Source organism: Haliotis asinina, chromosome 9 (genome assembly GCF_037392515.1).
Source record: "Haliotis asinina isolate JCU_RB_2024 chromosome 9, JCU_Hal_asi_v2, whole genome shotgun sequence".
NCBI lineage: Eukaryota > Metazoa > Mollusca > Gastropoda > Lepetellida > Haliotidae > Haliotis > Haliotis asinina.
In genome coordinates this window covers 8627949-8700037 of record NC_090288.1, presented here as the reverse complement: position 1 = coordinate 8700037, position 72089 = coordinate 8627949, and the positions used below count along the sequence as shown (strand labels likewise).

The following is a 72089-nucleotide window of genomic DNA, read 5'->3' as shown; positions in this document are numbered from 1 at the left end:
CCTGAGCACACATTAGTTACATGTACTTAAATATATAAAGTATATGCTTTGTCATATCTTCAGTCCGTTTAGCACAAACGATGATCCCCTCATCTAGCCTTGTGGCTCTATTGTCACATCTTGCCATGTGGCGTTGTAATCTCTTCTAGCCATGTTGCGTTACAATCTCCTCTAGCCATGTGGTTCTATCGTCTTCTCAAGCCTCTTCAGTCCGTTTAGCACAAACGATGATCCCCTCATCTAGCCTTGTGGCTCTATTGTCACATCTTGCCGTGTGGCGTTGTAATCTCTTCTAGCCATGTTGCGTTACAATCTCCTCTAGCCATGTGGTTCTATCGTCTTCTCAAGCCTCTTCAGTCCGTTTAGCACAAACGATGATCCCCTCATCTAGCCTTGTGGCTCTATTGTCACATCTTGCCGTGTGGCGTTGTAATCTCTTCTAGCCATGTTGCGTTACAATCTCCTCTAGCCATGTGGTTCTATCGTCTTCTCAAGCCTCTTCAGTCCGTTTAGCACAAACGATGATCCCCTCATCTAGCCTTGTGATTCTATCGTCTCCTCAAGCCATTTGGTTCTGTCTTCACTTCCAGACATGTGGCTCTATCGTCACCCCCAACCATGTGGTTCTAGCGTTACTTTTGTCGCTGTATACTGGAGACAACAGATAGATGAAACGGTCCTACTTCATCTGCTTTCCAAATTAACTGTCATCGCCAAAACATGACGCCCTGTCAATATAACAATCAGCTTTTTATTCACACTTATATTCATCATTATTAACCTGAACAGAAACATAGGTGATTCTTCAAAGGCATTTAATAAATCCAAGACGTTGTTATCCATAAGATTTGTCCTGTAATAAAAACATGGGTGATATACACTGAAGGCAAAAACATCCATTTACACTATCCAAACGTTTGTTATTTATTTTGTACTTAATGGTACGTGATTCTATATGGAAGTATGTCTACGCGAATGTGTTACTATTTAATGCATAGAACAATCAAGATGTCTATTTCACTTTGACATCTCTATAGGCGCTTAAATCTGCATCTTTGTGTACATTTGACTGTATTTTCTACTATACTGTCTGAAAATATAATGCAAGTAATGAAAATTGAACGTTTTGTTTCTGCTATATCTGGTGGACTAAGAGGGTGTAAACTAACGAAAATGTAGGTATCCAGGAAGTGAACATGATGTAGAACATAATACTAAATATAACATGTCCAAATACAGACTGAATGTTAGTTGTGATAAACAAAAGCCGCCTCTATTGTCATTTAATTAGCTGTCTATCACTATGTTGTGTTTATACCTCCTTATCATCATTGTTTTTACAATTTCTATTTTACCTGTCCTCACTGATTGATTATAGAACCATGTACATATCTGGCTTCCTGTACATGTAATTATTACTTCATTAGCTGTGTTCACATCTCCCTATCCTCGTTGTTTGTGTCACCTGACTTTAATTTACCCCTGTTATCTTCGTTTTTATAACTGCTTTTGATCGGTCCTGTGTGATTGATTGTATATAGATGTACCTCTCTGGTTTCCTTTAAATTACGGTATACATGATTTGTTTTGCATTCCTGTCTGTAATCACCTGAAGAAGAGATAAGAAGTATCCCGGCATTCAATAAAGAAGAAGTTGCCACCAATATACTTGTCTTTTGTCTGCTTGTTCTATAAACTGATGTTTGCTAATGCAGTTTACACTTTTGTCCGTGTGTCACGCTGTGTCACATTTCTCAACACATAATGGTGACACTCTTAGCTCTGATATTGGTGAAAAGCCTTTCGTTAAGTGTGTAATATATCGTTTGACCTTTTATTAATTACGCCTAGCATACATTGATCCGTGAAAATCAGGGTTAGAATTTGTCTTCAGCAAACCATGCTTGTCGTAGTAAGCGGGTTGGGGATCGGATGGTCAGGCTCGCTGATTTGGTGACATATGTCATCGTATCCAAAATGCATAGATCGAAACTCATGATCACTGGACTGTCTTGTAATAATAATAATAATAATAACAATACTGTAGTTTTGTATCCCGCTAGATTCCATACTCTCGTGTATGCTCAAAGCGGCACATAGTTCAAAAGTCATAGTGCTCACGGAATAGGAAGGTCTTTAGTTGATAATAATGTGTCTTCTTACTAACCTCGTGTCATCTTAAAACCTCGTACCATCTTACTGCTCTTCCACAGACAATATTTACAGAGAGCAGAAGGGAGCGAGAAAGGGATGTTGGGGGTGCAAGGATCAACTTCTTGTACAGAAAATGATTTTGGAAGAGGCTAAAACATACCACCACAACCTCTCCATGAGAGCTGACGTACATTACTGGACACAGACACAAAGCTCACGTTTTAGTAAATAATATTTTTTCAGATCCAAAACATCTTTTAGAAGTTCCAGAAACATGTTAACGGTTGTGTGGTTAAAGCGTTTGGCAGCCCATGGGTGTAATGCATGAAGTTAATTTCTTTTGTCCATAGGCAGGAATATCGGCGCAAAACCCAAAACACATTCATGAAAAATGGTACAATATTAAACCTTGAATACATCATTGCAATGGTCGTTCACACAATCAATTTAAAAATAATTTCTTTGGACACTGAAAAGTTCTAATCATATGTTGCGTGAACCGCCATTTCCATTTAAAAAATGTCTTGGCATATATGCTCACCCTTTCTGATGCTGTAATAGATTGCACACGCCTCTTCTTCTCCGTCCTGCGGCGACAGAAACAATACGTCATATAGCAGACATTGTCGGTGTTGCCGTTTGTAGAACACAGATACACAAACTTCATTCTGGAGACAAAGAACAACGCCTAGGTCACTGCTATGAACTTAAACGCCCGACATGGAATTGGTTCCCCGTCCTGTGCCAATATTGGCCGATTATGGGGTACCCGTTACGGTTAGATTATCAGAGTCACCAACATCTCTCTCAGTCTGTTCAAGCTCAATGTACAGGCACACTACACTCTTTCTTAGATATTCACATTTTCTTCAATTGAATGTATTGAAATGATTCTAGTGCACGTTCATTAGTAATTTTTCATTTGGGTTTAACATATTAGCAGTATTATAGGTGGGAGCAGACACCTTTTTTGCCGGAGGTAACCGGAGAGAAGGTTGAGGGGAACTGATTGGCTGAGCCAAGTCGTGCGATCACCGCCAGGTGCGCTCGTCAAAAGCGAGGAAAGGGAATTGAAAGGTGTGTGAGTGTGTTTATAAATGCAGAAAACCTTTTCATCAGGAAACAAATAGACAGGGAGACAGTACCCGTAAGCCCAATTTGAATTGAGCGCGCTTGACAACTCACGTGTTTTCCCGTTCTTTCAAATCTCCTGCGCTCGGCAGAGCGAACGTCTTTGTAAAGAATTATTCAGCGCTGTCCCGACTCGGAAAGTTGATGTTGAAACGTGATGACATACATGCTTTTCAGTTTTAGTTTTACTTCAGGACTGAAGTCAGAGTATGATGTTTTAAAAACAAATGGTTTGAAATACACATGGATAGGAGCTTATTGTAAAGAATTCTTCATCACTGTGCCGACAGATAGACCGCACGGTTTGACTTTAACCGTGTCAACTAAAATATGTATGCTGTTTTACTTCAGGGCTTGGCATTTTAAAACTAGATGGTTTGAACCATAACTGTATCATTTAGAATACTGATTAGTGCAATACCATGAAGGTACGTTTGTTGGGAAAGAGTTGGAAGCAATCTATGAGACATCATAGTGGCAAGCAATAGTACCCTTAATCGCAGAGTGCACATAGTTTCCACTTCGGGAAGAGATCGTTCCAACTCATCATTTCACAATGTGGTCAACTCATACAATATAATGATAGAAAAGTTTTACTTCAAGATTATAATCCGAAATCGGTGAAGATCTGAAAATAACTGATCGCGTCTACACTAAGTCTTGTGCATAACATTACGTTACAGAGAGGTGTTCAGACTGAAAACCATAGCTTCTCAAAGTGTACTCAATGAAGACACGCATGGCGTCAATGTGGTTGTCAGTGCAACCCGCAGGTGCATAATATCAATAACTGAAGGATTTGGAGCAATGTTCAATACCTGAATGATACACTGACTTGTATAAGTATGATACAATGGTTTAAGTAGTGGCATGCTTGTCAGTATCACTGTAATCAAACACGAGTCGTCTGTTTGACATCCTTAAATCTAGTTTATCTAAAACTAGTTCGCTTCAGATTGTTCACAGTATACAATCTAGCCTGACTCACAGCTTGTGCACAATCTACGGTTGTACATGTGTATCACCCTAGTGTGAAGCCTATATAAGCGACTGACAGCCCAATAACATTGTCAACATACAGACACGCGCCTACCAGTGAAACTCCCCATTCACAAACTGTGTGACCAGTGTACTACCGTATTTACGATACGGGAAGATGTGTTATTTGGAAAGGGAGATACATGATATACGAGTATCCTCTTATTCAATCTTTGGTTTGCTGTTGTGTGTGTGTATAGTTACTATAAGCGGTATTGAATACATTTGAATGATTTGAATGATGTGCGTGTAGATTTTATACCTATATCTAAACAACAATATATTACACCTTTAATAGATCAATTACGGCTCCAACCACTTCATGAAACATTGCTGAGTGCGGTTAGCAGTTTATGTTTATAAACACGTCGTAAATAATAGAATTCTGAAATCGCCCGCACACGTGTCTTGGGTTAACATGACATATTTCCATAATGTAAGCAGTTACACGTGGATAACTGTATTCGTCGCTGAACATCATATAGGCCTCCCAGAATAACTGGCCTCGTTCACCGTGACCCACGCCATTGCTTGCATTTCAATCACGTGACATTGGGGCCTGCCTGTCTACACAACAGACATGTTGCACCTTAATGCCTACATTCATTGAACACACACAATGCACAATGCAACATGCCACAGAAGATAGGAACGGTGTGTTGAACAGGCTCACTTACAACTGCGAATCTAGAGTTATCTCCTCTTCCGTCTCCGCAAGTGAAATGAACAACTGAGGCTGTTGACACGAGGTAGGCGGTTACCGAGACGAGGCGAATATCTGGGCTACTTGGGTTTCTTAACGTCCGAGATTCAAGCTTCGGGGGCAAACCAAACAAATGCAGAAAGACGATGTTAAGTGTCAGTACTTTATGTTCTGAGTTGATTAACACTGTAGCCCTGTAGAGGTTTTGTCGGGTGTGTCAAAGTTGTTTATGACTGGTTTGACAAATGCAGCTAGGTAAAGGTAGAGCAGGCATACTTATTCAAATACTGTGGGGTGTTTTACAATAGGGTCATAAAATGTCTAATGTCCACGTGAGGAAGACTAAAAGTGAGTTGGGTACAGGGGGGCAATTCAGTTCAGTTAGGGGTGTTAGGGGATAGCCCAGTTGTCTAACACGTCGCATGATGCGGTGTAGAGGTGCGTCACTTTGATAGTCCCTGTTGTTTCCATGTACGTTAATGGAGTCTGGACCAGACAAACCAGTGATGACATTAGCAATCTACGCAGCACGCCGTATCCCAATGGGGTAGATTGGTGCTAGTCTGTATATAATCGAGTCTGGACCAGACAATCTAGTGATCAAAAGCATGACCACCGACCTGTGGTACTTGCAACCGATGGCATGTGTCAACCATGTCAGCGAGTCTGACCATCCGATCCTGTGATCAAAAGCATGACCACCGATCATATTATTATTAGATAGAATTGATAGAAATGCATTATTTATTGCCAGAGAAGTGCGTCGTGATATAATGCCTTCAAACAAACAAGCAAAACATTCTGGGTGTGTTGTGTGCAGCACGCTACCTGTTTTTAACAAAGTAATAATGCTGACGGCTTTCCCGCCGACATTACAAGTAAGCTCATATACCTGGGATACTGTCCCAAGCTCACTCACTGCATCAAGGAGAGAACGTGTATTCTCATGAATCACATTTAGTGACACAAAGAACATACAGATCATTTACAGTGTGAACAGTATGAGTTTAAACAATAGGACAATTAGAAAGCAAAATACAGTTTTGCACATCATATATCTCATTTGTGCAAACACTAACCATCCCTGATGTGTTTGGTCAATTTCAGAGTGAGTTTTAAAATTTGCAATAAATAATACAGTTTTGCTTTTGTATATATGTGAGTGGTTAAAATATATGTTTATAAGTGGATTTCTTAATTAAGATGAATTTATCTATTGAAGGATTAATACAAAATTACTTAGGTAGGTAATTATTTATTTCTGACCTGTGTCAGCAAACAGAACTGCCCTTCTATGTTTGTTTAGTGATGTTATAATGGTTAAACAGGAGGCACTGTATTGCGCCCATATCGACGATATATTTATTGAGGGAAAAAACCACAGGAAGTACTTCACTGGCATTATCCGTTTCGGGGGTTTTTGTGGTGCGCGCCGATTCTTGTACTAAGTTCCTGTTGTACTAAGTACATGTAGCTAAATATTGTTCTTCCAAGCCTCGTGTAACAGATCGGTACCACCAGTACAACACCCTGACTTTACTTTACGCCTACATTGACGACATATTTATTCGGGGGTGTTAACCTTTCGATGGTCTTTACTAATGTTAACCTTACCTTGGGATTTTGTGTCGGGCACATCTTTCCTTAAATACGCACACTGACATTGACAGTACTCTGCATGTTGCTTAAAATCACACCAGTACAATACCATGACAACACCAGACTACTGCAATGCCATGACAACGCCAGACCAGTACAGTACCATGACAACACCACACCAGTACAATACCATGACAACACCAGACCACTACAATACCATGACGACGCCAGACCAGTTCAATACCATGGCAACACCACACCAGTACAGTACAATGACAGCACCACACAACCAAAAAAACCATGACGACACCACTCCAGTACAATACCATGACAACACCAGACCAGTACAATACCGTGACAACACCACAGTACCACGCAAGCACAAGAGCATTACAATACCATGGCAACACCACACCAGTACAATGCCATGACAACATCAGACCACTACAATACTATCACAACACCGCAACTGTAAAATATCATGACAGTACCAGACCGCTACAATACCATGGCAACACCACACCAGTATATTACCATGTCAGTATCACACCAGTACAATACCATGACAGTACCAGACCACTACAATACCATGGCAACACCACATCAGTACAATGCCATGACACCACCAGACCACTACAATACCATGGCAACACCAGACCACTACAATACCATGACAGTATATGAAACTGCTACAATAAGTGTACATGACTGTGGCCTCGGAGTGAATAGCGCCATACAAGTACCACACGGGTACGCAAGTACCGTAATCCCACCTCGGTGAGGTTACACAACATTATTTCCCACGACAATGGTTTGTTTACCATACCATAACGGAATGGTCATGTGGTAGTCTTGCACGTGTATCATGACACGTGGCGCTCTCCTCGCTGAGTCACCAACACTCAATAAGACCGTCATTCAGAAGAGGTCGAGACGACCCAGGCCTGTTCGTGTGAAGATGTTCACGAATGGCTGACTTGGCATTTACTATGCTGTTTACCTTCGTGCCAGACAAACGATTACCCGAACCCGTCATTTGACGAGCTAGTATTGCCAGTGGAGCATCGTTCCTTCGTGCAAAAACCCCCCGTTGTATATTTATCAACAACATCAAATGTTGGCTTTCCAAAACATTTATCGATCATTGTGCGTGCGTTGTGTGTGATTGTGTGTGTGTGTGAGAGAGAGAGAGAGAGACAGACAGACAGACAGACAGATAGACAGACAGACAGAGAAAGAGGGGGAAGGGGCGACGTGGGGTGAGGTGGGGGTATTCGTACATTGCACATCATATCTGCTGTTTTTGATCTGGTGCTATAGAGTAATGACATGTTTCTTCGTTGTTGGTTCTGCTCCAGTAAAAGTATTATTTTTGTCAATGGAACATTTATTTCCATACAAGCATATCGGATTTTGAGCTGACCCCTCTGTCATTGAACCAAACCATGATTCGCTACCTCGTGAGCGAATGTAAGCCGTGTCACGTGACCACATTCAGGCATTATTTATATTCGCTTTTGTCGCTGTGGAGTCATGTGTCGCTTTAGCTGAACACTTTGAAACTTAGACTCTTCTGCAGCGGATCTACCTTCATAACAGTAAGTTCCTGCCATTACTGAACTTTTCCGTGTGTTTGTTTCTCAAAACTCTATACGGTTTCAGAGAATATTTCAGGGCCATTTTCACTGCATTAGGTGACACAGCATCTGGTTGGTGCTTTTGACTCTTGGACTGTTGTTGGACGATTGGAGCTGGCCATGAACTATTTGCTTGAGGGTCTTAACGGGGTATGACGACTTCCAAATCTCAATTACATGGTATTTTATATACCTCGTGCTATTCTTGAATTCGGACAGAAAGATTAGAGAAATCTTCACAGAGCTCTGATGTACCAAGCTTGAACTAAAGTCATAATCAGGTTACGTATTCTTGCCATTGTACAAGGGGATTTGTCTTTTCCTGGTGACTTTTGTTGTCAATTTAGTCAAACACTATGGCTGGAACTTTGGAATGGATCAGTTCAGCCGTTTTGGAGTACCGGATCACGCTTATGCTGGTTTTGGCAGCGACTGTAATGGTGTATTTCATGACCCGGAAACGTTACAAATTTCCACCAGGACCACGTGGTCTGCCATTGCTTGGCAACATTTTGGGTAAGTTGAACACCAAAGCAGACGGAAAATGTTTATAATTTGAAGTCTCCAAATTTGAAACAACCCTGAGTTTAAGTCTACACGAACGTTCTCTAAACTTTGATATTAAAGACATAAATACATTTCAGATTTCAAAGTTACATGCTTCGAAAGCTTAAAATTTTAAGTGAGGCTCTACCAGGATGTATATAAATATTTTCAACATTTACAAAAAGTCAAAATACATGTGTTTCGTTACAATCAATTGCAGCTATACAAGATAAGTCACTGTACCGGATGTTGGTGCAGCTGGAAAAGAAGTACGGCCCGGTGATTACCCTTGACCTTGGTAAAACAGCTTTCTGATTGGTTTAAATTGTTCTTGGTTTCAGTGATATAACTATAATGATGTAAAGACAAGTAACTCCTCCAGTCACGTTTGAGGTGCAATTACCTGTGCTATATTTCATTGTACAGTGTCGAGTCCATTTTTCACGCAGCTGTACTATGAGAGCAAATCCAGTGTATCTGGAGCCCTGGGTACGGTACCCTGATGGGTTCAATACGTGCAGCTAACTCATAGTGTTTCTGTCGTGGTGATTGCCTGAATGTTGCTAAAATGTTCGTAGAACCGTGCTCACTCATTCAAAGTATCCTAAAAAGATTAATGGCGGTTAATGATTAATGACCTTAGCTCTAAGACTACATCAACTCCCAGTACTTCAAATCAAGTCTTTTTAATTGTCTACATGTCACAGGCACGACGTATACACACATTTCATATATATATATATATATATATATACACACACACACACACACACACACACACACACACACACACACTTCATATATATGAAGTGTGTGTGCGTGTGTGTGTGTGTGTGTGTGTGTGTGTGTGTGTGTGTGTGTGTGTGTGTGTGTGTGTGTGTGTGTGTGTGTGTGTGTGTGTGTGTACTACATACGTATGCAATAATAAAGTTTGGGTTTACGATATATAAATATATGTTAATACAATGACAAGTACTTTGGGTCTGTTGGTTCGTATGCATGGTATATCGGTGTACAAAAAGTGGTATTTTTCTTCCACTCCTAAACTGCACGATGGACAGATGCATAGATTAATATTTCGCCGTTTTTCCTCATTACACTGTAGTCGTAGCACATCTATACATATTTAAGCAATATCTTTCGAAGTTTTCTGTCAACAATACATAACAAAAACATTCAAGAGCTAAAATAGTTTAATAGTTTTACTCCAGCTTCATAACACGAACCTTCACTGGCCCAAATTACGGATTGTTGGGCTGAGACCGTTGTGGATTTTACCGAGTACAGGCCATGGTCTTATGGCTGGGATATAAAGTCACAAAGTCTGTTGGATGTTACTAGTGACTGTCAGCATGACTTGTTCCTTGTAGGTCCAATACGCTGTGTGTTTCTCAACAACGTGGAGGTGATCCAGGAAGCGTTCGTGGGGAAGTCTGTGGACTTTGCTGGTCGGCCACAGACGTTCTCAGGTTTGTTCAGTAAAATAACATAATAAAATAATGTACCCAAACCAGCACAATGAATTCGTGCACGCGCAGTTTATATTTTCCACTCAACACGTGAAGGTAAACACAACTAAAGTATACGTTTATCATTTCTATAAACCTTGGAAAGTAAATATGCAATCACCGTGATGTCTCACAACGTGTACAGTATTTGCATTGATTCCACTTTTGGTATGACTGTTTTAAGCATTGGCCTTCTCCGAGGGAGGCAAGGACATTGCTTTCTCAGATTATGGACCGACGTGGCAACTTCATCGGAAACTGGCACTGAGGGCCCTGAAGTAAGTTGAGAAACAAAGGCAGACATTGCGTATCTTATCGTCTTATGCCTATGTGCTTCTGTCGGGTGTCATCAGGAGTGCAAGGTGGCTTCAGTGTTGTGTTTGCTTCTAACGGGTACTGCCGGTAGTGCAGGGTGGCTTCAGTGTTGTGTTTGCTTCTAACGGGTACTGCCGGTGGTGCAGGGTGGCTTCAGAGTTGTGTTTGCTTCTAACGGGTACTGCCGGTGGTGCAGGGTGGCTTCAGGTTTTCGTGAACACATGCTCATGATATTGTTGGAATTGTTCAGTCGATTCTGCATTCAGCAGAAATTTCTTAAGATTGCGGAAAGTTTTTGTCGCTTATATTTTTCATACTTATGGAAAGTCAGCCACGAATGACGTTAATACTGTAACACTGGAGACATTTAATGGGGTAACATCGGCAAACTAGAACCTTTAAAGAGTTTTGTTTCGCAGGTACTACATGAAAGGCGAGAGGTTTCAGGACACGATAGCTGAGGTTATGGAATTTGTGACGGTGGAGATGGGGAAAGAGACGGGGTCGTTTGATATCTACAACTACTTCAACCTCGCCATCTTCAACATCATCAGCAAGATCTGCTTCAACGAGAAGTGAGGAACATTAATGTTACTTCATATTTGTTACAGTTCGCCGCCATGATGATTATTTCCGGTTAAAGACACTGGTTTGATGATAACAAAATGCCCTCTCCGACCGTTCTGAATGACTTGAAATCTTCTCTAAACTATTTCTTAATTCATAGCACTTTGAATGTCTCGTGTCACGAACCAGTGATGGTCCGGGGCAGAACATGCCTTCGACAACCTATGCTTGCCATAAAAGGTGACTAACGGGATCGGGTGGCCAGGCTCGCTGACTTTGTTACACATGTCATCGGTTCCCAATTGCACAGTCGATACTCATACTGTTGATCACTGGATTGTCTGGTCCAGACTCGATTATTTACAGACCGCCGCCATATAGCTGGAGTGCGGCGCAAAATTCGCTTGTCCCGTGTCCCGCGGTTGTGTTTTGTAGATTTCCCGATTTTTGTACCGAAGTACCACTTGTGAAGGGATGGGCAGAACAACTGCAATATGTATGTTTGCATGTTATTTGAAGATATAACACTAAGAAAGATGCGAATTAGAACTGATCTTCAGCAATATGTTTATCCACGGACACAGTCTGGCCGTCCGTAATCATTTCGTTTCCGGAGCATGACAAAAAACCGTTCAATAATTTTCAACCAAAATTGGCATATATATCAAACAGGACCTAAAATGGCGGGTTTTACTATTTACAGATCTTTTCCATTTTTGTATTTCTGGATTACCTTGGAAAGGGTTTGGTCCTAATTGTTTCCGAAGCATATATAAAACTCGCTCAATATCTATCACTAAAACTAGGCAGATGTATGAGACATTTGGCATTTTAAGTGGTTTCCATGGAAATGATCTGGACTTAATTTCGATCAAAAGGGAGGGTGGGCCTGGTTTCCGGATCAAAACTCGGAAACTGTTCAATATATTTATAGACCACTTGGCAGATACATTAAACAGATCTTGAAACGATGCCTGTTTGCAGATTTTTGGCATTTATGTTTTTCTATATTTCCATGGAAACAATTTGGACATGAATTTGGTATTAGAAATTCAATTTGGACTTTAAGTAACTGTCAGATGATATGTTCCTTCACATTTGTGGGGACCGGCGGGTATTTGTCATCTTCTGGTGACTCTTGTCTTGTCCTAAGGGACGGCTGGTCAGGCCCGGTTACCTGGTTGCCTAATAAGTATCGTACCATACTTACGTAGATCGATGTTCATGACATCAACCACTGGGTTGTCTTGTTTAGACATATTTTAACAGACCGTCTGGTGATATGGCTGGAATGTTGTGGATGGTGTTTAAAGCTCTTTTGTGTTAGGTTTTCATCGGACAATGAAGAGTTCTTGAGAGTCTGTGAAGGACTTGACACCTTCTCTACAGACGCAGGAAATGGGTTCCTGGAAGATGTATTCCCTCCTTTAAGAATTTATCCAACAGCGAAATTCAGGAAGTTCATGAAGATAAACGACGAGGTGCTTGACTTCATTTACAAGAGGATCAACGCTCACAGAGAAACGTTTAGTGCAGGTAAAAATTCTGTAAAGCGTTTGTTGGTTTGTTGCTTTACGGCGCAATCGGCAATATTCTGCTTGTATGGAGGCGGTCTGTGAATAATCTGCTCAGGACCAGACATTCATGTGATCAGTGAGTCATCCGTTTGTTCACACTCTTGTCTGAACAAAATCATGAGATAACCACTTCAATCTGCGTATCACGGTGGTATACCTGTATCTGATAACATTCCTTTGAGTGGAGCCCTGCTTTGGGAAGATCTGAGTGCAGATTTTGAAGGAATGGGTAACTTTACAGGTATAAAACATACTAGTATTTTTTTTCAAAAAAAATATAGAAAAACGCATGCCTGATGTGTAATATTCATCTTGTGTATATATTTCCACAAGACTTGATAATCGCTGGATTTTCAGATACACAACGTGACTTCACAGACGCCATGTTGATTGCCCAGAAAGAGGCTGAGGAGGAGGAGGATCCGGAGCTTCTAGCACAGATCACCAACACGCATCTCGGTCAGACAGTGGCAGATGTTTTCGGAGGTAATCAAAACATTTATCAAGTTCTTTAAAAGCATCGCTATTACTTGAAACAAATATGTTTGAAACATGTCGGTAAATTGATCAGGTGCAATTATATTATTGTTTTTGTCAATATAGAATTATGTATCTTCAAGATCGAGCCTAACTGTAAAGACATATCGTATTTAAATTGTGATTATTAAATCCCCATTTATGTTTACGTTTTATTGTCTTTTTACAATTATTACGGTTAAGACGTTGCCGTGACAAACGGTGTAAGTGATCCCCTGTGACCCAGCAAAACAGAAGAAAGGCAAGTAAAAAAACATTCAAATATTATTATTATTATTCGCAAAGAGAGCAAGTCATACAAGGTCACAAGTCAGTTTCACAATACTGATTTCAAACACCATACAAGTGAGGCAAATGGCAATGGGTCACAAATATATACTCATGGAAAATTTTAAAGTAACGCATGTTTCTGACAATCCAGTGATCAACGGTATTAGCATTGATCACGCAACAGGGTTACGATGACGTGCCAATCAAATAAGTGAGTGAGTCTGACCACCCTATCTCGTTGTAGTCATTCAAATATACTCATGGAAAAATTTGAGGGAACGCATGTTTCTTAGGGCAATTCAAAATTTCTGTTTACTAACTTCAGCGCTGTGTATTATCGTTTCCGTGAAGAGCAGTTCACTAATGCTTTCCATGCACGTGCACTAGATGCTCCTAAAGGTACATGCCCTTAGATTTACACGTGACAAACTAGACCAAAATGACGGTCGAAATGAAGTTTGGAGACGCGCCTGCACCATCAAACAACATGATCGTTATGGAGGGGGGTCTGTTATGGTGTAACCACAAAACAGATCTTGTGCTTGTTGATGGCAGGATAACAGGTGTACGATATCGTGACGAGATCTGGAACCCGACTGTGATCCCCTTTGCGCGTACAGCAGGTTTTGCAATGGCCGGCTAAAAGTCCTGACCTTAACCCCATCGAACATCTTTGGGATGTTCTTGGTCGCAATGTTCGGGACATACCTGTTCAACCCAACAATTTGGTTGAACTTTTCGTGGCTCTCCAGGAAGAATGGCGTAGAATTCCGATTGGTACCATCCGTACACTCATTCGCAGCATGCCGCGACGATGCCAAGCAGTTCTCCAGAGACATGGGGGACACACCCGAAATTGATTTTCATCACTTGACATAAGCCTTTTCATCTGTATGAACTTTTCTCTTACTGTTTCAAAGATTGAAAGTCACGCCTATTTCATGCGTTCCCTTAATTTTTTCCATGAGTATATAATATAGCAAACTCACCAAAGTCTTAGTGCGAGAGAGAATCAGTTATGCAGAATGTAAACAGGGCGAGCGGTCTGACGGCGGCTATGAAGCGCGAAGCAGTGATGTATATCCTCCAGTTATGTGAATGTGTGTCCCCCGCAGCACTGCAACTATTCAGCGATTTCCCGAAAGTTCGGGCACCTACGACCATCGCCAACACTGTAGAATACTCTAGCAGCTTCCCGGAAGTCAGCAAATAGACAACCAAGAGCAGATAATTTCCGGAAAACTAGAATCCTAAAAGTGTTGACCATCTATTATACGAAATGTGACCCATCATAATTATTATTCGAAACACTAAACGTTGTGCCCCAATTACAACTACAGCAATAATAATTATTACTTAAAGGTCACATGCAACCAAAAAATCAAACATAATTAAAACACATTTATCACTTATTCATGACATATAATATACATTGCTGCTTTTAAAAAACAAATAAACACAATTATAAGCGTACAATCGCGATTCAAAAGTGCAATATTTTGTACTTGGGCTTACTTCCCCCGAAACGAAGCCCTCGGGAGACCGAACCCAGTCATAGCGGGTGGATATGCACTCAAGTGTAACGACGGATTCTGATTGGCTGTTCCATTTGCTGACATGCTGAGGGTTCATTGTGTCAGGGATACTCTCTATATAGGCTCCCTGATTGTGTGTACAGAAAGATGATCTGTTTGATGGGCATTTTAGAAGTATAGTCACAAGAAAGTAAGATTTTTTGTGGATAACAACTTCTTTTTGTGTACTTGATGCGTCGTTTCAGTATGGATTCATATTCTGTTGTCAAGCAAAATCATATACACCAAAAGAAGTCGATATCCATGACGAATGTATATAGAGATGTTAGGTTTTGAAAATACATGTTCTCTGAATTTGCGCTCGATCCAATAAAAAATCATGTCAGTAGAGATGGTAAACTACTGCGTGGCTCCAGCCATCTGTCATTCGTCCAAGTACAAAACAGGACTGGAATCTGGAGTTTGCACAAGTTTCCGTCACATCCAGTCATCCGAATAAATTGAATGTAGTTTGTTTGCAACCCACAGACATAAAAACATGTCATGTGTATCACACGTGCCTAATTACATAATGTGGCAGACACGGGACTCGGGTGCACGAGTCATAAATCAACTTATTTTCTTTATGTCGTATAGTCTGATAGGTGTTAAGTTCAAATTGCACGTTGTCAATGATTGAAGCTGTGTATTGCATGTTGTCTTTAGCAGACAGGCAGACAGACATATAGGTGTGAATAAACGAGACACTGAGTTTTCTCTGTGACAGAGACTGCTTTCCACAGTCAACAAGTTGTTTTACGTAACGAGTAGATTATGTACTTGTTTGTGTACAACCGAGATTAGACTATTGCTCACGACCTCAGACGCTGGGCATGCATACTGTTTCAAGCTCCGCGAACCTATTCACTGCGCATGCGTTATGGACGCAGCGCAGCACAGCTGTTGAAACCAGTTTTCCCCCCAGCGCTGGGGGGAATTTAGTGAAACGTTTGAACTCCGATTTCGCGGGCTTTTTTTCATCGCGTTTTTTTTCAACTTTACAGGTTGAATTGGCATTTTTTATGATTTGTTTCGGTAAGTGCACACCGAAAGGTACCAGAATCTGCAAAGTTGTATTTTACGTTGCATGTGACCTTTAATTAATAACAAAATATACAGAAAAAACACACTCGTAACACAATGTCTACCGTAATATACGTTATAAACTTTTCCACAACAGCGGGACTGGACACGTCTCGACAGACTCTGTACTGGACAGCCCTGTATCTAGCCGCATACCCGGAAGTACAGGCGAAACTGCATGCGGAAGTGGACAGTGTGTTGGGTAGGAAAACATTTAGATGTCAAGTCATTTCGTGTCAGTGTCAATTTAAATTGGAATTTGTTAAGTTTATCACAGACAGCTTTTGCCAACGATGCTGTAAGATACACTGATCAACCCAAGTGTCCCAAAGCAGGAAGCTGTGGTATATACCCCTACAGCATATAGCGTATTCACGCCTGTCGCAGCGCCGTGATCGCATAGTTACGAACAGCATAAGACTGGTACCCTGTCTGGAGGAAGACATTAAGCCCCAGGAAATCACTGATCCAGTGATGAAATATTTTTGACATATTTAAGCCTAGGGACTATATTAAAAAATGCACAATATTTTGATAAAAATGAAAGAATCGGTAATTTTTGTTTTAAATCTTTAATTAGGAAACTGGTTTATAAGACCAAAATTCGAAGTTATAAGAACGTTTACTTGCGTTAGAAAATGTTCACATGAATAATAAAGTTAAAAGTCTAATTAATTCAATACACGAATTTGAAAGTATTGTCAGGTTTTCCATCCATATTTAGAAATAAATTCATTCTCACATTTTAGTCATCTTAAAGATCAATGTTTAGTTGGCGTGATGCAAGACTAAAAGTACTTCCAAATTCATTCTTATCCTGTTTTCTAATGTCAGATGTCTCAGCGGCAGGTGTCTCAACAAGAGTGAAGGATTTCCTTGACATGATTAAACGTTTATGAAATGATTAGTCAGCTTCAATATCTTCAAGTAAACGAGGTAATTTAAAACCGCCGTGGGTAAATGGTGACGCATTCTGTCACCAATACATGAATAGCCAAGTCGTGCACTTGACGAAAAAATAAACACATGGTTATTGTGATTCGTGGAATTGCATTGTACTTCAGTTCTGTCACTAACTATTCTCGTCATATCTACTAGACTACCCTCCTTCAAACTGTAATCATAACAGAAAATGTCTGGGCGATTGTATCTTAAGGGTTGTGAACCGTACATCCCAGATCTAATTAAAATAATACAATTGCCAACTTTTCCACGGCACCAAACACCAGAATTTACACTTCTTATATCGGTTGTACATCGCGTGATGAGCGGATTTGCGGATAAACCGGGATGCAGCTAAAATTCATCGATTATTTAAACTGAAACCACCTGTTACAAAACAGTAGTAGTTAGGTCCAGATTTTCCTTTTCTATCATCTACCTAGTGGTAAATACCCTTGTAAATAACCACACTTTTGTATTTGTAATTAATCAATATCTGCTGCTTGGAAAGTGACATCATACTTGAGTGAAGCTGAAAAAAACTGTGATAAATACCTAATTTGTATTTGCAGAATTTGTATTAACTGATAACACTCGAATTTTGTCAACTAACATTGCCTATGGAAATCTGTTAATGCCTGAAGTGTTCAACTAGTCAGCCACTCGTTTAAAGGGATAAACTGTCAGTAGGGGTTGTTTCTGAACAATTTTCATTGACAGGTGAACGGCGAGTGCCGATGCTGTCGGAGCGACACATGCTGCCATACACCAATGCCGTGCTCTATGAGAGCATGCGAAGAGGGACAGTGGCACCTCTGAGTCTCCCCCACTCAACCACTTGTGATACAACTGTCGGTAAGACGGGAGCAGTGCAGAACGCTACGTTAATAATAGATTTAGGGCTTAATAATATACGTATTTATAGTTGGTTCAGATTTGCGCTATCATTTGTGTCTGAAAACACTGGCAGTAACACAGTACTGATTTTGGATTTTGCTAGGTGATGCTGTTAAATATATGTTACTGATATGTGCACCGTAGTTAGAATTGCCAAATACCAGAACTGCACTCATGAACTGTCCAGGATCCACAGACAGAAGGATCGAACCTCGAAATTGTCCCCTTAGTCTTTGCAATTTCTAATTTCATTAGTCTTATCCTGAAATTCTGTTCAAAGCTGTGAACACCCTACCTCACTCACCAATATGCCCCAAACCCAGCCGCCCACGTAAGTCATTCGCACTGTTCATTGTATTTTTAATTTGAAATTCTTTCCGACATATTTCCTCAGCTGGCTACGAGATTCCTAAAGGGACGATGGTGATGGCCAATATCTACGCTATCCACCATGACCCCAGACACTGGAAGGAACCGGAAGTGTTTAATCCCGAACGTTTCCTGGACGATTCCGGAAGGTTTGCATCGAATTGTGAAAGTTGGATGCCTTTCTCCGTCGGCAAGAGAGCGTGTATGGCGGAATCGTTGGCCAAACCGGAACTGCATGTTCTCTTGGCCTCGTTCATGAGGTCATTTGAGATTCGACTACCAGACGGAGTGACCCCTGACCTTGAACCAGAAGGAAGCTTCTCGCGTATGCCCAACCGCTATCAGGTTGTCATCAAAAAGAGATTTGCGTAAGATGGGAAGATGTGCCAATTCAGACGATGTCCACATGTACTTAAACGCAAGAATAATTTGTTTTTTTCTAAGCATACATTAGTTGCATGTGTTTAAATATAAAGAGTGTCTGCTTTGTCATATCTACAGACCGTTTGGCACAAAGGATGATCCTCTCATCTAGCCTTGTGGCTCTATAATCTCCTCTAGCCACGTGGTTCTATCGTCTCCTCTAGCCATGTGCTTCTATCGTCTCCTCTAGCCTTGTGGTTCTATCGTTTCCTCAAGCCATGTGACGTTATAATCTCCTCGGCCCATGTGATTCTATCGTCTCCTCAAGCCATGTGGTTCTGGCTTCACTTCCAGACATGTGGCTCTATCGTCACCTCCAGCCATGCGGTTCTATCGTTACTTTTGTCGCTGTATACTGGAGACAACAGATAGATGAAACGGTCCTACTTCATCTGCTTTCCAAATTAATTGTCATCGCCAAAACATGACGCCCTGTCAATATAACAATCAGCTTTTTATTCACGCTTATAGTCATCATTATTAATCTGAACAGAAACATAGGTGATTCTTCAAAGGCATTTAATAAATCCAAGACGTTGTTATCCATAAGATTTGTCCTGTAATAAAAACATGGGTGATATACACTGAAGGCAAGAAATCCATTTAGTTGTATGCATGTTTCATCATTGTGTACTTAATGGTACGTCATTCTATATGGAAGTATGTCTACGTGAATGGGTTACTATTTTTGCACAGAACAATCAAGATGTATGTTTCACTCTGACATCTATACAAACGCTTATATCTGTACGTTTGACTGTCATTTTGTAGTATACTCCCCGAACATTTATCGAAGTAATGAAGTTTTGTTTCTACTATATCCTGTACACTAAAAGGGTGTAAACTGACGAAAATGTAGGTATCTAGGAAATGAACATGACACAGAACCAAATACTAAATATAGCATGTCCAAATACAGACTGAATGTTATTCGTGATAAACAAAAGCCGATTCTATTGTCAATTAATTAGCTGTCTATCACTCTGTTGTGTTTATACCTCCTTATCATAATTGTTTTACAACTTCTATTCCAACTTCTGTCCTCACTGATTGATTATAGAACCATGTACATATCTGGCTATCAACAGCCATTCCATGTACACATGGGCACAGTCTGGCCTCTAAGCTACAATAAAACACAAGTTGTGGCCAATTTGTCCGGCACATTTGCCAAGCACAGGAAGCGGAACACATCACTCCCCAGCTCCGCACCGAATGCCACCTACTTCAAAATATATGTACACACATAAGCATAACCCATGGTGATAAAAATGACAGCACTAAATACTTAAAAATTGTGGTCAGTTTTAATAAAAGGGTGGATGTGTTTTTAAAACACATACACATCTTACACTATTTCATCCAATCACAGCTGTCACAGGCCTCTGTCCGTTTGAGTTGTTTACGGTCCTTGCTCGGGCAGCATGTGATATTGATATAGTGTAGTGGAACCTGTAGAAAAATGGTCTGCATCTGCACAAAGCCAATCTGTGATTTATGTACTGTATATACATGTAACTTCTCAGAAAAGAAATAAAACTGCATGAAACCTCAATATTTTTTCTGTCCAACCTATCTATTATGGCAAAAGAATAAAGAGATTTGCTGCACTGATAGAGGTGTAAGAGTTACACCATGTCTACTTCATCAAAGCTTTGCAAAAATGCATTTCTGCTTTCATAGAGAAAGTTTTCAAATCTTGTATATACCATGGGAGTTTACTCCTATTTCACAAAAGAAGGGGGTCATGGGTTGATTCTATACATGACTGGGGCTGCCTAGATCATATCAACCCAGAATATATTTTGAACGACCGAAATCATGGAATACAGGCCAGATATTGGAGAGATTTCACATTAAGCAGCTTTAGCATCTTGACATATGTAAGGCTGGTTGATGAAGTTTGTCAGAAAGTATTAAGTGAGGAGATGCATAATGCCTAGCTGTCTGGAACACTGATCAGAGTACGGCCCTCGCTCGGGCAGCATGTCATATTGATATAGTGTAGTGGAACCTGTAGGTCAGTCACACAACTTTGAATTTCAGTCTGACTTGAATTACAGCCTTGTCTTGATATCATTCAAATATCGCCTCCATTTCTTGGGATATTGCTAAGTGCGGCGTTGAACAACAAACAGTTGAACCCAAGCCACAGGAACACGTATGTTATGATGAAGTGAAAGGTTGATTGTATTTCACGTTATTTAGATGGGCTCACCTATGTTTAAGTGGTATTTGCGTATTCATATACAGGCATCCTGGTTATTGGGACTGTTCTTACAATCCGCCACATCTACTACTTTGCCTGGTCTCATCCAAAATGACTCCGTCGATGCAGTTAGAAGTCCTAGTGTGTCATGAATGTTTTTATGTGACAATTATGTAACGGTTACATGAGCTCTCTGCAAACAGCTAAACTAGATAACACAGGGTATCAAGTTACTTCCCACTACATCTCATTGTCTGTTGTTTGTTATCCGTACATACTTACTACATAAGACCTTTCTGCATATCACCACGTTTCTAAGAATTGATTGCTCAGATATTGTTTAGCATGACGTGTCTGTCCACATCAAACATGCATTTCATGCATGAATAAAGTTCATGTGTGTGTTGTTAAATGACGCTTTCGGCACGATTTCAGCTGCATGACAGTAGTCTGTAGATAAATCAAATCTGGACCAGGCAATCCAGTGACTGACATCAATTGCATGTCACATATCTTTTTCACAAATGTAACATTTGTCGTTCCCTTGCCTATTCTCCCCAAAAAGTTGTTAATTCTCTTAAGGATAATATGATTCCTGTCTGTGATGTTCGTGGGATTGCTCAGAGTCCAAAAGAACGTCATATTCCGGCCATCATGAAATACCGACTGTCCCTCCTTGGCAGCTTTCAGCCCATCGATGATATAACTGCAGTTTTTAGTGCCTGAAAAGAAGGACGAGTCACTATAATTAAATACCTTAATACACAATGATCTCATCTGTTTGTAAATGTATGACTAAGAGTTGAAGGATTTCTGACACACGAACAGGATAGATTTAACCCACTTGAACAGTGGTGCCACCATTTAATATTATAAAACCACAAGATCACAGATTCTAAATTTGTTTCAACATTTATATACACATGCATTTTCTGTCACTCTCTGAAGATAAGACTGTGTCATTTAAGTCACTGTCTGATTTCATTTCAGCAATGTGTCTATTGTTCAATGTTAACTAATTTGGGGACCATTTCAGAATTGACGACACAAGAAATGGTAATACTGCATCCAGAAAGACGTCATCCTCTTCAAGCTGATTCATTTACTCACTAGAAACGCAGAATCTTTCATTTACCCCATAGGAACGACGCAGAATATTTCATTTAATCGACAGAAACACAGTGAGTAGGTGAGAGAGTGTGAATTTACGCCAGTTTTAGCAATATTCCAGCTATATCACGGTGGGAGAAACTAGAAATGAGCTTCACTCATTGTTACCATATGGGGAATCGACCCCGGACGCTCAAACCACCATCCATATAGAAATACAGAATCTTTATTAGCCACTTTCATATACACATACGGGCAGTACTTTTGTTTCTTTTATACTCAGTCTGCTAAACAATATACATGTAGAAAGTGAAACAAAACAGAGCAAAAAGATATGGCCTACCAGCAAAAAAAAAAACACCAGGTCTGTCTTTCGAGAATACCCAAAATCTGTAAATGTAATTTGATTCACTGAAACGTGTCTTTGTTTTTTTTCTGATTAAAACGTTTGGAAACTGTATATTACACAGACAGAAAGATTAAGAATTGGGCGATGATTTAATTATGATAAACCTGATGACGACGTGATCTGCTTGACGACGTGGTTCTGCTTGACAACGTGATTCTGCTTGTCCTCACTGTGGATAACAACAGTCTTCTCCTCTTGTGCTGCAGTCAGCAAGAGCGTCGTCGTTGGTGGCTTTGTCAGGATGAAGCTGGTAGCAGATGCTGAGGAGGTGGTTGTGGGCGTAGTCAGGGGGAGGGACAGTCATCTAAGAGAAATATGGACAACCCCACATCAATATTTACAGCAAATGTCTGGGTAAGATTTTGTTGTTTAACGCCATCTACGGTACCGTGGCATAAGTTTTCCGTCAGACGTCGTTAGTGTGACAAGACAAAGGAATGTCACTTTCGAACAGCGAGATGTTATGGCATGAGACATCGCACAAAAGGGAGACGACATAAGGCTGCACTAATTATATGTTTCTCGCCGCATTTTTTTCAAAGGTGACGAGGGCGGTACGACATTTTGTAAGTTTTGATAACGAGGGAAGAACATATTTTCACATTTTTTTCTCTCAGAAATATAGCTTGGGAAGTTTAGTACGTGTTAAGAGGTTGTACAGGCAGTCATACTCGTCCTTACACACACTCATTCTTATAGTGGACAAATGGATGATCGGGACGCTGCAAAGTCAAAAATATTTTTCTTAAATGGCAATAAAAATGTTACTTGCCCAAATAAAGGTGGCAGATGCCCGTGAAACATTTCGCTTTTTGTATTTAGCCTAATTGATGGTTCAGAAAAGAAATGTTTTCATAGGCCTGCATTTGAACTCATGCACACTCATGACACATTAAAAATCTATTTACATAAGAAGGGAACTGTCAGTTAGGCTTTAGTAATGTCTTCAGGGCGTTCTTAAAAGACTCCAAGTTTGGAGTGAGTCTGCCCCCCCCCCCCCCCCCCTCCATTGTGCCCCCCGGAGGACAGCTGCCCCCTGGGTTAATAGCCCCCACCCGGACAACTACAGGGCAGTGTGTATTTATTTCTATAAAATGTGCGTTCGTGCTGTGGAAAGATCAGTCTTGAATATTTCCAGATTCAGATTCCGTGGATCCTAAAAGGCGAATTATTGATAAAACATACCTATAAGGATCAGATCGTTAGGATAAAAATGAGTAGGTATTCACGTCACGTTTCTGTTTGCGAAAAGCCGACAGTTACCTGTAACGAAAACATGTGCTACTTTAATGACCCTAGAGCATAATAGTAACCAGCGATATCACCGCTTATCTTTGCGATGAAGGAAGGTCAGCAGGAGAGTGTGTTGTTCATGACAGGGCGCGCTGATGAACTTGACTGTCCCTGCTTAACACACAAACATGACAATAATGAACGGGAAAAGGCTGTGACTGAAGATAAATGTAGATTCACATTCTGTGAGTAATTATAGTCTTGTTTGTGTTTGTATAGTTAGGATTCTTCCCTGAATGTGAAGGGGTGGGTGGGTGGAGCGAGCGGTGGGGGTTCTGTGGTGCAAAAAAATCTTCAATGCGGATTGTAACCCCTGAAACGAACACACACACACACACACACACACACACACACACACACACACACACACACACACACACACACACACACACACACACACACACACACACACACACACACACACACACACACACACACACACACACACACACACACACACACACACACACACACACATATCCGTTTGGATGTGAAAGTTCAAGGACAGTTATCAAGACGATCACCAGGGTATGTAAAATGCCAAATACCCATCAGGGCTGGTATTCCAAATGTTACCAGCCGACGGTGGATTTAACCAGACCAGACAATCCAATGAAAATAATCCCAGTTTTAAATCAGATGTATGAAACATGTTATCTGGAACTTTTACCAGACCATTTAGTCCGTGTCGGGCGGCCTTGTTTCATGCAATGCCATCACATGTAGTTTTAATGTAGCTTCGCTCAGTAAGATAGTCATGCCAACTGGTGCAATGGACAAAGCTCACCAGTCTGATAGTGATTACTCTCGTTCTGAGACTGGAGTGATTGATTGAAAAATAGTTGATAGCATGTTAATAACCTGATAACCCTGGCATGATTACTCTTACTAACAAATGTTCGAAATCCACGAACTAAACACTGCATAAAAACAAACTTTCACATTCGAACGACATGGCTCGATTTCATTTGGGCAAGCATCACAAGCCTGCCCGTATCCCTATGTATGAATATTATTATTATCAATTAAATTCTGTGTCGCCTGGTATCCAGCTCGAAGTTGTTCAGTGGTGCATGTCAAAGCTTTCCTCTGGATAACTGTGTCTGCAAGGTTATAGTCACATGACTCATTATACCGGGTGCTCAACTATGATGATATTATCTGAACGGAACTTTTCTTCTATGGTTGGGTCTTCCGCCTGACTAGCGGACGCATTAACCATTAGACCACCTCTCAACTATGATGAACTGAACGCTTGCAAACAATTACATCTGAATGTTATAACCATGGGGAATCTTTGAGGGTTACTATTCTGAAATTCACTGAGTTTCACGATTCTATAAACCGTAATCTTAATTATATAACGGTGCTTTGTCAGTATACGATAGTACTCCACCAGACCGCACTTGTGGAGTGGAGTCTATATGTTATAGGTTGACAACATACATATAACTTCTGTAAGCCAGAAAACAGAAAAGGGCAAGAAAGAAAATACGCACATGTCTATTTTCATTTGTGTTTTACTTTTAGGTTTCTTTCTTTTGTGTGTTGTTTAACGTTCCATTCATCCAGACTCCATAGTGCAGGGGTCTGTAAGAAATCGAGTCTGAACCAGACAATGATCAACATCATGAACATGCGTCGATCGAGCTGCTGGGATACCACGACATGTGACAACCAAGTCGGTGGACCAATTCTAAGTTGCACTCGTAACTTTTTCAAAATAATGAAGTGATTTCTTAGAAAACACTCATACCTAAGCATCAGGTGTGTGATGTCATGAGAGAGAGAGAGGGGGGGGGGGAGAGAGAGAGAGCGAGGAGGGAGAGAGACTCTCAAGTTCCCCCACACCGCTGAATGCATTCCATTTGTTACTATACCGCTCATCTATGTAACTGTAACACTGAACACTGAGAGAACGCAACGTAGAAGCCAATCTCACGACACCTCCATGCTGTATAAATATACCACAAATGCAACGACCAATCATCGTATCTTGCTAAAACATAATATAAACAAGTGTAAATGTAGGCACTTACGTCAGTCAACTGTTCTAAATTAGATTTTGCAAAATGTTCCATTCTGTTTAAATTACTGTTTATGCATTGGTAATGTTGACAAGAGTATTGTCATGTGTTCAATAAATGATGAAACAGAGAAAATTAGGGAATTCTTAACAAATTTTTCCAGCAAAAGGCAGTTGTTCACATGCACGAAATTTGCACATGCTTTTCAGCAATTCGATGCATGATCATTGAGCAATTCATCTGCATAAGGTTTGCAACTGATACCCGCAATTTAGTGAAGAAGTCAATCTGACCGTTTGATGGGTGGTATATGTAACTAAAACATAAGGCAAAAGAAAAAAGACGGTGCAAATTATCCGCTCACAGATATAGCTTGAAAGGCAATTATCGGAGAATGACAACACCGGGTGTCCAAGCTTACCTGCACCCGCCATATACACTGACACTTTCCTGACACCTTCACAATTCATTCTCACTTACACCGGGGACACCCATATGGAACCTCGGTTGTCACATCAAAGGTGAAGGTCACATTAAATGATCACAAGGACCGACCTGGTTGTGCAATTCTATGCAGGGTTTTGCCCGGTTTTCTGTTCACGTAAGTCCGTCACTGCTCCAGTCAGGACAAGAGACGTCATATTGTGTACTACACGAGTTATTACTGGCGGAAAAATACTTGTCAATACGTTATTATGCTAACTGATCGGTAGAGTATACTCATTGTACTGTAAGCGCTGATTGAGTTATTGATGTGAGGTGAAGGTAGACGTGCTGAAAGTGTATTAAATGAACATTATTAGAAACACTCGTTTAGACACACACACACACACACACACACACACACACACACACACACACATATCTATCTCAAAAGTGAGCCCCCTCGACCCCCTTTTACAAAGAAGCGTATTCAACCCTACCCGGAATCGTTCATCATAGTGTGTGTGTCTATGTGTGTTTATATAGCCAACAATGGGGGCGCGTGCTCTGGGCTTCTTGGTTTTTACTGACAGCAGAAACCCCGTTTTACTCAGGCTTACAGAGTATTAGCTCCATATAAAAGGTTCCTTTTGTATAGTGTTAAGACCCCGTCAAGTACAGTATATATTACCTTGGTGTTAGTTTGGGTCGTTGCATGCCCCTGTGCTTTGACGTAAGTATTGCCGAATTTTCTCCACTTAGAACTCGGGTGCTTGAACATGATTAATTCCACCTAAATCTAATTAATTCCAATCTTAACCAGATTCTCTTCAGCGGGGCTAAACCTCAGAAAATATGATTTTAAATGGAAACAAATGACTTCATTTACTTTGAAATAGAGACTCTTTGATCAGAGTCTCTTAGGAAAAGCTAGATCTTAGACTTGCTTCATTTTGGTCTTTTGAAAGTCAGGGCGTTTGAGAACTATTTATTACACTGTATATTTATACACTGTATGTACGTCTAGCGAAAAAAATCCGAATTATTTGTTTTCCTTATTGTGGAAAGTGACCAGTCAGCGAAGCCGGTTTCGTGGTCCGCGAGCCGTAAGCGCGACTTATTTTAAGATGTATGGTTTCTCCGTTCTTAGTCTCCCTCAGTGTGATGTATAATGGCTACTAAATAATTATCAATGACAAGAAGGACAATTTTAATGCGATGTAAGAAATCTTGTTTAGCTGATATATGTCATTATCTCATATATTTTTTCAAAGTTTTGACACGTTACCAGACAGGCTAATCCGGTAAACCCTCGTAAATCACACTTGTCTTTCAGGCCAGGATATTTCAGAGTGAGTCCTCCAAATATGCTGACCTCACTGAGCAGGTCGTTTGTTAGTGAAGCGGAATGACTGGTAGAACTAAAAGGGGGCCGTATACAAAATGTAGAAGCTGAATCTGATATATATGCATTAATTTATATCTAATTATAAATAAGTTTCATGATATGCAAACAAATATATATTTCATACTTCAGATATATTGTATTTAATCTATTATAATAAAGTTCATATTCAATATTTGTCACTGATCACTGAAGATGCAGTTAACTGTTCAATTCTAAGCGTAAGACGTGCGACTGTTGTGGGAGTGAGAGGTTAAACATTAAGCGTGTCATTGTGATTTTGTTAAATTGATTCATACAATTGTTTTCGCCGCAGTCAGCAATATTCTGGATCACATTATGCACTGACATCATTAGCATCGGTCTACTAACATGAGATACGGTGACATGTGTCAATGTTGTCACAACCCCTAGTGTACAGTACACAACCCCAGTGCACTTAAAATAACCCATGAATCCTTTGACAAATGACAATATGATGGCCACATGAACACCTGCATACACCAAGTTGCGGGTAGAGCAACCTGCAGTAAACTTGGACTGCGTGTCCCAGTCCACCCAGCTGTGAATGGGCACCTCGTTAGGATGAGAGAGACACAACAAACTCGGTGCGCCTAGTGGCAGCAAGCGTTGTATACTCCCCAGGGAGTTGAGACTGAAATACTATGTGCTGTTGAGATTGACATCCGGTGATCGAGGGAAAACTACCAGCACCTTGAACATGCACTAGTGCATGGATATGTGCGCTATATAAATATCCTATATCGTATCGTATCAACCAAGTCCGCGAGCTTCAGCACCCGATCCCATTAGTTGGCTCTTAAGACAAGGATGAGAAGCTGCATAGCGAATCGCACCCTCGTGCCTTTTGATATCAAATATATCACCATGAGTTGATAAAAGAGACCCTCGGAATTTCTTACTTTTATCAATAAGTGGTGATCTGTTTGATCGTGAATCACACTGGGGTGAGATTCTATTTATCATCCAATACTCTACTTAAAAAACAAAATCAAAATCGAAACGTCACATGTAACAACGGCAAGTTCACATGAATACTTGCCTATGAATATATCGAAGTGAACGAGTGACTGAACGGAACGAGTGACAACAATCCGCCATAACAAACGGCGGCATTTATTGACAGCTAATGGAAGTGGAGGTAGTCCGAAAATACTGACAGTCAGTAAATAGCTTAAAACTTACCACTTCTCCCTCTCATCTATAAACCATTGTTGCTAAAAGAAACGTAAAACCCATACTCACTCAATATCGTAAGACATAACGAAAAGTGTCTATGGGATGACTGATAAGTGGTTGAGTGTGTCATCCAACTACATGAGTGACATCCCATAACATATCGTAATGAGAGTTATGTCCCTTGGAAATTCCAGGACCGTGGCTTCCTGAGCTTGAATACTCGATTTGTTCTGATTATGATTTTAGGTTCCTAACCTTGGTTATACAACCCACAAGAAACAGCCCCACGGTGTTTTGTCATTAATGAAGTTAGTGGTGTTCACTCACTGACTCACCCACTGTTGCCCACAGGTAGACCATGCTGGACCTGGAGCTACTGCAGAGACTGCCCTACTCAGACCATCTTCTTGACCTGGTCAAGCGGTGTGAGGTATGGCTACCGAGAAGTCTCGCGGGCCGGGCCGTTCTAGTCGGAACTGTCGCCGGGGTGGCGGCCTATCTGGTAACCAAGAAGAGGTATAAGCTACCCCCGGGGCCCCGAGGCTGGCCACTACTTGGGAACATCCTAGGTATCTCATAATTGTCTATGATTCTAATTTATATCCAATAAATAAAGGGCCGTCCATGATTGATTAGACATTCCATCTTTGACATTGTAAACAAGAGGGACAGCATGTAGTCGGTTACACGCCAGAAATTAAGGTGTGATCATATGTTCGAATCCCGCTGGAATCTCTCAACCCGGAGTAACATGATCATATATTTCAACTTAAACAGAGTTCGAGATACTTAATAAAAGTAGTACCGTCAGTCATGATAGCCTGTCATGTCATAAAGAACGTTCGACATTAAGATGTGTGTTCCAAAGTTTAGATTTGTTTAGAGCTGTTGTTAGATACAGAATCTCACCCAAGTGTGTACTCGGCAAGTCTCAGATATTTGTAACTTGTAGCTCGTGTTGATATAATTATTGATACCAGTAGGAGCGAGGTTGAGATTATGTTCATCATGAGAAAAAACACCCTTAGTTAATTTTCAATAATGAAATTTTTATTGTGTTCATTAAAATTCTGGCAATTTGATTGGTTAACTGGGAACATTTCTTTTGATTTCATTTCCCAATGAATCTAAAAAGCTTTTGTAAGAATCCGCTACGTGGATTCATACAATTTGCACGTTGGTTTTTAGTTTCATACCTCAAGGCAACGTAAGAAATACACAGTCAATCCTTAAATGAAAAAATGTACATGTCTCAACACTGTTCTACCATTAGACTTTCAGTGCCGCATTGTCCAAGCATTGTTACGTCATCATGTTCACACGTCATAGCATTGTCATGGCATTGTTACGTCATCATGTTCACACGTCATAGCATTGTCATAGCATTGTTACGTCATATTCACACGTCATAGGATTGTCATGGCATTGTTACGTCATCATGTTCACACGTCATAGCATTGTCATAGCATTGTACGTCATCATGTTCACACGCCACAGTATTGTCATGGCATTGAACAATGTCTACCGTCAAAAAGATGTCACCTAGGAGATAAGCAGTATCTCCTGTGGAACACAGTTTTGGGATGATACAAATACGTTCATGTTTTGTACTTCATGGCACTCTTTTTGCAGAGTTCAAGGAGACCACCATTTTTGACAAACTGATGGAATGGCAGACAAAATACGGACCCATTATCAGACTCAATTTGGGTACGGCAACATGGACAACATCCAGCTTTGCATCCACTCTTGCGATTCGTCTTAAATGCTAGAAAACATGTTTTCACCCTAACGATCTGAACAGGAAATGCTCCTCACTTAACATGTAGACCCGACAATGAACACATTTTGCTAAATTAAAAATGAATGGTCCCTAAAGTTAAATCATAAGATATGAAAAAAAACCCGAAAGACTTTTTTCATTTGGAACTGTATTCGAGTAATTCCGGACGTCTATGGACTGTATGCCAGACTAGACAAACTTATATCATGTGCAATCTTGTTACAAGCTTTGTTTGTTTGATTTTTGGTCCAGGTCCCGTAAGCGCTGTTACACTCAATAGAATAGACGTTGTCTTGGAGGCTTTGGTGAAACGACAGGCGGACTTTGCTGGGAGACCACAGGCGTACTCTTGTATGTATCATCGTCGTCGTCGTCATCGTCATCATCATCATCATCATCATCATCGTCATCATCTTCATCGTTGAATTATACAGTTATACCAACAAAGGCAACGTTCAGACAATCATTGTGAAAACATAATATGAAGCCTTTGAAGTTCCCCCAGATTGTTATTTGCATTCCATTTCATGATTTGATGTTACAGCGGACTTATTCAGTGACGGAGGACGCAATATCTCCTTGGGAGACTACAGCCCTACTTGGAAACTCCACAGGAAATTAGCTACAAAAGCTCTCAAGTAGGTTTGTGCATCAGATTGTGGATTTATTATAAGTATACTCGTGAAGATGGGGTTAGATCCAGACTGAAGCAACACATACTTTAGTCTGTCCTACAGACCCTGAAGCAAATATATCCAAGAAAGCCCATGCAAGTCTAGAAAATGTGGCAAGTCTAGATTCCCTTAGCTTCTGAAAATGAAGGTCTCAGGGCTCCATTTCATCATATCATTATTTTTTTACTATAAACTTTTTTCAGTAAAATATGTTCATTACAGAGACTAACTGCTAGTCTGCACATACCCGAGAGGGTTAGGGACAAGCGGACTTAGCTGATGCCATGTAAACGTGTTTGCGCAGATCAGGGCTCATGATATCTATCACCAGATTGTCCAGACTTGATTATTTCCAGACCACCGCCATAAATCAGGAATATGCGGAGGGCGGCGTAAACAACAAACACCATGACAGTTTAAATTTTGTGTTTATTATCATATCAGTTAGGCGTGCCTCCAACATTTACTCAATACGATTTAAAATACGGCAGCGATACTGAAAATGTGAATGGCAGTCATTGCACAACTATTCCAAAATGTGTTCTTATGACTTTTCGTATGTAGGATGCCAAGACATCCACAAATGGACTTTGGTCAACCACTGGCATTGTCATATGCTATATATAATATAGAATTTATGAGAGCAGTTTGCTTTATTGCAACTCCAATTTCCAAAATATACGTATATACATATGCTTTTACATACAAAAGGTGTTATATTACGAATAGCTGGACTACATGTATTCATTAAATTACATAAATTTCATAATTCTGCATTATGTTCTTTTAATACCTGTGAAGATCCGGATTAGAATTTATCTTCAGTAACCTGTGCTTGTATCGTATCCCACCTGCGTAGATCTGTGCTCATGCTGTTGATCACTGAATTGTCTGCGGCGTAAACTAAACCCATTCACTATTTTCTTGTAGCAATAACTGTAAAGAATGAAGAGAGTAGATTGAAACGCACATATCATATATGCAGTGATTGTCATTTTCCAATCACAGGTACTACATGACAGGCAACCGACTGGAGCTGGCGTTAGAACGGTCACTTTCCAAAGGCATACAGTTGCTGAAAGAGAAGAAAGGGCCATTCAACCCACATGACATCATCTCCCTGATTGTCTTCAACATCATCAACAATATCTGCTATAATGAGACGTACGTATTGACCAAAATGATGATGATGATGATATATGATGATGATGATGACGATGATGATGATGACGATGATGATGGTGTCCGAATTATTTATTATTATTTTTTATTTATTATTTATTATCCCATAGGCTCTCATCCAACGAACTGGGAGGGTCGATTATGGTCGTCTTTAGCAATATTACAGCAATATTAAATTGCCAGATTTGAGGTTCACACTTTGTACCTACAAAGGGAAATGAACCCAGACCTTCAGCTTAACGAGCGAACTCTTTTACTGCATATCTTCCTCACCACAACAAACATGTCAGGGATCTAAACGTTAACATCGAATCGGGAAAAGTTACTTACCCATAACTGAACAGGTTTGTTTACAAGTTGCCATATCAACGACACGAACTTTAAATGTATGGCAAATATGTTGGGAGACCCATTCACCCTTACTTTCAGTTGCGACATCAACGACGCGTACTTCAAGCGTATGTCAAATGTGCTGGACACTGCTTCGGATGGAGTGGGCAATGGCTTCCTTGAGGATATATTCCCCCCTCTCCGACTCTGCCCTACACAAAAGATGAGAGTTATGATGAAGCTCGTGGAAGACTTCTGTGACTGCCTACGTGAAGGGTTAAAGAAACACAAGCAAACTCTATCACAAGGTGAACTTTTGGGTTTGTAGAACTGAAACTCGCTCACTATTTATTATTATTTTAATCCTTGTGATCATGTCTGTTTCGTCCACAGGTTCCATCCGTGATTTTTGTGATGCACTATTGGTGGCCCAGGAGGAGGCCATTGAGGAGGAAGACCCCGATCTCATGTCACAGATGTCTGATAGACACATTGTTCAGACATTAGGAGACATATTTGCAGGTTTGTTTGACTCTAAAGTGCCACCACCTTGAAAATGTTTGTTCCTTAATTTACCGTAGTCGGGGGTTTGAATCCTGCCCTCATTATGTTCCTTGGCCGAGGAGATGCCGCTTTACATGGTTCTAAGGCTGTAGCCGTATTGAACTTCATCAGTCTGGCCAATCCTGTACAAAACACTCAATCACAGTCACGCACTCGACCCATGAAGGTCCGGGGTAGAATAAGTCTTCAGCAATTATGTCTTGCCATAAAAGGCGACATGTCATCACTTTCCAGTTGGGCTAATCCGTGCTCATGCTGCTGATCACTGGATTGTCTGGTCTGATTGTCTGGATGATTTACCACCGCCGCCATATAGCTGGAATATTTCTGAGTGCAGCGTAAAACTAAACTCACTCACTCACTCACTGTATTATTGCAGCTGGAATGGACACATCCCGCTTCACCCTCCTGTGGACTCTGTTATACCTGGCCATGCACCCGGATATTCAGGACAAGCTGCACCAGGAGATAGACCAGGCCTTAGGTGAGTCACAATAACACTAAGAATTATTTGTGCAGACTAGCCTCTCTGATCGACCTCCATGGAGTCTATGTGGAGAGTTGAGGGGGAGGGACGCCGTAGAGTGGACAAAAGGCGACTGGACTGAAATGTGAAACAGAAGGCTTTCTGTTTGCTGCTCAGGACTGAGAATCCGGAAGTACCATTTTACATCATGTCACGTGATGAAGTTAACAAGACTGCACGTGGCAGGAGATGCCTGACTCTAGCACAGACGCAGCAAGTCAGATATTGACGTAACCTGCTTCGCCTTCTAAACATCAGGCATAATTTGTCATGGCTGACACTGGATGATTCAACAGAAATACTGCAAACCAGATTAGAACAGTTTTACTCACCAATACTACAAGGATATGTTATTAGAATTGGTTTTCAGCAACCCATGCATGTCATAAAAGGCGATAAAGTGAATCGTGTGGTCAGACTCAGACTCAGCTGATTTGTGTAGATGGATGTTCATGCTGTTGCTCAATGGATTGTCTGGTCTGGTCCAGACTCAACCTTTCACAAACCACATAGGTGGAATATTGCCGAGTGCGATGTTAAACAACAACCAACCAACCAACGTATCCACTAAGGTTACATCATATTCTCTCGCAGTATTCCTTTATCGATTTGAAGTAATGTTCATAAGCACAATATATAGTTATATATATTATTCTGTATGTTTCGTTATTTGCCTTGAAAAACTGTGGAAGTTGCTCATGCCGTATCAAACAATATTCATTTTATATTTCATTTCACACCCACAACTTCTGGCATCCGTCATGATATTGCTGGAATATTGCTAAAAACGAGGTAATACCACACTCACTTACTCCCTCACTCACTCACTCACTAATTTACACCCACAGGTGCTCGACCCTTTCCCAAAGTTTCAGACAGGAGTAATCTCCCCTTCACCGAGGCCGTGCTGCACGAGAGTATGAGACTCAACACGGTGGTTCCTCTTGGCGTACCACACAAAACACTGTGTGATACACATATTGGTAGGTTAGCGTTACCAACTGGAGACAATATTCAACACTATGTTTTCTCTTAGAACGCTACATTCACTTATTATGTGAAAGCATTCATATGTTAATATACATTGTTCACTGGTCTCAGAGACAAACTGAGTTACCCTTTACCACTTAGAGCGTACAGCTATCCATGGGCCCCAGTGTCTATCTTATCAATCACCTCAATGTTAATTTCTAATCTTATATTATGAGGAGTGCCAGAGTCAGATAGAAATTTTCACTAGATTTTCAAATGGCATAGAATCTAGCAAAACATCAGAAATTTCCGTATATCATACGTGACTTATATAATTATTCAAGATACTAACACAAAGTACCAACTGAATTCTCACTGTTCGGCCTTCCCAGCGGTCAGCATTGAAAATTATTTCTATTGTAAGAGGGCTGGACTGAAAATAATAGAAAGGCGCACAGTCAGTCAGAAAACGACATTTATGTCTGAGGTAAGAAAGTCAGAAATGTCTACACGATGTTTTGCCTTGAAACATTACAATTGCAAAAGCACTAATATCTCCATGTGATAACCGGTGCAATTGCCCACATGTGTACAGTGTGTGAAGCCCATTTCTAATGTTCCCCGCTGTGATTTTGCTGGGATATTGCTGAAATCGGCGTGAAATCCCACTCACTCATTCATTTTGTCACTGACACGTGAATTCGAAGGTCCCGGGGTAGAATAAGTCTTCAGCAACCCATTCTTGCCACAAAAGGTGACTGCTTGACGTAAAAGGCGACTAACGGGATCGGGTGGTGAGGCTCGCTGACTTGGTTGACTCATGCCATCGGTTCCCAGCTGCGCAGATCGGTGCTCATGCTGTTGATCACTCCATTGCCTAGTCCAGACTCGATTATTTACAGACCGCCGCCACATAGCTGGAATATTTCTGAGTGCGGCGTAAGACTAAACTCAGTCACTCATTTTGTTCTGGATTCGTGTTAATATACTTCCTGGTGATGTTTTAGGTGAATACGACATCCCTAAAGGATCCTTGGTCTTTATTAACCACTATGCTCTGCATCACGACCCGGAACAGTGGCGTGACCCGGAAGTATTTCGACCGGAAAGATTTCTGGACGAGACAGGCAAGATGGCCCCGAAACCAGAGAGTTGGCTTCCGTTCTCCGCCGGAAGAAGAGTGTGTCTTGGAGAGAGCGTGGCCAAACCCGAGCTTCACCTCTTGTTGGCTGGGATTCTGAGACATTTCAAAATTTCTCTCCCTCCTGGAACCAAACTGAACTTTGAACAAAGAGGAGGGTCGTTTGTAAACATTCCCAATGACTATGAAATTACCGTTGAAGCCCGGGTGTAGGTGAACTCTGCCTATTGTGTGCCTACAGCATCTCTCTTTTGAATCAAATGAAAGCCTCTAAACCATTTCCATACTCATTAAATCAGTTGTAAGACTATGAGCAGGCGACTTTTTCATGGTTGAAGTCGTCCAACTCTAAATTATTTTGACCATAGGGCCTTCTATGGGTAACCATATAATTATTCCTCCACCCCTCCCCATGACTGGTATCGATTGAGGTTACAACTCTGTCATGTTTTTAACCTACCACAAACAGCCCAGTATCAGTAACACCATGTACTGTAGCCTCCTTGGCCATAGTTCAGTCAGCAGTACTAAGTACATTGAGCTCACGACACAGAGGAATTTAATATTCATAATAAAAGGGATAACTGCGTTATAGTATTTGTCCACAGTCTTTAAAATACTCACTGGATATATTTCATTTGTGCAACTGTATATTTCTTCAGTACTGTCTTGAACAATGTATACTAACCGGGCATGTCAGTTCATCACCCAGAGAGCTATTCACATAACCAGATTTTGCGTTTTTACGATCCAGATTTCTTTGGAAATAAAATATGTTTAAACCATGCTGGAATATTGTCAGCCTTCCTTTCCGTTGTGAATCATGTGCGGATGTGTGGTGTATCATGTGCACATGTGTGCCATGTGCAGATGTGTTGTGTACCATGTGCAGATGTGTTGTGTATCATGTGCATATGTGCTGTGTACCATGTGCAGATGTGTGTCATGTGCAGATGTGTTGTGTATCATGTGCAGATGTGTCATGTGCAGATGTGTTGTGTACCATGTGCAGATGTGTATCATGTGCAGATGTGTTGTGTATCATGTGCAGATGTGTTGTGTATCATGTGCAGATGTGTATCATGTGCATATGTGCTGTGTACCATGTGCAGATGTTGTGTATCGTGCTGTGTGCCATGTGCAGATGTGTATGATGTGCAGATGTGTGCCATGTGCAGATGTGCACTTAAAGCATTTGTCTGTAAATGATGAAGCTTGTTCACGTTCTTACTTGTTTGATTTATGTATTTTATGTAATACCAACGTGGACAGTGCTTTTGTGGTATGACATCGTCTTTAGGTAAGTTTAACTTCTCACGTCATCGTATCCCATCGTACATCGATGCTCATGACGTTGAGCACTGGATTGTTTGGTCCAAATAATTTACAGATCGCCATCATATAGCTGGAATATTGCTGAGTGTGACGTTGAACAGGAAACAAACACACTTCTCGTGTGTATCGAAACTGTTAAGTTGTCTAAGTTTGTGAACTATTTGCAATCACTAGATTAATCTACCCAAGAGTGTCAATCCTGTGACGCTCTATTTACCCATTACCAACCATTTACGAGTGCACTAAATACAATGTATATATAACACACCTAACCCTGCTCATACAAAATTTCGGAGGTACTGAAATGCATGAAATTACAGCATTTATATAATATACACTTGCTGAAAATCACATGAAACCAATGGCTAAATCTGCACACCTGTGAAACACACGCAAATGCAGAGTTGAATGTTCGTTCTAACACCGTTTAAATGTGCGTAGATCTGACAGCAGATGATACGTGGATGATTTCAGACGTTGCTAATATGGCCGCCGGATGACACTTGCATATCTTTAGATTCCACTCTAGAATCTGTCATAAGATCTTGTCTCATATAAAATAGGTCCGCAGTACCAATAAAGTAGTACACTACACTCGTCATTTGCGTATAATTAGACTCTCCAATATTGTCGCTAGGGGTTCTACCATATAAAAGATACAAATATTGAGAGAAGCATACGTAAATTAGGTTACAACCAAAGATTTTTACAAAAGTGTCGTTTGATTGTCTCTTGCTTACTGATACTCTGGGAACGCAGCTTCATCTAGACTGTGATGGTTGTGTGTCTCTAGAGGATTGTTGCGTCCACATACACAAGCGTTCGAATCAGATGATGACGTCACTTCAAGGTCCGAGTGGTCAATCAGCCACTGGTCAGTATTTTCCATAGCGGTTGTGCCATCGGTTGCAACAAAATACTTTGAACCGATAGATGGTACATATGTTACACCAGTTAGAGATTATGAATTCTCTAATCAGCATTTATTTCAGATTTAACAGTGTTCAAGTCTCTCACGGCCGGTCCTGGACGAGTCTCAACATCGTTTGAGAGCAAGATTTGTTGTGGGATCACCTGATGATCAGAACCTCCATGCCCAAACAATGAGACACGCCAGTGAACACGAGGTCATGGTATGTGACGTCACTGATCAAAACACAGTAATGTTCGCTTGGGATAAATCGATCAAAGTTGTGTAGATTTTCAGAAATTATGACATCATTGGTCAACAGACAACAGCAAATGCAGTAAGGAGTATAGGGGACTCCGACGGACTGTCTGAGGTGGATGGACGCGGTGGTTTGTCATATCAAGCTGAGGCTGTCGCCCACTACAACATTTCAGCTGTTAATCTTGTACCAGTTGCTTCAAAAACATGTTTGAGCGGGTCAGGCGGCTGGCTTTGTGTGCTGGCAATTACGTGCCTGACTCTGAGGGTGTGGATTTGAATCCCGGATGGACTCAACTCAAAAAAAGTACTACAATTTGTTCTTTACTAAGAAAATGTAATCCCAAATATAACTTATGTTATATTTGACCACTTTGTAAATGGCATTGTGTTATCATAGTAAAATAACTGGTCTTTCTTCTTAGATTGTGCTGTTCTAGTACTTATATGACAACAGAGATATTATCTATATCAGGGGATTTCCCTAAATAAATCCCTAATTGTTTCCATAAATAAATGTTGGATTTTGAACTGATCACCCCACCCAAATCCCCCACCCGCTTCCCCCTTTAACGATCAAAACACGCATGAGCCACTGTCACGAGACCGTTTGTAAACAGTAAGGTCACGTGATCACACTCACCAGTACTGGGTCTTGTTTGTGCGGATCTGTGTCTCGGGGTACAGTGACATTGAAACATACAGCCTTCTGCAGCGGATCTATCTACGTAAACGTAAGTTCCCACCATTACTGAACTGACACTAATCAGCCCCACAGACTATCTATCATCGGGCCATGTTGGCGTTTCAGTCTATTGCCCACTTATGAGTTACCCATGACCTATTTACTTGAGGGTCTAAACGGGTTTCACTTTTGTCCATGGCGAATGTCAAAAAATTATAGGCATATGAATTTGTTCGGGGGCGTATTACACCCAATGCAAGTCTTAAAAGTAACTGGTTGAAATCATATTGCAACTAACCTGCTATAATCGAGTCTGACATCCAGCCTATATAATGCATTGATGCTTTACATTGATCGACTCTTTGCATTGTATGTGATCATTTGGTCAACTTGACCTGCTGTAAATCATTATCTCCCATAATAGGGGGTAATACAGGCGACGCGTCTTCTGTCTGTCTGTCTGTCAGTCCAGCCGTCTCTGGACCACAAGTCGAAATCCTTGTAATATTTTCCAACGAAAATTGGCAGTTGTTTAAACAGATCTCAATGCGGTCCATTTTACAATTTACTTTTTCGATTTCTATGGAAACACTTCGTACTTTGTCTCACAAGGGAGCGGATTTTCCGGAGCACAACTAAAAACCACGTTCAACTTCTTTCAACAGAAAGTGTCAGGCGAATCACACAGGTCCTATAGATGAAGCAGTATTTTTCTGATGCCACTGAAGCATGTTAGACTATTCAGAAATTGGGGTTAATGTGTTAACCGAGGTTTTGCGTTTAAAATTAAAACAATTTTTACACATTTTTCCCATGTTTCCAGGACAAAAAATTTGACATTGACGTTTTTTATATAGTAGTGAGCCCATCATTATCACATATATTCCTTTATGAAACTCTGTACATTCCAAGGCCAGGTTATGAAGTCGTGCTTTTTGCTATTTGGGGATTTGTAGAATTTTTATTTCTTCAATATCCTTGGCAAGGACTTCCAAATCTCAGAACATGGTATCTTAATATAACCCCTATTATTGTTCTTAGAAAGATTATATGAAACTTCACAGGCCTCTTCTAATGATTCTTGTTTTCAATTTAGTCAAACGCCATGCCTGCAACTTTGGCATGGATCTACTCAGCCGTTTTTGAGTACCGGATCACGCTTATGCTGGTTTTGGCAGTGACGGTGATGGTGTATTTCATGACCCGGAAACGTTACAAATTTCCACCAGGACCACGTGGTCTCCCGTTGCTTGGCAACATTTTGGGTAAGTTAAACACCGAAGCAGACGGAACATATTTAGACAATGAAGTCTTCAATTATATAACTGTCCTGAATTTAGGTCTGCACGAACATACTCTCATAATGTAAACAAATAAATACATTTCAAGTTCCACGCTTATATAGCTTAGACAAGTGATGCTCACATATTTCGTGGTCCTACCCAGGTATGTTTATATGTTTTTAATGTTCACAAATAATCAAAATACACGTGCTTTGTTACAATCAATTGCAGCTGTACAAAACAAGTCACTGTACCGGTTTCTGATGCAGCTGGAAAAGAGGCACGGCCCGGTGATTACCCTTGACTTTGGTAAGGCAGCATCTGATTCCACCCAAAGCTTTTATTAGAATAAAATAATAATTACTTGGATTGTTGTTAAACGTCGCACTCAGCAGAAATTCAGATAAATGCCGTCAGTCTGTAAGTAACCCAATCTGGACCAGACACTTTAGTGTGCAGCGATGGGGATACCATGACATGCATCAACCAAGTCAGTATGTCTAACCACTCTATCACAGGCTCGTCCCAGCATGAGTTGTTGAAGAATAATTCAAACATGGATCTTCACTGGTCCAAATTAAGGATGATCGTTGGTCTGAGACCGTTATGGATTTTACCATGTACAGGCCATGGTCCTATGGCTGGGATATTTCGTACTGTCACAAAATCTTGTCCCTTGTAGGTCCCGTACGCTGTGTGTTTCTCAACAACGTGGAGGTTGTCCAGGAAGCGTTCGTAGGGAAGTCTGTGGACTTTGCTGGTCGCCCAAAGACGTTCTCGGGTTTGTTAGATAAATAACATAAAAGAACGATAAAATTGTGATCAAACAAACACAATGCTTTCTTGAAATAACAAATTCTATTTTCCGTTCAACAAGTGATGACAAGCATAACTAAAGCACGAGAATACCATTTCTATAAACTTTGGAAGGTTAATTTTTAATCACTGTTACGTCCTACAACGTGTCAGTTATTTGCTTCGATTATTTCAGGACTGGCTTTCACCGAGGGAGGCAAGGACATTGCTTTCACAGATTATGGACCGACGTGGCAACTTCATCGGAAACTAGCACTGAGGGCTCTCAAGTAAGTCGAGAAACTACTACAGATATTTCGTAACTTATTGTATCTCACGTATTTGTGTTTGTTTGGTTGTCAAATTCAAAACATGGCAGTTTGGCCAGTTCAACTTAAGCTTCGGTACATCGACTATTTAATCTCGTTGAATAACGACCAAATAACAATTGCCCTTTTCTGATTTACCCACCATTTGATATTAAGGAGGCAGGTGAGATCGCCCCAACTGTTTCAAATTCAGATCTGTGAATAAAGATTCAGAGTGACAAAGACCCTCCACAAGCCTGTATGACAAAAGGGGTGATTTCAACTTTGCAGTAGCCAACTTCCCTTTCATGTCGCTCGATAATCCAGCCTTTCGTGGTTAGATTTCACCTTCAAGGTACAATCGAGGGTGGTCTTTTTATCAGGATTTCAAAGCGCGTCATGCCACTCTTTCTCAGAAGTTGCATTGTTTGATAAAGGTTACAACATGCAAGGCCTCTGTAAAGCTTTCAAGAGGTCCTTTATTAGACATTTAGAGGCATTTTCCAAATTTGATGACAAATATTATCAGCGACAGAAATGTCCGATGCAATTACCTACATATACCATATATACGTTCCCGAATTACTGGTCTTAGCATATATATATATGACGGGTACCACCAGTAGTGTAGGATACGCTCACCTTTTCGAGAACACTTGGTATCATCACTGTTTTATAGAGATTCATAAATACATGCTCTGTGATCGTATCTCATTGTGATAATCACTGGATTGTCTGATTCAGAGCCGATTTGTTAGAAACCAGAATGTACATCTAAAATACTGCTGAAACAGTATCTGCTCAAGATAAAGCCACAACTATAGTTGACCCTGCTTTTGGCAGATATTCCTTATGAATGTGGAAAGGATTTTCGGTAAAATCTAACTTTGGAAGATTGTTTGTTTCGTAGATACTACATGAAAGGTGAGAGGTTTCAAGACACGATAGTTGAGGTTATGGAAGCTGTTGCGGTAGAAATGGGGACTAAGACGGGGTCCTTTGACATCTACAACTACATCAACCTCGCCATCTTCAACATCATCAGCAAGATCTGCTTCAATGAGAAGTGAGGAAAATAAATGTGACTTCATATTTGTTACAGTTCGCCACCATGATGTTTAGTTCTGGTGAAAGACACTGGTTTAATTATAACAAAATGCCCTTTATTCCTACCGTTCTGCATGACTTGAAATCTGGTCTAAACTATTTCTCAATTTATGGCACTTTGACCGTGAAGGTCCGGGGTAGAATAGGCCTTCAACAACCCATGCTTGCCATAAAAGGTGACTATGCTTGTCGTAAGAGGTGACTAACGGGATCGGTTGGTCCGGCTCGCTGACTTGGTTGCACATGTCATCGGTTCCCAATTGCGCAGATCGATGCTCATGCTGTTGATCACTGGTCCATACTCGATTATTTACAGACCGCCGCCATATATCTGGAGTGCGACGTAAAATTAAACTCACTCACTTGTTCCGCGTCCCGCGGTTGTGCTTTGTAGATTTCCCGATGTTTGTACCGAAGTACCACTTGTGAAGGGATGGGCAAAACAACTGCAATATGTAGGTTTGCATGTTATTTGAAGATATAACACTAAGAAAGCGAATTAGAACTGATCTTCAGCAATATGTTTATCTCTCGGTATATAATGCAGGGACACAGTCAATACCTCGGCCTTCTGTTCGTCTGTAATCATTTCGTTTCCGGAGCATGACTAAAAACCGTTCAATATTTTTCAACCAAAATTGGCATATATATCAAACAGAACCTACAATGGTGGCTTTTGCTATTTACAGATTTTTGGCATTTTAATATTTCTGGATTTCCTTGGAAACAGTTTGGTCCTAATTGTTTCCGAAGCATAAATAAAAATCGCTCAATATCTATCACTAAAACTAGGCAGATATATGAGACAGAATCCAGTCAGATGTTTGGCATTTTAGGTTTCTATGGTTTCCATCGAAATGATCTGGACTTAGTTTCGATGAAAATCAAGGGTGGGCCTGAACTCGAAAACTGTTCAGTATATTATAGACGACTTGGCAGATATATTAAACAGATCTTGAAACGATGTCTTTCGCTATTTGCAGATTTTTGACAGTTATGTTTTTCTACATTTCCATGGAAACATGGACTTGGTATTAAAAATTCAAGTTGGACTTTAAGTAACTGCCAGATGATGTATTCCTTCACATTTGTGGGGACCGGCGGGGTTTTGTCATCTTCTGGTGACTCTTGTCTTATCCTGGGGGACGGCTGGTCAGGCCCGGTTACCTGGTTGCCTAATAAGTATCGTACCATACTTACGTAGATCGATGTTCATGACGTCAACCACTGTCTTTTTTTTTTGTTTAGACATATTTTAACAGACTGTGATATGGCTGGAATAGTGAGGATGGCGGAGTGTATAAAACAGTTTTTGTGTTAGGTTTTCATCGGACAATGAAGAGTTCTTGAGCGTCTGTAAAGGACTTGACACCTTCTCTGCAGAAGCAGGAAACGGGTTCTTGGAAGATGTATTCCCTCCTTTAAGACTTTATCCAACGGCGAAATTCAGGAAGTTCCTGAACATACAAAACTCGCTGATGGACTTCGTTTACAAGAGGATCAACGCTCACAGAGAAACGTTTAAAGCAGGTAAATGTTCTGTTAATGATAAAAGTTACCACGTACCAGTTCTTGAAATTATCCGCGATTAATCGATTAAACAACACGTTTTTTGCTGGTTGCTATAGCTTCTGTGGCAAGTGAAATAAACGTCAAATTTTGTGTAACATTTTCTCTGGTCTACAATGGCCTGTGTTCCCTATATTGTCAATCTCAGGAAATGAGAATCCAGACATGGAAGTAATCTAGTCTTGCCCTGACACCAGTGACGATGTGATACCAGGACACCCAATCAACAAATTCTCCGAATCTGACCACCCAATGACCAAAGTATGGTTATTTCGGGACAGTACTGATCATGAATCTCTGCGGGATGATCCACTGAACTCTGTGACATATTATAACGATAATTATCGCGCTTGTACTTACCGCATTTGTTTCCTGAAGAACGTTTGACATTTGCATGGTATGAGTTTCGAAATGGTTTCATTCCTTTCTGATAGTTAAATTTACGGCATTTTTGTAAAAATCCCATCACATGTGACCTCCAAAATGTCTGGCGTCGATTATCCAAAGCTAAAATATTCCCAAGCGATAGTAAACAACCTCTTGAGGCAAACTGATTAAACCATAATTTCGTACTTCTTTATCGCTTTTTTTTATCGCTACAAAATCAATATGTAAATCGGCAGAAACATGTTGTTGCAATTTATTCATTAACTGCATTAAATGCAAACAAACAATGATGTCAGCATTGGAGAGAGCGGGAATGTTAATTTGAGTGGGTCACGCAAGTTTACGTACCAACGGATCAGTCTGCCGATTTTAAAGTCAAGGTCATCGTGAAGACTTTTAACGAATGGTTAACTTTACTCGTATCAGACTTAAATGTTTCTTTAAAACCTCATATAAAATATCAGTGTCATTGTAAAATATAGAGGTTGTGTTGCGCTTTTACCATCAAAAACCTGGATTTTCAGATACACAACGTGACTTCATAGACGCCATGTTGATTGCCCAGAAAGAGGCTGAGGAGGAGGAGGATCCGGAGCTACTTGCGCAGTTCACCAACACGCATCTCGGTCAGACAGTGGCAGATGTTTTCGGAGGTAATCAAGGAATATATTAATCTAGCCAAAAGCCTCGCGAGAAGCTAGGAGGGTCGTTCTACTTAAGCAAATATCTTTGAAATCGGTAAATTGGTTTGACAGAAATATAATATTGTTTGTCAAAAGAGAATGATGTATATCCACGATCGAACGTAGCTACAAACACATATAATTAAACTGTGAATATTAAATTCCCAGTTTAGTTTACATTATGTTGTCTTTAACGGTAAGGTAATCTAGCGGTTGAGCCGTTTGCTCGTCACGCCAAAGATACGGGTTCGATTCCCAATATGGGAACTGTGTGTGAAGTCCATTTCTGGTGCACCCCACCGTGATATTTCAGGAATACTGCGACCTAAAACTCACTCACTTACAACTGTCTTTTAAAACCATAATTTACGTTATAAACTTTTCACCGACAGCGGGACTGGACACGTCTCGACAGACTCTGTACTGGACAGCCTTGTATCTAGCCGCATACCCGGAAGTACAGGCGAAACTCCATGCGGAAGTGGACAGTGTGTTGGGTAGGAAAACATTTAGAACTCAAATAATTTTCAGACTAGAGTTTGCTAAGCATTTAGACCGGATTCGCTATCAGTGCTGCAAGATATAGTATTTACGCCACTGGTAAATCCGAATTATATAGACAGACGGGCTGTAGGAACGTTACCACTTTCAAGATTTACTTTGCTACAACGGAATTATCGAAATGAGAGCCTCGCACTCATACGGTTTTATTAAGATCTGTTTCCGAAGTAAACATAAGCAAAAAGAGTCAATAATCTAGAATAAAAAAGAAACGAATACAATTATGTAGAAAAGGATTGTTTCATTGTAAGGATTGTTTCTGACAAACTGTTTCACAGGTGAGCGACTAGTGCCGATGCTGTCTGAGCGACACAAACTGCCGTACACCGAAGCTGTGCTCTTTGAGAGTATGCGTAAAGGGACAGTGGCACCTCTGGGTCTCCCCCACTCAACCACTTGTGATACAACTGTCGGTAAGACTGGGTAGGGTGTGGGAGTGTGTTATCTATTTATGTAAACAGTTAATATTTTGCCCAATTATTTGGGTCTCTATACATTGGCATTTACATAGTACTGATCTGGCAAGGTGATGCTTTTTAAAATGTGTTCTTATGAAGAGATAAGGATGGCACACTGGTCCTGGGCGCGGAATTGCACTTATGAACTGTCCAGGATCCACAAACCGAGGGATCGAACCCCGGACTTTTCCAGAGTAAGATCCCCTTGGTATGCCAACTTGAGACTTTCGGAGTTACATGCGAGTAACATGTCTCATTTTGTACTTAACTCCGCTTTAAACTGAAACACTGCTCGAAGCTGTGAACTCACTCGCCCCTTGCTCACCTAACCCAAAACCCATCCACACACTTACTTTCACAGTTCAGTGTATTTTTAATTTACATTTTATCAGCTGGCTACGAAATTCCGAAAGGGACGATCGTGCTGGCCAACATCTTCGCTATCCACCACGACTCCAGACACTGGAAGGAACCGGAAGTGTTTAATCCCGAACGTTTCCTGGACGATTCAGGAAGGTTTGTGCCGAGGACTGAAAGTTGGATGCCTTTCGCTGTCGGCAAGAGATCGTGTATGGCGGAAGCGTTGGTCAAACCGGAACTGCATGTAGTCTTGGCCTCTTTCATGAGGTGTTTTGAGTTTCGCATGCCGGACGGAGTGACCCCTGACCTTGAACCGGAAGAAGGAAGCATCACCTTTGTGCCTAAGCGTTATCAGGTTGTCGTCAAAAAGAGATTTGCGTGAGATGGACAGATGTGATAGTCCAGTTGATGTCCACATCTACTTAGAAGTCCAGTTGTACAATTGACTTGAATATACGTCGCATAAATGCTGTCAGCTTATGTAAGAGTAAACTCGTAGAAGGAAATGCTTTAGTATGCTCCAGTATTTCTGTATGGGAAGCATGTACACGCGAATGTCGTACTTTTTAATGCACAGAGCATCTAATGTGTCTATTTCACTTTGAATCTCTGTAACTGCTTACATCTGCATTCATGTGTACTTCTGCCAAATGGTTCTATCATAACCAACAACCACGTAGGTGTGTCATCTCCTCTAGCCATGTGATACTATCGTTTCCTCTGGCTATGTGGCTCTATCGTTTCCTCTAGCCATGTGGCTCTATCGTCTACTCCAGCTATGTGGTTCTTTCGTTTCTTCTAGCCATGTGATACTACCGTCTCCTCTAGCCATGTGATACTACCGTTTCCTCTAGCCATGTGGCTCTATCGTGTACTCCAGCTATGTAGTTCTTTCGTTTCTTGTAGCCATGTGATACTATCATTTCCTCTAGCCACGCGGTTCTATCGTCTACTCCTGCTATGTGGTTCTTTCGTTTCTTCTAGCCATGTGGTACTACCGTCTCCTCTAGCCATGTGATTCTACCGTCTCCTCTAGCCATGTGGCTCAATCGACTTCTCCAGCTATGTGGTTCTTCCGTCTCCTGGTATGTATACGTGTTACTATTCAGTGCGTAGAGAAGCCAGTGTGTCTATTTCACTTTGAAATCTATGTAACTGCTTACATCTGGGTCCATATGAACTTCTGCCAATTTTTTTCTACTGTATTTTCTAGAATTATATTGCACATAATAACATAGTAGCACTTGTTCCTTTGTCACAAGAATCCATGTGGCTATATTATCACCTCTCGGCATGTGATGCTATCGTCTCCTCTAGCCATGTCATACTATCATCTCCTCTAGCCATGTGATACTCTCATCTCCTCTACGTGGTTCAATCGTCACCTCCAGCCATGTGGTTCTATCGTCAACCCTCGCCATGTAGTTCTATTGACACCTCTATCCATGTGGTTCTATCGTCACCTCCAGCTTGCGTGGCAATTTGCATTAACATAAATATACATGTCATTGATCTGAAGTCACAAACGGTGTGTCCCCTCCATTTGCTTGTGAGCATGTTTTATCCGTCACCTGTCGCTGAAAGATACTTGGTGTTTCTATTTCACTTGGAAATATTTATAACTGCTTACATCTGCGTCAGTATGTTATAATCTACGATGTTTTGAAAATATATTGCAAATAATAAAAATACACTTCGTTTGTTTGTTGTTTTCTTTGTTTTTATTTATTTTTTTGGGTGTGTGTGTGTGTGTTTGTTTTTGTTTTTTTGTTTGTTTGTTTTTTTTGTTTTTTGTTTTTTGTTGTTTTTTTTTGTTGTTGTTTTTTTGGGGGGTGTTTGTGTTTGTTTTGGTTTTTTTTTTTGGTTTTTGGTTTTGGTTGTTTTGGGGTTTTTTTGTTTTGTTTTATTTATGTCTAATGGATTAAGACAGTCCACTTACGAAATTGCTAGTTTCCGGGAAGTGAACATATCAATAGAATAGATAGAATATAGTACTGATATTAGAATATAGGACTGACTATGAAATGTCCAAACGTAGAATGTTATGTATGATAAAACTGTTGCAACGTCTTTGGTTTACTTAATGTCCACATTAAACGCGACATCAGCCGAGTCGTCCCAGCGTGGATCGTTACTCATGATACCAATGTGTTACTCTTCACACAACCCGGGAAATTCCGGGTTATAGTCGGTGTTCAGCAACCATGCTTGTAATATGAGGCGAATAACGGGATCGGAAGAGGCGAGTAACGGGATCGGGTAGACAGGTGTCTCTAGAAGTTTTGGCCTAGAAAACAATACGTGGTCAGGTCCCTCTCACCAGTTAATATAAACATGCTGGAGATGAGAGCAGTATTATTAGCCATCCAGCACTAGGCACTTATCTTCAGGAATTTCTCACTACTAGTTGCCATGGACAATGCCACGGCATTTGTCTATGTCAACAGACATGGTGGAACCAATTGTCATGACAACGAGAGAACTGATCCACTTTCGGGTACTGAGACCACGAGAAACAAATCACGTTTGGATTTTGATACCATGACAGCGATTCACTGTGGGATATTGATACCGTGACTATGAGTCCATTGTGGGATATTGATACCGTGACTATCAGTCCATTGTGGGATATTGATACCATCACTAGCAATCCACTTTGGGGTATTGATACCATCACTAACGATCCACTTTGGGGTATTGATACCATCACTAGTGATGCAACATGTCATATTTGGGATTTCACTTTCTCAGTAAAGTGCAAATTCTAGTACTTTTTTGGTTGAGTCCCATCCGGGATTCGAACCCGCTCCCTCAGAGTCAGGCACCTAATCGCCAGCACACAAAGTCAACCGTCGTACAAGTGCGCGAAAGTGCGACAGAGGATTTCCACCCTTGCGGCATATGGAGGTGTTATGCAGTGTAATTTAGCTAACCTGAATACAACTCTCCGTGCATTCAGCTCAGTCACACAATCACAGAATAGTCGCATATTTTATTTACACACATTACAAACCACGTGTATTACACAAATGTAAGTATCCGAACATGTTATCTGTCAGTTATCAGCACATGGCAGAATGGCAAACCATTCAACAGCTATAACCTTGATTCTGCTACAATGTTGAAGTCACGTGGCACATTTGCAAATGATCCCCCATACGATTCAAAGTTCAGTTTGGTTCCAGACGGCAGGGAAATTTTGAAATGCCTCATAATCCCAGCCAACAAGAGGTGAAGCTCGGGTTTGGCCACGCTCTCTCCAAGACACACTCTTCTTCCGGCGGAGAACGGAAGCCAACTCTCTGGTTTCGGGGCCATCTTGCCTGTCTCGTCCAGAAATCTTTCCGGTCGAAATACTTTCGGGTCACGCCACTGTTCCGGGTCGTGATGCAGAGCGTAATGGTTTATGATGACGATGGTGCCTTCAGGAATATCGTAGTCCCCTGAACAGGTTAAACAAATACCATTACATGGATTCTTATACTCTCAGTAATTAATATACACTGATATACTGAGGTGGTTAACGGTAGTTTGATTAAGAAAGAACACGATGAGTGAGTGAATTTAGCTTTACGTCGCACTCTAGACCAAACAATCCAGTGATCAACAGAATGAGCATCGATCTACGCAACTGGAATATGATGACATGTGTCAACCAAGTGAGCCAGATTGACCACCCTCCTCTTACGACAGGCATGGGTTGTTGAAAGGTTTAACCCGGATCATCAGGATGTGCTTGGGGAGAGACAACGGTTTATTTATTCATTGTGTTGGGCGAGACATCTTACCGACTTTGGTATCACGGAGTGTGGTGTGTGGTTGGCCAAGGGGCGGTACTGTTGAAATTCTCATACTCTCGTGCAGCACGGCGTCGGTGTAGGGGAGATCATTCCTGTCGGACACGCGGGGATATTGACGCTCACCTATAACACGAGTACAGGTAAATATCATCACTTCCTTAATAAAAAACTCGCTTAATCACAGTTGTCTTTCGTTTTTTGGAATATGTCACTGATTGTATTTAGGCCCCATTCAGTGATATCACAGCTACGTATCCTGTCAACCGATTTCGAATCAGTACAACAGCTGAATAAAAACAGCAAGTGAGTGAGTTTAGTTTTATGCCGCTTGTAGCAATATTCCAGCACTATCACGGGTGGGGACACCAGAAATAATTGGCTTCACACATTGTACCCATGATGGGAATCGAACACGGATCTTCGCAGCGTCGAGTGAATGCTTTAACCACCAGACTACCCTACCTTGACCTAAAAGCATGAACGCGAATACGACTAGGGCATGTTGACACAAAATTATGAAAATCTCAATTATTGTAGTTCTTAAAGGTGAAGCACAACATGGTCTCGATCACTGCCATTTGTTAGGGGTCCACTGAGAGATCTCCATGATCAATTCAGAGTCGAACATTCAGCGGCTTTTAACCGAGGTCTCTGGTGATCATGGAAATTGTTTAGACACTTCCACTTGCAGAATATGGTGAGTCTCGTACACCTAATGAAACAAACGCACCTGTTGACCTCTTGAGACACTATGTAATGTTTAGCAGCTTGGATCTCATGTGTTTGTCATCGTTACTTATCAACGAGTGTATCGCTTCATATAGAATATTCATTGACTGTTAGGAAATATAACCCCAGTGTTAAGATCAATTTAGTCTCTTGGGATAAGTGCGTTTGTTTGGTGTGATCACAGAATTATCTCTTTCCACCGGGTACCCATCAACGTACCTAGGGCCTGATCCACCTCCTCGTGCACCTTGTCCTGGATCTCCGGGTGTATGGCCAGGTACAATATAGTCCACAACAGGGTGTAGCGGGACGTATCCACCCCAGCTGTGGAAAGTTTTAATGTCAGTATGAGACAACATCCACACGAATTTCCTTGTATTCAGGGGGCAAAAATTTCACTCTTGACACAAAATTTATATTTTTAATGCCAATTTGAGTTGTAAGTACAACGTATATCATTTAGTTCAGGGAACGTCAGCTTAAAGGTTACCTTGACACTAAAATGACAATAGTTTACAGAAACCAACATGCATGGACTGATACGACCGAGGGTCCTAATCGGATCAGGGCCATTATCGGATTAAAAACACCTCTGTCCAGAAAGAAACAACTACAAACTGGATCCTATAATACCACAGCGTTAATGGGTGATATTATGGCAACATTAAAATATATCCTCATGGAAAAATAAATAGGAACACGCAAAAGTGCAAGTGTTTCGTCATGCTATATATTTCAGAGTTGGTGAAAATCTGGAAATAAGTAAAAGGATACTTGTACTTTCATGTTTTCCCCTATTTAATTTGTTTCCAAGAGTATATATTGCTGTTTTGTAATGTATATGTGCCAGTGGCTATATGCAAAAGGCCTTTACCTTCCATTATGTCGAACATTGTCATCGTCACGTGAGAATCTGTTATCTGTGACATCACTTCCGGATCTTCTTCTTCGCGCGCCTCTTCCTGGGCTAATAGCATTGCGTCGCAGAAGTCACGAATGTTATCTGTTTAGAAAGAAACGATCATTGCAACATGGAATCTTTCCCCATGTCCCATCCTCCAAGTAGAGAAACAGGTTTCACAAACAAATGAGTATTGGTTACACATGCGCAACAGGTGATATATGTGCGTGTATTTGTTAAGGAGAGTGGGGTGGTGGGGTAGTGCTATGGCTAGCGCGTTTGATCGAGTTAATGAAACCCACGCCGTGATAATCTGGAACCAATCCCAGGTCTTCGACGTGACGAGTGAACGCTTTAACCACTTGGCCACCCCACCGCCCATTAAAGTAAATACCACAAGCAAATGTAGGAAGTATCCGTGGAGAACGGTGTGCTACCCTACTTCAAACAATAAGAGTTCTTCCCGATACCTTTTGAGAAGGTTCGCCGATGAGTCTCGATATCCCGCCGAAGATAATCAAAGAACTGATCAGCGAGTTTCACCAGTCGCTTCAGCTGCTGGGTGGGGAAGAGACGGAGGGGTGGGATGACGTCTTCAAGGACACCGTTGCCGAACTCGTGCAAAAAGGCGTCAAGACCAGATATCATGTCGTTAAAACGCGTGTCGCCAAGGTCACATCTGGAAGAGCAAGACTGTGCCTTTAGGTGTCGCATCTAGTTTATTTTGTTACTGCAGATACTGTTGCAAAACATGTTATATTTGGGATTATACTTCCTCAGTAAAGTACCGAGTGTTAAGTTAGCTTGAGTCCCATCTGGGATACAAACCCACACTATCAGAGCGAGGCACTTGAACGCTAGCTCACAAAGTCAGCCGTCTAACCCACTCAGCCACCACAGCCAGAGTCGGTACTTGACTGAGAAAGGGTAACCCCAAATATAATATGCATACATTTTAATGCATCATTGCATCCTTGCATAATTACGTACTTACGTTTCATTAAAACACATATTGTTGATGATGTTGAACACGATGAGGGATATAATGCTGTGGGGGTTGAAGGCTCCCTTCTGTTGTTTCATCAGCTCGATTCCTTTACTGAGGGATCGTTCCACACCAACCTCAAGTCTGGTGCCGGTCATGAAATATCTGAAACAGTTTAGTTGTTAAGTTCATGATATTCATGTACACCAAGCTACTTACAAAAGACTGTCAATGAAAAGTAGCACTGTCTATCAATTGAATATACATGGTTTTCTTCAATACAAAATGCACACTGAAACTACATGAACGACTCTATTGTGCCTGTTTGTTTGTTTTCTTTTTGCAGTGATATATAGACTTTTCACATATCCATATATTTTCCAAGACCTATAACGTTTCAGTTCCAAGATACCTGTAGTTCTCTGTAAATGTTACTAGGAGTGCGTGAGTTTAATTTTACGCCGCCCTCGGCAATATTCCCGCTATATTGCGGCGGTCTGTAAATAATTGAGTCTGGACCTGACAATCCAGTGATCAACAGCATGGACATCGATGTGCACATTTGGAAACTGATGACACGTGCCATCCAAGTCAAGCGAGCCTGACCACCCGATCCCGTAAGTCGCCACTTACGACGAGCAGAGTCGCCTTTTATGGCAAGCATGGGTTGCTGAAGACCTATACTACCCTGGATCGTGTTGGGTCAAATTGGGCATAAACCTCAAATACTGAAGCGTAGAGAAACCCTATGCTGTATGTTACGTTTAAAATTATCTATCTTACGTATACCTTCGGAAAACACGTAAATGCATGAATACAAACAGAAGAGGATCAAAGGCAATACCTCATTATGAATAGCTTAGTGTTTTACTTACCTTAAAGCTTTCGTGGCCAGTTTTCGGTGTAGTTTCCACGTAGGACTGTATTGTCCTAACATAATGTTCCGTCCCCCATCGCTTATCAGTAAGGCTGAACACAAAACACATGACACCAAGTTATATGGTTGGTGGGGAGGTTCCACAGTGTCTGGATATCGGGTTATTGTCTAGGATGTGAGCTGAAATGGGGTTTAACGTCAGAATATTTTACTAATGTAACGATGTGTGTATGTGTGGCTGCTCGTACAAGCTGGTTTTATAGTGATAGCTCACTGCGATATAGTGCCGTAGTTGAGCATGAACACTCCACTCAGACACCGTATGCTGACTCCGAGTCGACCAGTCTTAACGTCTTTTGGTAACTATGATGCGATCGGGCCTCGAACCCACGACCTTGAGCTCTCCAGGTGGACGCGCTAAACACCACGTAGGCGGTCCATTGTCTTAAACGGGTATGGTGCTGACAAACCAAGGACTATAATCAGAATCGGATCCTGCTGCGCAAAAAGACAACAACAAGCGGCTTGTTGATGCTCTTGTCAGTTGCATCGTTAAGGAAATCTAGCGATGCAATTTCATCTTTGTTCACCTGACCAAGTAAACAAACGAGTATTCTTGGTTGGTTTGTTGTCAAACATAATACCCAGCAATATTCCAGCTGTATGGTGGCTGTGTGAAATAATGGAGTCTAGACCAGACAAGCCAGTGATCAACAGTATGTACATTGACCTACATCATGAGCATGTTAAACGATGTGTCAACCAAGTCAGCGAGCCTGACCACCCGATTCCGTTAGTCGTCTCTTACAAGCATGGGTTATTGAAGACCAATTCTAAAGCGTAAAGGGACTGACATTTAATGAGGGGAACATTCCTCAGTTATCTCCCTTTACAACTTCACCAACAGATCCTAAGTGTACTTCTGGTATATTAACAATGTTTAAGTAAAATCATAAAAGGGGTCATTATAGTATCTTCAGTATGGAAATATTACAGACACGAGTACGACTGTGGTCTCCCTGCGAAGTCGGCCTGTCGTTTTACTAGCGCCTCCAATACGACCTCAATACTGTTCAAGGACACCATTCGTTCAGGACCTACCAACACAGAAGCAATATATATCATCTTATCAGTGTCTTAAGTAGTATCAAGCAATATATTACCCCTGGAATACGTCTTCACCATGACAACGACAACGAGCAATATATATGTAAACATCAACATGATCATGAATATGGCTATTAGACTAAACATTGTTACTGTCGTCCTGAATATATTTTATGAAGACCAGAATGCGTGAATGCCACGGAAAGCAACATTACATAGGTATCTCAGCGTCACGTAAATAACGAGATAAATCAGTGGGCAGATGTCTTACCACATGGTCTCGTTAGTTGCCTCATTTGACATGAACACGAATTCTATTCCACTTTTTAGGTGTTGATATCAATATGTTACATTCTAATATTATAAGAACATCAAAAACGATATCACACTCATATGAAACAGGATATCATTGTGCAAAACATGCTAAAGGAAGTATCAATATCAATAATTATGGCTTAGCTTTTTGTACCAAATTAAACGTACTACACTATGAAACATTATAACATGATTAAGCATAAAACCAGTTTTAAGATGTCAACACATATGTCTGGTTTATTTGGGAAGGCTTTTCGTAGTGGTACGAAAATGTATATATACTTTTCACATAAATCATCAGAATGTTATTCACAAATGAATGTTTTGTCATAAGTTCGACTCACCCATATGGAACATAATTACTGGCCCATACTTCGACTTCCAGTCGTTTAGCTTCTCATACATGGTCGTATTCTGGAAATCTAGGACATGAAATATGTGATTATTGAGTCTGCATTTTCAGTAAAAAGGACAGTTTATGTTTTAGTCGAAAGCCGTTGTATCGAAGTTGGAGGGACATACGGAAATATTTCAAGTTATACGAGTTACGACATAACCGCAAAAATATTCAATAGGAATTGCGCTGGAACCATGATTTTAGTTCGAAATTATCGAATGTTCGACACAAGGGTATTGCTCATGACCGACATGATCACAATCATAATAACGACATAATCGTTCATGTTCGACATAAGGGTATTGTTCATAAGGGTATTGTTTATGAACTTTTCAAGACAAATATACATGTACAATAAAACAATGCAATGAGAATGAAAAAAAATCAAATTAAAAAGAGTGCAAGAATATTATCTCACCGAACAGGTTCCCCAGTAGTGGCCAGCCTCGGGGCCCCGGGGGTAGCTTATACCTCTTCTTGGTTACAAGATAGACTGCCACCCCGGCGACAGTTCCGACCAGAACGGCCCGACCCGCGAGACTTCTCGGTAGCCATACCTCACACCGTTTGACCAGGTCAAGAAGATGGTCCGAGTAGGGCAGTCTCTGCAGTAGCTCCAGGTCCAGCATGGTCCACCTGTGGCCAGGCGGAGTAATATAACCAGATTTTTCATGTTAGTGAGTCCGTGTTGTTTTAGGCCGCATCAACTAGATCTGTTCGAGGTTAGAAAACAACTAATCCAACTACCCCTCCCATCAAGTGCAACTGAGTCCGCTACACCGATAGCAATATAGCAATAGCAATATTCCAGCTATATGACGGAGGCCCTTAAATAACTGCCTGGACTAGGCAAATCCAGTGATCAATAGCATAAACATCGATCTACGTAACTGGGACACAATAACATATGTCAACCAAGTCAGCGAGTCTGACTACCCGATCCCGTCAGTCGCCTCTTACGACAAGCAAGTGTTACTGAAGATCAGTTATAACCCGGGTTTCCATCAGAACATACCCACAATAAACAAGAATGAACATATGGCAGTGGTGTGTATTTATAAAGGTAGGTCATATTTCAACAACGGCTGCAATATTGTGCAATACAGATTAGTCTATATATCAGTTTAACGAGATGGTGATCCCAGCTTGAAACCTCTTGACACACGTTATCTAACCCATTTTAGTCCTTGACCTTGACCTGTGACCCCCAAGCTATACCTAATTACTGTGCTTTGCGACTGACAGTCATAGATAGATAACTGCAGGTAGGGGTAAGATAATTACAGACAGTAAAATGCTTCAACTAAATATTTTGAGGGTTTTTAGACCCTTAAACATTCAGAATACTGAGTGAATTAACACTTTACATCGTCAGCCATTCTGTTTGGTTGTTGTTGTTGTTGTTGTTTAACGCCGCAGTCAGCAATAGTCCAGCTATATGGCAGCGATGTATACGTAAAAGAGTCTTAATCAAACAACAAAGTGGTCAACAGCATGAGCATCGGTCTACGCAGTTTGGATACAAGAACATGTCAGCGGGCCTGTCCCCCGATCATACTAGTCACCTCTTACGAGAAACATGTCTGACTGAAGATGAATTCTAACTCGGACCTCCCCCATATTGCGACGTACATACATACACACACACAAACACACGCACGCACGCACGCACACACACATACATACACACAAACACACACACATACATAAATACACACACATACACACAAACACACACATACATACACACAAACACACACACATACATACATACATACACATACACATACACACACAAACACGCACGCGCACGCATACACACACACACACATACATACATACATACATACATAGTAAACATTAAACAATATATATCTCTCAAACAATGCAGGAATCCTACTGGGATTGATAGCCGGAAATTGTCATTGGAGAAAAACCTCAATGGCCACCCGTAGTTGACGCTGAAGGCCAAACCAAAGACGTATATATACGTCTTTGGTCAAACAAAGGACAATAAATAATGGGGGTTCTCCCACAGCCGCTCGGATTAAAGTGTTGTTTTTTAAACAATACGAACATTTTGAGATGTCCCCCGACTTTAACGCTTCGGAGTGGAAGAGAAGTCTGTTAAGGGTTGTGATGCCACGATATCCCCCAGAATCCCTTGAGAAGAACTGCAATACTGTTCTGATAATTTATTACACGTGAGCTTTGAGCATATAAGACCGGCATCGAACGCGGGTCTTCGGCGTGACATGCGAACGCTTTCACTGCTAGACTACTCCACTGTTCCTGTACATTAAAAAGCGAATACATCTCCCACAGAAATCATCCTGAACCACATCCGGTGTAGACACGCAGTAGTTAATCTGTCGCGCCAACCACAGGGGCTCAGTGTTGCACACACAGTTCGCTCGTATGGACAGCAGGCGAAAGATCGATTTTAAGCCTAAAGACCATTAGAAAGCATTGACTCACATAAACGGTTGAACAATGAACAATATGTTGCTTTGCAGTACCTTATTAACGTGCTCTGTCCGTTATCTGCATAGGTACAAACGCATACCGAGAATACAAAATCATCTTGACCTGCCGCTGGATAGTTGAGGCTCTAGACGGGGAGGATTGCCACGCGCTATGCTATCTTGACTTGTATAATTTATTAACTACGTGTATTCCTTTACAATGTGGTTTTGTGGACGATTCCAGTTTTTCAATGTCTTGGAGAGTTCCATGGCACAATCTGCATTACCATGCTTCATAAACTATTCCATGTGTTACAGGGGTGTTGGGGCAGCAAAGAGGTTTCCGCGTTCGCTCGTCACGTCGAAGACACAGGTTCGATTCCCCACATGGGTACAGTGTGTGAAACCCATTTCTTGTGTGATATTGCTGGAATATTGCTATAAGCGGCATAAAACCATACTCACTCACTCGTGTGTTAGAGTAAACCTGATGTCAAGTAAAAAACGCCCGACATTTTTTTATATACAGGTAAACATTATTAATTTAAAATTCGTGTTATTGCGAATTAGGGGGAATCAACCAGCTGACATGCCTATCGTATTTAGATCTGGAGAGAAAAAACCAGTTGGTATGCCTATTTTATTTAAAATTGGAGAGAAGGTAACAGGTGGCATGTCTAATATTTTATTGAGAATTGGAGAGAAGCTACCAGTTGGCAGGCCTATCTTATTGAGAGGTGGAGAGAAGCTACCAGTTGGCCTGCCTATCTTATTGAGAGTTAGAAGGAAGCTACCAGTTGACATGCCTGTCTTATTGAGGGGTGGAGAGAAGCTACCAGTTGGCAGGCCTATCTTACTGAGAGGTGGAGAGAAGCTACCAGTTGACATGCCTATCTTATTGAGAGGTGGAGAGCAGCTACCAGTTGGCAGGCCTATCATATGGAGAGGTGGAGAGAAGCTACCAGTTGGCCTGCCTATCTTATTGAGAGGTGGAGAGAAGCTACCAGTTGGCCTGCCTATCTTATTGAGAATTGGAGAGAAGTTACCCAAAATGGGTACTTTACTGAGAAGTGTAATCCAAAATATAACCTGTGATATATTTGACCACCTCTACGTGACACTGTGTGCTCAAAACAAAATTTGATCGAGGGTTTTTACAAAAGAAATCTAAGGAATTGCATCATTGAACCTATATTTATCTTTACAGTGGCAACCTTCTTCCGTTCAATATTGTCGTGTTTGTGTGTTGTGGTCAGGTAAGCACATCAGTATCTTGAACAACATGTCTTCCTGTTGACCTTCCTTGGTCGCAAACATTTATATCAATATTGTGTAACCGATCATAGCGTGGGTTAATATCTCCTACTATGTGCTTTATTTCCCCTAAAGTAGTAAGTGTTTACATTCTGCTTAACAGTCGGCTTTTCGCAAAAGGAAATCTGGCCGACGTGTTGCATTCAACTATATCCCACCATTGTAGCTCAGAACACACAATCAGGATGTTTTGTCTCAAAATGTTTACTATGGGTTTGTTTTCACTGGACCCTTTAGGTGCGTTTTATCAATAATATGCTTTTTCGGCTCCATGAAATCTGCACGGGTAAATATTCAAGTCTGATCATTCCACAGCACGAAAGCATACTTTTTAAAAATCTAAATAAACATTACCATGAAACTTTGCATTGACGTATTTACATAAACAGAGTTTAGAACAATAGGTTAAATCATACTGACGCTGAAAGAAAAAGTATCAGGTGACACTAGAACCATTCAATAGGCTAAAATCTTCAAAAAGTAAATATCTACGAGTCTGCCTGTACATTGAACTTGAACAGAGTGAGAGAGATGTTGGTGACTCTGATAATCCTTCTGACGGGCACCTTATCATCAGCCTATATTGGCTCTGGACTTGGAGAAAAATCAATAATGATGTCGGGCGTTTTAGTAAAGATCAGTATTTTAAGTGAATTTCCAAACGTCCTTAGCGGAGTCCGTTGCGTTGACCTCTGTCTCCAGAATGAGGCTTGCATGTCTGTTTTCTACAGACGGCAACACCGACGGTGTCAACTCCATGACGTGTTGTTCATATCGCCGCAGGACGGCGAAGAAGAGGCGGACACAGTCTACTACAGCGTCAGAACGGGTGAGCATATGGTCACATTATTTGAAACATGACACGTCCAGAAGTGAATGTTGAATCATTTGCTTTCTGAGCGAGTTCTGGTTTTGCTTCGTTTTCACCAATATGCATTCATTCGTTAAGGCTTTCGCTCACTTTCATTCTCATTCGTTCATTCGTTCGTTCTCATTCATTCATGTATTCTCATTCGTTCATTCATTCATTTATTCTTATTTGTTCATTCGCATTCGTTCATTCGCATTCGTTCAATCATTCTCAATCGTTCATCTCAATCATTCATTCCTTTATTCTCATTCGTTCCTTCATTCGTGGTTTCGGAAATGCTTGGATATAGTCAATACTTTGGAACTGCTTTCCAGTGTTGTGAACAAAACTTATCGCGGACGCTTTATATTGTCAACTGTGTCGTGTGGGGTAACCAGCTTATAGCTTAAACAGAATGTAGAATTCCGTAAGTCAATGATCATGTATGATATTCATGCAAAGACAATATTACATATTCAGTAACGACTTTGACATTATGCATGATGATATTCATGCAAAGACAATATTACATATTCAGTAACGACTTTGACATTATGCATGACGATGTTCATGCAAAGACACTATTACACAGTCAGTAACGACTTTGACATTATGCATGACGATGTTCATACAAAGACACTATATACATGATATTGCCACTTTCTATTCATAAATAAGACATTTTAGTCATGGCATTAAATAATATAATATGAGAGTTGTACAAGAAAGCTTACCTTAAACAGAATGTAGAATTCCGTAAGTCAATGATCAGTCAGGGAGGTGTTTCAACATTTATTGTGAGGTCAAGTGTGTAATACATAAATACATATACATAAAAGATATTTAAACAATAATCGAATATACACATTTTGAGGGGGAATTAGCGTCTCAAATGGTCGAGCTTAAATCTGTAACAGTTATAACATTTCCTTTTTCAACATAACATCAAATACTAATCATAATGGGAAAGCATATTCATACAAATCCTTTTAACACATATCTCAATTGTGCCTCAGCTGTCGTTATGTAAAACATATATAAATGATATTTGCTACTGAACCAAATATTCACTTTCGTTCACTATTAGCATAATGATGATGCAAAGTACATCTAATGTGTCCATACATGAGTGCAACACAGGCACAACTAATCCATGACAGCACATCTACTACATCGACTTTGACATTATGCATGATGATATTCATGCAAAGACAATATTACATATTCAGTAACGACTTCGACATTATGCATGACGATGTTCATGCAAAGACACTATTACACAGTCAGTAACGACTTTGACATTATGCATGACGATGTTCATACAAAGACACTATTACACAGTCAGTAAAGACTTTGACATTATGCATGACGATGTTCATGCAAAGACACTATATACATGATATTGCCACTTTCTATTCATAAATAAGACATTTTAGTCATGGCATTAAATAATATAATATGAGAGTTGTACAAGAAAGCTTACCTTAAACAGAATGTAGAATTCCGTAAGTCAATGATCAGTCAGGGAGGTGTTTCAACATTTATTGTGAGGTCAAGTGTGTAGACAAGAAATCACTGACCTCCTTTTTATAGCCGAAACACTACTGATCAATGTTGGAATTCTTTTGTGATTGGCCTAAAAGGTGCAATCGGTGTTTTAATTACCATTTTGATTGGTTGACCAAGATCAGATATTTTTACTATTGGTCACTGATTGAACAAGCCGAAATGAATTTTTGGAAGGGTAGTCACGTGACCGTGACAGGATTATTACACCGACTTAATTACGGTTTGTTTTACAACTTCCTACAGCTGATGTCACCTGGCCGTGACAACAGTAGTTGGGGCTAATTAGCTTGGGGTTAATTAGACTGGATTTATTGCAGTTGTGGTCTGGATGTCTATACCACGTGTCATTAAGACATTTGCTAGTGCAATAAACAATAGCTTGAGTTTTAAGAGTGACATGTTCAATGGTATATGGCCTGTGTTAATTATTCTTGCCAGGTGCGTTACATCAGTTTGAACCATGACATGAAGGCTTATTAATGTGACATTTCAAAATTGCAACTCTTCAAAATGAATGTGAACTCACAGAAAGATATAAGTGGCAAACATATACAAAATACATACATACAAAAAAAATATACAAATATGAAGAATACAAAGATAAATTGTGCACTGTCACAATACCCTCGGGTGATAACAAGCTTTTGTCCTCAAAAGCAAAACAGATGAGGGTTCAAAGTTTTGAAGAAAGAATGTGACAATGAATGTTTACAATAATCAATAGTTGGTGCCCTTGTTTGCCCTTTTAAGTACTAGACTAATTGTGGTCATTTGTCATCTATATGTGACTATTGTAGGGATGAAGAATATTGTACAAACCATGATGGGATATAAAGATAGTAGCTGAATAAGGATGTTTTAAAATTGCACGAATGCGTCTTGCTTTAAAGCAGTTCCAGCTAGGTGCAAAGAAAGCCCGAATAGAATGCATCGAAAGAGGAACATAAGTCCTGAGAAATATGGAAAATCACAGTTTGATGGGAATAAGTCTTGGGGTGAGAAATGTAAGACGTCTCTTACATATCCCTAGCACTTAATAGACACATATTTACTATGCAAATTGTTGAGGCTTATTCTCATCATTGTGCTAGAAGGTTGATAGGAAAAGACTTGAAAGAGAAGAGAGCTTGTTTAGGTAGAGAATTGAACATTGTTACATCTGATATGGTACGTATGAAAATATTTATGAGGCAGTCTTGAAGAAACATGGGTTCTTACATCTTGTGGCAGTTGTGGTGACATGAAATCTGTCCAACATGTAGTCACGCACTCTTTCTGCCCCAATGTGGACCACAGAGTTGCAGCGATCCAAATCTTTCTCTCGGGCAGTCCAGTTGATCTTCAATGGGTGTGTGCACTGGAAGAGCATCAAACCTGTCAACTCCCAGGTGCTTGATTTTGACGGCCATTGTTAGTGGAGCTTGTGGCACAGACGGTGGGGGAGTGGTTGGCCTGATGGTGGGAGCTGGTTCTCTACGTGGTGATTGTGGAACAGCTGGTGGGGGAGTATTGGGTCTGACTTGACCGTGCTCTGTGTGGGAGCTGCTCCGAAGTCCGTAGGCGTTGAAGGATGGCGTTGTCCCTTTCTGTCTTGGCATGTGAGAGGTTTAGGGAAACCCTTTTTCCACCATTTGTCAACCTGTCAGCTGGTTCTTGTGGGGTAACCAGCTTAGATCCTTAAATAGAATGTAGAATTCCGTAAGTCAATGATCAGTCAGGGAGGTGTTTCAACATTTATTGTGAGGTCAAGTGTGTAATACATAAATGCATATACATAAAAGATATTTAAACAATAATCGAATATACACATTTTGAGGGGGAATTAGCGTCTCAAATGGTCGAGCTTAAATCTGTAACAGTTATAACATTTCCTTTTTCAACATAACATCAAATACTAATCATAATGGGAAAGCATATTCATACAAATCCTTTTAACACATATCTCAATTGTGCCTCAGCTGTCGTTATGTAAAACATATATAAATGATATTTGCTATTGAACCAAATATTCACTTTCGTTCACTATTAGCATAATGATGATGCAAAGTACATCTAATGTGTCCATACATGAGTGCAACACAGGCACAACTAATCCATGACAGCACATCTACTTCACTTACATGTTCAAATAACGACTGAGATATTATGCATGACGATGTTCATGCAAATACAATATTACATAGTCAGTAACGACTTTGACATTATGCATGATGATATTCATGCAAAGACACTATTACACAGTCAGTAAAGACTTTGACATTATGCATGACGATGTTCATGCAAAGACACTATATACATGATATTGCCACTTTCTATTCATAAATAAGACATTTTAGTCATGGCATTAAATAATATAATATGAGAGTTGTACAAGAAAGCTTACCTTAAACAGAATGTAGAATTCCGTAAGTCAATGATCAGTCAGGGAGGTGTTTCAACATTTATTGTGAGGTCAAGTGTGTAGACAAGAAATCACTGACCTCCTTTTTATAGCCGAAACACTACTGATCAATGTTGGAATTCTTTTGTGATTGGCCTAAAAGGTGCAATCGGTGTTTTAATTACCATTTTGATTGGTTGACCAAGATCAGATATTTTTACTATTGGTCACTGATTGAACAAGCCGAAATGAATTTTTGGAAGGGTAGTCACGTGACCGTGACAGGATTATTACACCGACTTAATTACGGTTTGTTTTACAACTTCCTACAGCTGATGTCACCTGGCCGTGACAACAGTAGTTGGGGCTAATTAGCTTGGGGTTAATTAGACTGGATTTATTGCAGTTGTGGTCTGGATGTCTATACCACGTGTCATTAAGACATTTGCTAGTGCAATAAACAATAGCTTGAGTTTTAAGAGTGACATGTTCAATGGTATATGGCCTGTGTTAATTATTCTTGCCAGGTGCGTTACATCAGTTTGAACCATGACATGAAGGCTTATTAATGTGACATTTCAAAATTGCAACTCTTCAAAATGAATGTGAACTCACAGAAAGATATAAGTGGCAAACATATACAAAATACATACATACAAAAAAAATATACAAATATGAAGAATACAAAGATAAATTGTGCACTGTCACAATATCACTGAATATGACAGACCATCGTCATATACAGTAGCGTGCCATGTGGTACCGGGCAGATGGATGACGTGACGTCACTGACACACGTAAGGAACAGTTCATAATTTGTACCTAGGGGGTGAGATAATGCTGTCACACTGAACGACCAGTTCCCTCATAAACCTCAAAAAGCACAAAAGAAAACATACAAAGTGAACACCCTCCCCACCCCGACAAGATTGGTGCTCCTCAATGTCCCCACAATAAAATGGGAGACATGCACACACCTACACCTTACGGCACGCTATTGCAGCGTTAAACAACAAACCCTGATACACTCATTTGTTGTAGATATAGATATAAGATTGTTCATGTATATCTCTCCACAATGGAAATCCAGGATAGAACTGGTCAACACTAGCCCATACTGAGGCAACTAACGGGATCGGGTGGTCAAGCTCCCTTACATGCCATGGTATCCCAGTTGTGTGGATCGATATTCACGCTGTTGATGCCTGGATTGTCTGATCCAGACTATTTACAGACAGCCGCTATACAACTGGAATATTGCTAAACTAAACTCACTCACTCATATCTTAGATATTTGTCCGCCTGGCTTCCTCCACAACCGCCACCTCAATATCTGCTACCAGCTTCATCTAGACAGACGTAATGCCGACGACGCTCTTGCTGACTGCACATCAAGAGGACAACATCTTGTTGTTATTGACAACGAGGACAAGCAGAACCACGTCGTCAAACAGATGAAGTCGTCATCAGGTTTGCATATCATCGCCTCTTACTATGGTGTATACACTTTCCAAAGTCTTTGGAAGGAAAAACAAACATGCATTTCAATGAACCAGACTAGATTTACTGATTTGGTCCTTTTGCGTTTCTAGAATGAAGGTCATATCGTATTGTTCAGTTTATTTCCATGTCTACATACTTATTGTTAGGCAGTACAAAATGATTAAACGTGGTATGTGTATGAAAGTGGTACCAATACAGATTCTGTGTTTCAGTGGAGTAAACAATTCAAATTAAAGAGGCTGGCATCATTCTGAGTGCAGTTTTACCATTTCCTCTATCGGGAATTCTAAAATGGACCACCAAATAGTTTATAGTTTAAAATGTACAAATTGTTGTAATGCAGAGACTGCATTGTGTGGAAATGCATGTGTATAAGAAAATTCATATGTGTATGAAAGTGGAAATAGACTAGAATCACTCCTTTAAATGGCTTGACAACGGTTCAAGAATCTGTATCGAAACGTCGTACTCACGATATAGAAGAAGTTGATGACCATCAGGTTTGTTCTATATAAATATTTGTGTTGATAATCTGTGTTCTTATGCTCCATAATTAAACAAAAAAGGAAGGTGCCTACCTGGGTGAAGTCCTTCCTTTTCGTGTGGCAGGGATTCTTTAGCAGTTAGTCATACATTTACAAATTAGATGAGATCATTGCGTATTGAAGCATTTATTTATAGTGACTCGTTCTTATTTTCAGGCACTAGAAGTTGCAGTTACATCATCGATGGATCCGATGCAGCAAAGAGAGGACATTGGGTATTTCATGATGGCCGGAATATGACGTTTTTGCCCTGGGCTCCGGGATTTCCCGAAACTGGCAGAGGCAAGAGCCACATCATTGCTAGGAGAGACAGCTTTCTTTGGAGAAATCTGCAAGGGGACGACAAATGTTACATTTGTGAACGGGATGTGTGACATGCACATGGTTTCAGTCACTGGATTGCCTGGTCTTGATTTATTTACACGCTGGGACGTATTCGGAAGTAACAGGATACCCTGTGTTGTCTAGTTTGTTTCCAGAGACCCAGTATCAGTGTTACGTCACAATGAATTGTCCATGACATCATAAGCAAACCCGTTCCAACTGCATCTACGAAAGCATTTTGAATCCGTCAAAGTAAGTCGTAGATGGTGGCGGGTCGTAGGAACAGGCAAATAGCCGGGATTTAGGTCTAATGTCCAGTGGTAATGTAAAGCAGTATTACATAAAGGACAGGCATGGATCAGCCCAACCAATCAATGTGAAATACAACCAACGTTTGTCTTCTTGTGAAAATAACTAACGCACTTATGTGACTGGGGTTCAACAGCTGACATTTTTCAGTAAATTTACGATGTTTGTTTATTGTTTAACGCCGCGCTCAACAATTTCCCAGCCCATGGAGGCGATCTGTAAATAATAGATGGCGGTCCACTATCAGCGAGCCTGAATAAAATGGGCACGGTAAACAAAAGTGGAATTCACCTTCAACTTTTGAGATAAAACATACAATGAGCATAACCATTCTTGTCTTGGTATCTTGTGATATCCCACCATTTCTGACTGAAGACTGTCAATTTACAGCATACCTTGGGTAGATGTTGACACCAAGTTATCGAATGCAGTTGTAACACTGGAGATTACCTTTCATGGAAGAAAACAGTTCAAGCTATTTCGCATATTGTGAAACTAACAATTAACAAATATCACGAAACGTTTCAAATTGGGGGAAAATGTTATTGAAACAGTGTCAAATTACAAGTTCTTGGTGTTTAATTGTCCTCTTCCGGTTCTTGGTTCTTAAGGCAAAAGATTTCAGCTCACCAAATACGGATGGTAGTTCAGATACTTCTGTCCAGATTAGGTAAATGTTCGGGTCTGTCTACCGATGTCTGCTTCCATACTGTTTTATGTTAAAGTGCTGCCAATTTTGGCTTATGGTTCGGAAGTCAGGGGATCCCAATGCCAAAGGAGAGGGCGGTGCTTAGTGAACTTGAAGTGCAAAATCATTGGATCATTTCTTATGAATTTGACCCGAGAAGGTCCCGGGGTAGAATAGGTGTTCAGCAACCCATGCTTGCCATAAGAGGCGACTATGCTTGTCGTAAGAGGCGACTAACGGGATCGAGTGGTCAGACTCACTGACTTGGTTGACACATGTCATCGGTTCCCAATTGCGCAGATCGATGCTCATGTTGTTGGTCACTGGATTGTCTGGTGCAGACGCGATTATTTAAAGACCGCCGCCATATAGCTGGAATATTGCTGAGCGTGGTGTAAAACTAAACTCACTCACTCACTCATTCTTTTTGTAACATTGTTTCTCTGGTGCCTATTACAAAATCCTTATATCCCCCTCTTCATTCAAAACATAGCAAATTATGCTTGCAATTCTAGTTGCCCCAAAAATCTCTTTTTACCAAGTTCCTTGACTTGATTTAAGCTTTAGATCTAGTGCATATGTTAACCCTATTTCAGATCACAGTGGTAGTGATACTAATACCAATACTAAATTTTCGTTACATCTGCGTTTAGGGGATTATCCAAGGCAGATCTTCAAAGAGAGTGACCTCCCTTCGTTCTTGACATCCCAAACCTCTGTGGGCCAAACCTCACGGTTATGCTGCGGGTAGAGAAGAGAGAGTTGTGCTGTGAGGAATTTCTCACAGGTGCCCTCCTGGTTCCAGTTGCCTGTACTGGGAAACAGTTCCTAAAACACTATTTGCACATATGCTGAATGGTATATAAAACCAAATGTTTTACGATGGATTCTATAATAATCTTATAGAATTATCCAGACTATCAACAGCCATTCCATGAACACATGGGTACAGTCTGGTACAATATTACACAATTTCTGGCCAGATTGCACGGCCAACTTTCCGAGCACATCAAGCAGAACTCACCAATTCCAGTTCCGCACCAAATGTCATATACTTAAAAATGCCTTTACTCACATAAGCATAAGTCATGATGATAAGCATGACAGTACTAAATACTTCAAATTGTAGTACGTTTTTATTACTGGATGAATGTGCTTTAAAACAGCATAAACATCTAACACTAGTGCGGCGTAAATCTAAACTCACTCACCCATTAATTGAAATATTTACAGCTTTATAATACAATATTTCTTTTAGGGACCTCTGGATCTTTATAACTTAACTTTTTTGTCCAAGTAGTGTCGCATGCATTCTCAAAATAAAAAAAAAGATATACACGTTGTTTGTCGATAAAGGTTTTTTGACAAATGCTGTGAAACGCACTAAATGATCAACGTTAGACTAAAGTGGGAAGGAAGATATCACCAGAGATTACATCACAACCAGTAAAGAGGTCACTATACTCAACAGCACCAGTTGTGTGTTTGTTTGTTGTGTGTTTGTTTGTCGTGTGTTTGTTTGTTGTGTGTCTGTTGTTTGTTGTATGTTTGTTGTTTGTTGTGTGGCTGTTTGTTTGCTGTGTGTGTTTGTTGTGTGTTTGTTTGTGTGTTTGTTGTGTGTTTGTTTTACATCACAACCAGTAAAGAGGTCACTATACCCAACACCGCCAGCTGTGTATTTGTTTGTTGTTTGTTGTGTATTTGTTGTCACCCGCTTCGGATTACATTAAAACTATTTTCGTATTCCCTCATTGTTCGGGATATTCTGACTGTACGGCGTTCAATTAACATTTCTGTTATTAACAAAAACATTACAACAAAACTCCTTATTTCCAAGGACGCCTAGGTGGCCTAAACGTCTGGCCAAGAAAAATCGGGCCTGACCGGACCGCCCGATAATACTAAAATAGACTGTAGAGTATTAAACCGAAATCGGCACGTTTTGGACAGCTACACCTTATGTCTTCATAAATGTACAGTTTGATTGGAAATAGGCAGTTAACGATGAAAACAATACAGCAGTAACTTAATATCGAGATTCTCGAGGAAAAGACACCGTCTTGTTGCTATGCGATTTCCCTGATATGTCTAAGTGTACATGCTAAAACGGTTATCAAGCAAGCGATGGTCACGGAAGTGAAAGGGAGGGGCCTTGAAAAGATGGGGTGGTGGGGATGATGGACATATATACAGAAATGAAGTAACGTCCGAAATTAGGAATTCACGTATTCAGTAGTCGATTAGTTGGTAAACACTACATCACACCAAATAATTGGCAAATGCCAAATATATCCACTCTGTAAGAAACAGTCCATGTACTCTTGTACCACATCACGAACAATCACGTCTTTGATTCGTTGTTATTAACACTTGGTTAGCTCTTTCAGTATGTGTTCGCAGATTACCGATATTTAAACCTCGTCGACACACGGATTACGTCTGAATTCCACAGATTTCATTCCCTGTAAATACCCCAGGTTCGTAATTATTCAAGTATACACCTTAGTCACCACAAGTCCCAAGGGATATATTTTCTGTTTGACAACCGCCGGCTGCCATCGCGACCCGAGCGATTCAAGGTCATTCCGAAATACAATGTTTACATTACCGAGTTGCCTCACGGTGCTGTCACAACTATGCAGGTTTCATCGTTTTTCTGTTTGAACATATTTTATTCAGTATTGAAAGGGACTGGGTGCAAGGTAATCAACTTATTAAAACCCGCTTCCGACAATTACATGAGAAAATGAATGTACTACACAATGAACAGAGGCCAGACGTACACGTATTGCACATTAACTGAAAATTCGAAACGCCTACTTTGCACAATGAATTTATGGATTTGATTACAAATATTTTCATTTATGTAGTTTTGGGCAGAAAAAAGGCTGCCGCACAGAATTGTGTTAATATCTAAGATTTAGGATTTCAAAGCCTTGTATCAAACCAAACCTGCAGTTGATATACTTTGGATATTACAAAAATAAATGATTGGCATCTTCCACCAGATCACCACAAAGGCAAACTTTACTTTCAGATAAATTGACTCGACAAAGATCAAGCATTTCAACAACTACATGAATGTCTTACCTTAGTGTATTATATTTATCATCGTTTCACAAAACAAGAAATATTTAAGAATTGTATCAGTTGTTTTTTGGTTTTTTGTTGTTTTTTTGTTTTGTTTTGTTTTGGTTTTTTTTTCTTGGGGGGTTGATAATTTAAATACAAATTATGGAAATGAACTGGTATATTTTATTGTGAGTGAGTGATTATTCCATAAATACGTATAATCATGGATGACTTTTGGAGAACAGTGGAATAGCCAAATAATACTTGCTACCCAAACTGTATTGAGAAATATTTTCAGTTGAAGATAGAAGTAGGTCTATAAAATTACCCAGACGTGTATGTTATCAATTTTACCAAAAAAACATTTGTAAAATGACTTTCATGTATGATTACCGAGTTCTCCTGTTCACGATCTTATGTATTTAACTGCAATGCCTGCATAGTATTCACCCTCATTCTTACTAGTATCATTGTTTGACAGAGAAAAGAGAGAAAAAGGAACTAATTTTACAAGTGTCAAGCGATGCAATATATTTTTCGCTTAAAGGTTCATAAGACAATCTCCCGGCCATCTCGGACCTAATTTACAGCTGTACGAGGTTTGACATTGTTATTTATTTCGTGGTGTATTGTTTACATCACATGGTTCCAGTTCTGGTTCTCACACTTTCAGGCTTTAAAGTTTATTTCTTTTAACATCCCGGGCCTAGATTTAGAAGCTCTCTTAGCGCTATAATAGTCCTCAGTTAATTCTAATGTATGGCACTTACGATTACCTTAGCGCCCAGAGAGCTTCGAAAATCTAGGCCCAGGTACATTAATCGCGAGAAGAATACATAAAAGTGCTGCATTTTACCGCCATGTAGCGGGAATGTTGCTGAGTGAGGCTTATACAACAAACAAAAATGTAGTTTTTTTAGCCTTGTTCTTAAAATGTCACTGATATCTGGTATCGTGTATCACATTCAACAGATCTTGTACACCACTTTCGGTTCAAAAATAAATTAAATCGTTCTTGACGTTCATGCACTTGCGCGATACGTCTGCATTTCGCTAGTTTTGGCTCTCATAATTTGCAAGGTTCTTGTGTTTTAATTTCACTTACCTAGTTGTCACGTTTTGTTCCCGTTAATAGCAGCAAA

At 40.5% G+C, this 72089-nt stretch overlaps 6 protein-coding genes across 8 annotated transcripts in view; 5 read left to right on the top strand and 1 right to left on the bottom strand.

Annotated features, from left to right (window-relative positions):
* Positions 1–1666, top strand: part of LOC137297046 (cytochrome P450 1A5-like) — a 10863-nt gene extending 9197 nt beyond the window's left edge. The window contains exon 11 of the mRNA XM_067828999.1: positions 1–1666. This exon is cut by the window's left edge and continues 492 nt beyond it. The gene's annotated coding sequence lies outside the window, so the exon portion shown is untranslated.
* A 6462-nt stretch (positions 1667–8128) lies between these two features.
* Positions 8129–20419, top strand: LOC137297045 (cytochrome P450 1A5-like). Its single transcript, XM_067828998.1, has 11 exons — positions 8129–8223; positions 8610–8778; positions 9029–9106; positions 10179–10277; positions 10501–10594; positions 11051–11206; positions 12526–12734; positions 13133–13261; positions 16337–16441; positions 17902–18036; positions 18473–20419. The coding sequence occupies exons 2-11, from the start codon at positions 8619–8621 to the stop codon at positions 18817–18819; spliced, it is 1512 nt and encodes a 503-aa protein (XP_067685099.1). The 5' UTR covers positions 8129–8223; positions 8610–8618; the 3' UTR covers positions 18820–20419.
* A 6013-nt stretch (positions 20420–26432) lies between these two features.
* Positions 26433–36348, top strand: LOC137295844 (steroid 17-alpha-hydroxylase/17,20 lyase-like). The gene is made up of 11 exons (XM_067827401.1): positions 26433–26519; positions 29298–29515; positions 30579–30656; positions 30982–31080; positions 31274–31367; positions 32412–32567; positions 33015–33223; positions 33309–33437; positions 33859–33963; positions 34854–34988; positions 35985–36348. Exons 2-11 carry the CDS (start codon positions 29305–29307, stop codon positions 36329–36331), a joined length of 1563 nt encoding a protein of 520 aa, XP_067683502.1. The 5' UTR covers positions 26433–26519; positions 29298–29304; the 3' UTR covers positions 36332–36348.
* A 2881-nt stretch (positions 36349–39229) lies between these two features.
* Positions 39230–48887, top strand: LOC137297043 (steroid 17-alpha-hydroxylase/17,20 lyase-like). 2 transcript variants are annotated; one of them, XR_010957683.1, is made up of 12 exons: positions 39236–39355; positions 40403–40571; positions 40821–40898; positions 41272–41370; positions 41581–41674; positions 42603–42758; positions 44121–44329; positions 45280–45408; positions 45831–45935; positions 46278–46412; positions 46850–47902; positions 48161–48521. XR_010957683.1 is itself a non-coding variant. In XM_067828997.1 (11 exons), exons 2-11 carry the CDS (start codon positions 40412–40414, stop codon positions 47197–47199), a joined length of 1515 nt encoding a protein of 504 aa, XP_067685098.1. In that variant the 5' UTR covers positions 39230–39355; positions 40403–40411; the 3' UTR covers positions 47200–48887. The 2 variants fall into 2 exon arrangements, 1 of the variants encoding a protein (XP_067685098.1); XM_067828997.1 differs by having other exon boundaries at positions 39230–39355; positions 46850–48887.
* A 907-nt stretch (positions 48888–49794) lies between these two features.
* LOC137295775 (steroid 17-alpha-hydroxylase/17,20 lyase-like) lies at positions 49795–58539 on the bottom strand. Of its 2 annotated transcripts, none has more exons than XM_067827314.1 (11): positions 58448–58539; positions 56347–56564; positions 55876–55953; positions 55108–55206; positions 54108–54201; positions 53242–53397; positions 52718–52926; positions 52221–52349; positions 51566–51670; positions 50606–50740; positions 49795–50260 (listed from the first exon to the last, which is right to left on the bottom strand). In XM_067827314.1, the coding sequence occupies exons 2-11, from the start codon at positions 56555–56557 to the stop codon at positions 49914–49916; spliced, it is 1563 nt and encodes a 520-aa protein (XP_067683415.1). In that variant the 5' UTR covers positions 56558–56564; positions 58448–58539; the 3' UTR covers positions 49795–49913. The 2 variants fall into 2 exon arrangements, with proteins under 2 accessions (XP_067683415.1, XP_067683413.1); XM_067827312.1 differs by lacking the exon at positions 58448–58539 and adding an exon at positions 56944–57020.
* Positions 58540–60238: 1699 nt separating this feature from the next.
* On the top strand, positions 60239–69621 carry LOC137296661 (uncharacterized). Its single transcript, XM_067828479.1, has 3 exons — positions 60239–60536; positions 65797–65976; positions 66711–69621. The coding sequence occupies exons 1-3, from the start codon at positions 60239–60241 to the stop codon at positions 66926–66928; spliced, it is 696 nt and encodes a 231-aa protein (XP_067684580.1). The 3' UTR covers positions 66929–69621.
* The last annotated feature ends 2468 nt before the right edge of the window (positions 69622–72089 follow it).

What these genes read in the sequence shown, in the direction of transcription:
- LOC137297045 (XM_067828998.1), top strand. Translation starts at nt 8,619, where the DNA reads ATGGCTGGAACTTTGGAATGGATCAGTTCAGCCGTTTTGGAGTACCGG. An exon ending in CTGGCACTGAGGGCCCTGAA is followed by an intron (nt 10,595 to 11,050) that starts GTAAGTTGAGAA and finishes TTTGTTTCGCAG; the next exon opens with GTACTACATGAAAGGCGAGA. An exon ending in AAGATCTGCTTCAACGAGAA is followed by an intron (nt 11,207 to 12,525) that starts GTGAGGAACATT and finishes CTTTTGTGTTAG; the next exon opens with GTTTTCATCGGACAATGAAG.
- LOC137295844 (XM_067827401.1), top strand. Translation starts at nt 29,305, where the DNA reads ATGCTGGACCTGGAGCTACTGCAGAGACTGCCCTACTCAGACCATCTT. An exon ending in ACTACTTGGGAACATCCTAG is followed by an intron (nt 29,516 to 30,578) that starts GTATCTCATAAT and finishes CTCTTTTTGCAG; the next exon opens with AGTTCAAGGAGACCACCATT. An exon ending in CAAGCAAACTCTATCACAAG is followed by an intron (nt 33,224 to 33,308) that starts GTGAACTTTTGG and finishes TTTCGTCCACAG; the next exon opens with GTTCCATCCGTGATTTTTGT.
- LOC137297043 (XM_067828997.1), top strand. Translation starts at nt 40,412, where the DNA reads ATGCCTGCAACTTTGGCATGGATCTACTCAGCCGTTTTTGAGTACCGG. An exon ending in AAGATCTGCTTCAATGAGAA is followed by an intron (nt 42,759 to 44,120) that starts GTGAGGAAAATA and finishes TTTTTGTGTTAG; the next exon opens with GTTTTCATCGGACAATGAAG. An exon ending in AGTGGCAGATGTTTTCGGAG is followed by an intron (nt 45,409 to 45,830) that starts GTAATCAAGGAA and finishes TTTCACCGACAG; the next exon opens with CGGGACTGGACACGTCTCGA.
- LOC137295775 (XM_067827312.1), bottom strand. Translation starts at nt 56,966, where the DNA reads ATGTTCATTCTTGTTTATTGTGG. An exon ending in CTGGCCACGAAAGCTTTAAG is followed by an intron (nt 53,398 to 54,107) that starts GTAAGTAAAACA and finishes AAACTGTTTCAG; the next exon opens with ATATTTCATGACCGGCACCA. An exon ending in AATGTTCGACATAATGGAAG is followed by an intron (nt 51,671 to 52,220) that starts GTAAAGGCCTTT and finishes AACTTTCCACAG; the next exon opens with CTGGGGTGGATACGTCCCGC.
- LOC137296661 (XM_067828479.1), top strand. Translation starts at nt 60,239, where the DNA reads ATGTTGGTGACTCTGATAATCCTTCTGACGGGCACCTTATCATCAGCC. An exon ending in CTACTACAGCGTCAGAACGG is followed by an intron (nt 60,537 to 65,796) that starts GTGAGCATATGG and finishes CTCATATCTTAG; the next exon opens with ATATTTGTCCGCCTGGCTTC. An exon ending in ACAGATGAAGTCGTCATCAG is followed by an intron (nt 65,977 to 66,710) that starts GTTTGCATATCA and finishes TCTTATTTTCAG; the next exon opens with GCACTAGAAGTTGCAGTTAC.